Below are 72,089 nucleotides of genomic sequence, written 5' to 3' on the forward strand. Positions count from 1 at the left end.
TATGGGGACGGCCTGCTTCATCCTCATACCGGAAGGGGTATTGAGGTTTAATGTCTTGGCACTCATACCAGACGGAATATGAGGACAGTCCTGGAATTAAGATTGTTAAAATAAAGGGTTCAAGTGTAGCGGAGACACCCCTATGGATCCCCATGAATACTAGTAGGCTGGTGAAATGAGAAATGGTGATAATCAGTTATTGTTAATGAATACGGATTTATGATATATTTTATGTTACTGATTATGCATGAAATTGTGATTTGTATGATGTTATTATCTTTATAGGTTGTTTTCACAAGTTCTCTAATGGTAAGAAAAATGGTAAATAGTTTATTTTAAATAAATGTATTGTTTTAAAATTTGTGCTATATTGGTTGTTTTGTTTGTTTTCTACCAACCTTTACTTATGTAATGGTGATGTAGTGTGATGTCCTTACTGGATTAGTGTAACTCATTCTTTATTTAACCATTTTAAATTAGAAGGACCTAGTTCCCGAACCCGATCCACAAGAAGACGGCGAGTAGATGTTAGATGTTTTATAGTTTCATTTATTTTTCTCATTTCTTATATTTCTTTTAGAGAACTTATTCCGATGTTGTTTAGTACTTTTAACTTATTGTGTAAGGGATGTTAACTTTAATCTTTTATTTTGCTTCCGCACTCAGATTATTATATGTATTTCCTTTTGAATTTCAGGGGTCGTTACAAGTTTTTTGTGTGTATTCAATATAATGATAATAATTAAGTTGAGTTAAACTTATTTTCTATCAAGCCTCTTAAAATAATCTAAACACAAGAGTTATACTATTAATTTTAGAACTATACTATACTCGACCCTTTTTTTGTTAGGTAACTATTTAAAACTGTAAATTTGCATAGCCTGATTGTCTCATAATCTCCATCATAACTCTTTTACAATGAGATTTTTCTTTGTAAAAATGCTTTGCTATATATAATACTTAGCCTTTAGTAGATAAGTCTAAAAAAATCATAGTCATTAACTTGATTATAATCCTTTGCAATGAATATGATCTTACAATGTTTAGTTGTTTCATCAATGTTGTACTTAATTGTGAACATACAATGAGAATTAATGACTTGTTTAGTAAGAAAATATTAATGATATTTAAATATCATTAGATTCACGAGCATTAAAAGTTGTATGACATTAACCCATTTAAGATCCTTTAGAGTATGTTAATTAAATTATGATCATTAATTAAAGATGTAGGCGAAAAAAAGTCATTATGGCACTAAGAAAAAAACATATATATGATAAATAACTGCCAGTAGCATAAAACTTGAGAAAATCGAATATATAGTAGAATAATTAGGTTGGTTGCTTTGGAAAATTTGCTATGTATTTTGGTAGATATTTATCTTGAATAAGCCTAATAAGTATAAGCAAGTATGAGATTTTATTTGTGTCTAAATATGAACTTACAGTAATGAGTAATAGTGATGATGAATTCATGACTAAAATTGATAGATGAGTGACACTGTTTTGACCATGTAACTTTGGTGCAGTTAAATATTATTGATAATTAAAAATGACATAATGAGACATCAATTTTTTTTTTTTAAATTTCTCAATTCATATGACTGACAGCTATTTCACTCAATTAGATTTTAACAAAAATACATTTATTTATATATTTTGATTTAAACATATTATAAGCATAACAAATAAATATCCACTAGTGTTAATAAGACTAATGTATAGAATTGTAATAAGACCTACAGAAAATATTTAATGTTCGGGCGAGATTGATTAAATAGGGTTAGAGAGCATATTTTTCTAAAATTTCAACAAATAACGTGACATGAAACTTGTGTCCAAAAAAATTGAATTAATGATGATGATGTTTCCTTTCAATACTATAAAGAATGTTATCATATATGAGCTAACGAACTTGCTATTTATATAAATATAATAACACTGCAAAGTTTTAGATAAAAAAATAATTATGAAAAATATTAAAAAAAATTAATATGGCGTGAAATAAAATTACTAAAAAAAAAAAGACTTGTAATATAACCTTAATTTTTTTAAAAATAAAAATTTATTTAAAACAATAAAAATTTAATTCTTGCAATAAAAATTAAAACTCAGTATTTTATTGGGATAAGTCAACATTCAATAAATGATATGATCAAATTATTCGTATGGAAATCAATAATAAAAATTCATAAAAATTAAACTACTATCTCACACCAGCGCTTGCACATGTTTTAGATTGCATGATGTGCTTCTCATGACCATCATTACTGGTGCATCTAACCACATCACAACCGTTAATTCTCGAAAGGTCACACCAAAGACTAGATGAGTGGTTTTGATCAGTGTGGGGGCCCCCAATGGAATAATCGGTAGGACACGTGCTAAAGATCCAGGAGAAAGGGACACCATATGACGTGTGTGCCCCGTGTACCCAAAAAAAAAAAAAAGAAAAAAACAAATTTGAGAAAACTATTAAACCACCTATCCTATTCGGCCTTGTTCATGCAAGGTGTCATGGGTTTGTTTCCCTTTTAATTTTTTTTTTAAAATTTATAAAAAAATGAATTTATTATATAATTTTAGCGGTAGGATACGAATCTTATAATGAATTAGGCAATTATAATTTTATATTATGGAATTTTTATTTCCTGGGGGTAGATGCAGCCTTAAATACTTTACAGCTTATTCATATTTGGTAGTACTGAGCCATCCAACTTTCATTTCTCATCATGTGTGTGTATGTATGTATGTGCAAACATTAGTACTCAGCTATAATTGAGGAAGAAGGGAGAATTTATGTCATTTTGCATTAACAAAGTCAATGCTCAATACCCAAGCGAAGAAAATGTTAATTTAAAAATAAAAGTTGACAAAACGCATGACAGACTGATCGATTGATTGATTTAAGTCCACATGATTTGAATACTTTTTTTTTTTTTTTTTTCTTCTTCTTTCAAGTGGGTCCCAGAGTATAGTACTGATAAACAAGTGCATGGAGTAGCAGAATTTGTATGTTTTTGGTCACTGCTTCACTCCATGCTCTTCCTGTTTGCTGTTGCGTTCACTTCCCTACACAATTATACCTGTAAGAGACGATTGCTTTTTACATCACTCTTTTGCTTTGTCACTGTTTTTGTGTAAAGAAAACGTAAAGCTAACGCTTTCTCTGTTCCCGGCTCTTTCTATCTATCTAATCTAATCTAAATCTAATCTATCTACCAAAGGGTCATAGTACCTTGTGGGTTTTGAAATCCTTTAGTGGTGTAGTCCCTTTCAAAGTCCTCTCTTGAAATGATCCTCAATCTACCCTTTTACTTTTTACATATAATCTTTTTCAGCTCACCAATCTCTGATCTCAATCTCTTAAATTTCTATGTTCTCTCTGCCTTTTCTTGAGCGCTGATCGTTGGGTCATTCCTATTTTCACTTTCAAGATTACAGATAAAAGAAAAGAGGAGCTATGAAGGAAAGAGGTAAGGCTGTGGAATTGTACAACAGCGACGTCATGTTCCCGGATTGTTACTCTTCTTCATCGGATCTTCCCTGCAAGAAACACCCATCATCGTCGTCTGTAGGTATCTGCCCTTATTGCTTGAAGGATCGATTAGTGAAGCTGGTCTGCTCAGATTGTGGAGAGCAGAGGTTGTCGTCCTGCTCCTGTTCTGAGATCTCTTCAAATCGCAATTCTTGCACTGTTGAGGTGGGCAGCGTGGGTCGCATCTCCTTTTTAATAGAGAACGAAAGAAATATTAACGAAGCCCCAAATCTAATTCCCAAGTCCAAGATCGGCAATGGAGATAAACCAGAAGAGGTTTTCTTGCTCAAAAGAAGCAGTAGCAGCTGCGTTGAGATCAAGAGAAAAAACGGGTTTTGGAAAATTGGGAAGCTGTTTAGAAAAAGTGGTAAACGGGAGAAAGATGGCGTTAAAAGCGTAGCTGGATATGATGATCAGAAGAGTGATTTATGGGTTGTGGATTATCTCGGTGTGTCCAGGTCCAGGTCTCTTTGCAGTTTCAGAGGAGGTGGGTTTTTGGGGTCTGAAGATGGAGGCGATACGATGGCGTTTTCAGGCGCTAGGAGTTCAATATCAGCAGCTAGAAGCTCTAGCGTTAATGGAGGTCTAGGGTTTGATTCAGAGAGGAGAAGTGGGTTCAGCGAAGCCGAGCCAAGAAGAAGCGGGTTTGAAGGAAGGAAAAGTGGGTTTAGCGAAGCCGAGCCGAGGAAAAGCGGATTTGAGAGTGAAAAGCGAGATAGCAGTGTTTTGGAGTGTGATACAACCGGTTTTAATGGCGGAAACAGAAGGGTTTTTTCACTGAAAGAAACTTACTTTACTGGTGGGGAAGATTCAGGTTTTATCGATTTAAAATTTGATTTCCCATCAGAATCAAACAACAAAGCAGCTGATTATTATTCAGCTGCAAAAATGTCAGATTCAAACTCTGGTTTCTGCAGTATGAGATGTAGTGATTTAATGGGACCCGAGCAATTTGGGAATGAAATGATAAGTCACACAGGGTCCTGTAGAATTACGGTGAGTGAACGGGGGATCAAGAAGAGCAGGAAAAGCTTCAAGAGCTGGAGATGGATTTTCAAGCACCACCCAAATTGGATTAGTGGTGGAAGGAAGAAAGATAATGAAGATATCATGGTTAATCCTTGATTATTATTATTATTATTATTATTATTATATAAATGAATAAATCTTTTGTTTGAATCATAGTTGATTAATTAATGATTTTGTGTAGGTTAAATTAATTTAGGATAAATCTTAATCTTATGTCTATTTTGGTGTTGTTTTCATAATTCATTTGTATTTTAATATCTTAAACTTAGTTACCTTGAGATTAATTAAGGGATGAGAATACTGCAAAAGCACAGATACTTCTTCAACTTATTGTCCCAGTTTGGACACCACAAAATGAATGGTTAAATTTACATGTTGTCTTAATTAATTATTACTCCCTTGTCAATTAACTAAAATATTCATTATTAATACTTTTGCAATTTAATGGGTGCCTTCTATTTATAAAGTTTAATTTTGTTGTATCAATTTTTCCTCTAAAGAACTTACTTTATATATATAATCTTATTTTTTTTTCCATAAATTTTTAATGTTTATTGGTAATAATCATTACAAAATAAATTATCATAATAATTTCTTATTTAATTGGCTTTTACAATATGGTATTTACTAATATCTCTTTCAAAATTTAAAGTAAACTCGATCAGGCTCTTATAAGCCCAAAGTGCCAACTCAATTGGACCAACCCAATCAAAGATGGTTACTTTTTTCAAAGGTCCAAGAAAATTTGTATGATAATTATTATTATTATTATGGCAAAACCCTAAAAATCTGACTGACTCTACATTAATAACATTCAATAAAATTTTCATTTTTGCCACTGGCCCATCAAGAGCCCCCCCCCTCTCTCTCTCTCTCTCTCTCTCTCTCTCTCTCTCTCTCTCTCTCCCTTCTCCCCTGGGATATATATAACTCCCACCAACTCAAAATCTTCGCTCCCTCTGCATCCACTTCCGTTCTCTACACCGTTCTAGAGCGGGAAAAAGAGAAAAGTCGAAACGGCAAACATTTGATCCAATAATCAAACTTGGTTTTTCTTGCTTCTGCCTTTTGTACTGTGGATTCCCAAATGGCGAACCTAATGGGTGTCGATGAGGATCAGCAATGGCTGCTAAACTGCTTGTCTGCTACCCTCGACCTTAACCAGGAAGTTCGTTCCTTTGCCGAAGCTTCGCTTAATCAGGCCTCTCTTCAACCAGGTTTTATACTTGCCCATTTCTCTTTTGATTTTTACGATAAATTCTAGATTTGTATAATCGGGCAGAATTCTATGATAATTATTGTTGATGTTGTCTTTGACTAATTCGTCTGCCATGGTACTTGGAATTGGATAGTGGATTGATTAAAATTTTATGCGGAGATTAGTGGCATTTCAAATTTTAGTTCCCATAAAACTGGAACCAATTGAGTGATACAGAGTGCTATAATGTTGATCTGGAGTATCCTGAGCTCTAGGTCGTATAGATTTTATTGTTGTATCTTGAACATGGATGGCAATAATCATGACAGAAGCTATTCCTGTAACAGGATCGCCTTTGGTAGAATTATTATGCTCTAGTGCCATTGTTGGACAATCAACTTTTATCTGTTTCTGTAGTTTACATACTTCTGTATCGAACTGATATATAATAGTTCGTTGCTTGCTTGGCCTGTAGGTTTTGGGGCCGCATTAACGAAGGTTGCTGCTAACAAGGAGCTTCCATTAGGACTGCGCCAGATATCCTTTCTGACATTGCTTATTTTTTCTTTTAATTGCTTGTTAAATTTTCCTATTTTAAGAGAGGTGCTCTTCTTGGTATATTCTTTTTATACAAGGTGAATGTAGTTATATGCTTATGAAATTCTAATATTGCGGGCAGGAGTAGTCTTCCTTGACTTATTACTTTTAATAAAAGCCAAATAATGGAGCTCCTTTGCCTTCTTGCTTGAAGGAGATCTGTATATGACATTTATCATCATCCTGCATTTTTTTAACTCAGTTCCGTATTGGTAAAATAAATGAACAGTAAATGTTTTAGCCTGTTCTGTTTCCTACTTTTTTTCCTCTTTTAAATGGAAGTATTATAACTACATTTTGCATTTTGAGTCTGGGTGAAGTTTCTCATGTACGGCATATTTGAGATTTTGTTGATTATTTGAAGACTTAACATTCTTTTACCTGGCTGCCGTCCTTTTAAAGCAATTCATTAAGAAACACTGGCAGGAGGGTGAGGATTCTTTCGAACATCCTGCTGTTTCAAGCGAGGAAAAGGTATCCAGAAAAGCTAAATTTATAGAATAATCTGCCACATGCTTGAATTACATCCCTTGTTAATAACATAACTTGAAGTTTTGTTATGCAGTAGAGCAATGAATTTTCTCTTTCAATTTTCACTTCAGCTCCATGTTTGTTGGTAAATTGTTTCTTTTTCCTTGGACTGAATATCTGCTAAAGTGCAGTTTGGTATGTATTTCAAATAAAATAACATTTCAAAGCTTATCTTAATTTTTTGAAGTGTTTGGAAATTGTATGGTTGTTTGGGTTTTTTTTTCCTTTGTGTTGTATCTTTTCTCCATACTCTCTATAGACAGTCATGGATTTATTGCCCGCAATGGATAAATGAAGTATCAAATTTACCCTATTCCAGATTGGTGCATCAAATGAACTTGAAGAACTAGGTTATTGTATGAGTTATAATCTATTTATTTTCACCTTCCATATGTGAATTTATATGTGATTGAGTCTTGTTGTATCTCTTCTAGGCCTGTTTCTGATTAACTTGCAAAGGCTTTGATTAACTTGTAAAGGCAAAGTCATATATGTAGTTCATATCCTATATGTTGTGGGTTAATAAGAAGTGAAAAATGGTTTTTTTTGAGCCTCAGCTGTCCCAAGGCCCATATCATTTTTGATTATTTTTCTCTCTTCTCTCTCTGCCTTTACCAAGTCATTATGTCCTGCCGACCTTCAAAGTAGGTTTTATGAGTTGCACCGTTTACATATCAGGATCTTATTTTGTTCTTTTAGATTACTGTGTTTGTGCACTTGTCACAAAGAGGTTTTGCATGCACGACTACAAGGTCATCGACCCAGATTACATATATTTTCCTATATATCTTCAAGGATGCCATGTTAAGATTCTGTTTTCTAGTTGTTGAACTCTGTGGTTCATAATGATTTGGTTAGGTGTGATAATGTTTTTTACTATTTTCAATCTGTTTGGTTATTATATGATAGATAAGCTTAATGCCACATTATATTTCTATTTCCTAGCTGTTGTTCCTTTTGCAGTTCATAATGATTTGTCGAAGTCGTAATCTTGGTTTTGACTGTTTGCTGCATGTTTGGTTATTGTATGAGCGATAAGCTTACCTTTTCAAGTAGCAGTTTAAAAATGTGTTCGTATGTGGGCAGTTTTTAAGTTGTTGTTGGTATTTGTCTTCTAATCTGTCATTATGCTGTTGGGGCACTTAATTGTTGTCAAGGCTTGATTTTCATAAACTCTTGATGGCCATATATCTAATTTATTTATGGTTGCATTATTAGGCTATTATACGTGGACTTCTTTTGTCATCAGTGGATGATTCTCAGAAGAAAATCTGCACGGCAGTTAGTATGGCTGTAGCATCTATTGCAACCTATGACTGGCCCAACGGTTGGCCTGAACTATTGCCATTTCTCATTAAGTTGATTAGCAATCAAAACAACATGAATGGAGGTCAGTCTCTTGTATCTTAATATGCCAATCGATGCATATCAGTCTTTACTCATATAAGTTAGCATTACAAGAATTGTAATATGTCAAAAAGGAAGTAGATCAACAGGTTAAAAAGGAAGTGAATAAGAGTATTAAAAAGGAAGTAAATTAGAGGGTTACAGAGGAAGCAAATCAGGCTAAAGAGTAATACGCCATTTGTAACTAATTATAATTAATTGTTTATTTCGTTTTCCATCATAAAAAACTTTTATATATAAAGTTGTAATATTTAGTGCAATACACATCAATAAAAAAACTATTATAAACATGATATCAGAGTATTAGATTAAGAAATTTATTAACTTTTTCACAAATTATATTCGGTTTTTATTGTCGAAATATAAAAAATTGCAAAAAAAGGGTCAACTTTTATATCCGGCCACCACCCTCCTGCCACCGGCCACCACAGGATTGGCCACCTCTACCACCAACTGGCTTCCATAGTTGGCCTTAGAAGCAGCCGCTGCTCCTTGCAGCTGCCACCTAGCAGCCTAGTGCACCTCCCGGTTTGGCCAGAACCAGCTGCTGCTCCCTGCAGCCACTAGTTATCAGGCGCAAGCCGTGACTCCTGCCGTGCTCATCTCTGTCCAATTTTGCGTCAGCAGTTGTCCACAAGCCTAAACTCTGCCCAGATGTGAGCGTGCCGACCACCAGTACCTCTATCGTGAGTCCGATCCAGTTCTAAGCCAAACCGTGTCAAGGTAGAATCGTCGAGTTGACTCAGTGAGTTCCTAGTCTGAATTGTCTCAGTAAGCTTCAGGTCCGAGTTGACTAAGTTTCAGGTCTGAGTTGACTTAGTAAGTTTCAAGTCCGAGTTAACTCAATGCGGAATCAATTTTTTCTTTATGCAGCCACGTGTTTGGGATAAAATTCTTTTGCTAATTTTTTTTCTTGTCAACAATTAATTATCATATAATTTTTGAAGAATGTTGGAGGTAATATCTCAAAATGTTAAGAGTATATTCCCACATGGGAAGTTTCACATTCGAGTTTCAATTAATTTAGGTTGCGTATCGATTCACAAAAAAAGACCATCTGAACTGGTTTTTATTAATTCAGACCACCCTAAGAGGCAAAGAGAAGGCTGACCATCTTCGAGGTACTGTACTAAATCTCGAAATCCCTACATTCGAGACTTTGGATGAAGAGGATTCCATGGTTCTAGAGATAAGCGAAACTGTAAGGTTCATTCCCTCAATAGTCTGTGTAGGATGTAATCGGTGAAACGTACTCCAAAGTTAAAGACGTTGGACTAGTTTATGATCTGATTGTTAGAACATAGTTTACGATATTAGAACAAAAATCAATAAATAAATATTTTAACATGTCAAAAGCTGGTGAAAAAAGTTGGATCAGTACCACAGTCTGACCATGGATTACAGTAGAAATGCAGCATGTCTCAAAATGTTTATAGAAAAAGATCGTGTATATTAATTTTCGGCATGAGTAAATCTGGAATATGATCAAGTATGAATCTAAATCTTGTGAAAAGAGGAAAAACCATCACTCAATGAGGTAATTTTCATCGTAACATCAGAAGAAAGTAGGAGGAGGATCATGCTCGAATCTCGCTCTACTAATAGTTCAACCCTAATCTCACGAAGTTCTAGACCTGTCAACAATCAAATAAAGCCAGTTACCCTAAGACTACAATTTTAGGAGCCAATAATAGGGATAATTTTTGGTGTATCTTTTGTAAAAATTCCACACACACCAGAGATGAGTGTTGGAAACTTCATGGCAAGCTCAGTACATGCAACAAAGAATGAAAATACAAAAATACCCCGCAGAAGATTCTTGAATAGATTTATATATCTAACTAACAGGAAGAAGAAACAATTACCGATGTCACTGCTTTTAAAGGTGAAATTAAATGACTACGAAGTTAATTGGAGAACCTTGAGAAACCTACGAATACAAGTGTAATAAAATACTCAGGTACGCTTTCTTCTTTACACAGTATGAATGCCTCAAATAAACTCTTTGAAAATTTCTGGATTGTACACTGAGGAACCATGATCATATGACAAATACTTATGAACTTATTAGTACGTATGTTCTCTGTCCAAATAACAAGAAGATTGTCATTACATATGGTTCTATGAACATTTAGCATATTTAGAAAGTGTGTTAATGTTTTTAAATTGTGCTTTCATCTTGTATCAGTTAGTAAATTATCACTAGAGTTGAATTGTAAAATAACATTTCATGCGTTTCATTGTGATTTTCGGGACTATAAATCAAGAAAGATGATTGGAAGTGCTGTGTTCAGACATGGATTCCTGTCTGAATTCTACTACTTGGATACACCAGAAAGAACCTTCTCGTTCATCATCATCGACTCCCATAGAAAATTTTTTTACCATAAGAGACTTGGGCATCCATCCATCTCCATTTTAAAGATTAGTTTTACTTTATTGTTTACAAATTTAGAATATGGAAATTTACACTATCATATCTGTGAATCTGCAAAATATAAGCATACAATATTTCATATTAGTGATAACAAAAGTTCAATTCTTTTTCCATTAATTCATAGTGATTTTAGGGACCATTTGACACAACTAATATTTTTGGGACTCGATGGTTTGTATCACTTATTGATGATTGCACTAGAATCACATGGTTATTTTTCCTCAAAGTTAAATTTGATAGTCATATCATACCCCGGTTTTACAATATGGTAAAAACCGAATTTGGAATATCCATAAAAAATCCTGTATTGATAATGTTAAGAATTTTTTTAATAATACACTTTCATCATCCTTCCATTAAGAAGGAAGTCTTCGTGAATCATTATGTGTCCACATTTTGCAATACGATGGAGGAGCAGAACGCATGAATAAATTTAACCTCCATAAGAGCTTATTTTCCAAAACAACATCCAAAAATAATATGAGGTGAAACCATCCTTATTGCCACCTACATTATTAATTGTATGCTTACAAGTGTTCTTGATTTTAAAAGTTCTCTTAAAACATTTCAATAGTTTTATCTAACAATAAGTGTTACAAACTATCAGGTCGCTCGAATATTTATATGTGTTGCCTTTCTTCATATTCATTCCCATAAAAAAGGTAAATTGAATTGATGGGTCCTGAAATATGTATGTGTAGGATACTCAACTCAAAAGGGTTACAAATGTTACCATCCACCAACCTAAAAGGTGTATGTGTTTGTGGACATCATATTTATTTAATAAGAATCCTATTTTACCTAACTTTATCTTCAGGGGGAACTTATATTGGAAGACAAGAAATACAAAATTTTCAATAAACTTTTTTATTTCAAAAAAAGAATTTTCAATAGATTTTAACCTATCAATTTTGTCACACACCTCAAAATCATCACCACGAGAAGATTTAGAATCTACCAAAAAATTCATCATCACAAGAGAACATCCAAAACTAACTCGAAAATTCATCACCACAAGATAACCTTCAAACTTTGTCCTCTCAAGAGATTACACTCTGTTGATCAAACATTCAAAAACATGGGAAGTTACAACTCTTCAAATATGTGTTGATGACGTTATTGTAACAAAAAGCAATGAAAAAAAATAATTAATACTAAAATAGTGCCTAACAAAAAAATTTAAAATTAAGAAACTAGGCAAATTGAAGTATTTTTTGGGAATTGAAGTTTCCCGTCCAAAATATGAGATTTTTGTTTTTCAAAATAAGATATATTCATCACCTGTTAAAGGATACTGGCAAACTAGCATGTAAACCAGGTAAGACACTTACCTAATAAAAAACTAGGAATGACAGAGGAAGATACACCAATAAATAAGAAAATGTATCAAAGATTAGTAGGAAAACTGATTTATTTATCCCACACGAGATCAGATGTCACTTACGCGGTAAGTATTATAAGTCAATACAGAGAACTATACTTATAAGCAGCTTACATACTATCGCAATACTTACACTAGGGAAATGAATTATGTTAAAAACGAATGACAAATTGCTCCTAAAAGCCTTTAGTGATGCAAATTATGCAGGGTTGATTATGGACAGAAGATCTACTTCAAGTTACTCTATCTTCCTGGTTGACAACCTAATCACTTGGAGAATTAAGAAACAAACATAGTTGCGAGATCAAGTGTGGAATCAGAGTTCAGGGCGATGACACAAGGGGTATGCAAATTATTATGGATAGAAAGAATTTTAAAAGATCTTAGAATCGAGTGGGAAAATATCATGTGCCTATACTGTGACAATAAGTTGGTTATAGGTATTACTCACAATTCGGTACAACACGATTGAACCAAACACATTAAGATTAACAGATATTTTATAAAAAAAACTTGACAGCGATCTAATATGTTTGCCATACTTGCCTGCCAATTTGAGGAGAAGTGTTAATTAAAGGTGTAAGTAACCCAATATTTCAAACTCTTATTGCCAAACTGAGAGTGGACAACATTTATTTCTCAGCTGGAGGAGAAGTATTAAAGAGAAAGTAAATTATGATGTTAAAAAGAAAATAAATAAGGATGTTAGAGAGGAAGTAAATCAGGATGTTACGGAGGAAGAAAATCAGGTTAAAAAGTAAAATTACATCATTTGTAGTTAATTTTAATTAATTATCTATCTTTTTTTTCTCTTTGGAAAACTTGTATGTATAATATTGTAATATTCAGTGAAATATACATCAATAGGAAGACCATTCTTAATATAATCATTATTCTTGTTAAATGACTTTTGGATCTTCTAATAATTTTTTTTTTATAAATCTACAGTTATCTTTTTTTTCTTTGAGAAGAAAAAGAGAATGCATTAAATGGAACAAGAGGGTGCAACCCATGCACAAAGTGAGAACATTTTTAAACTTGCAACATATCTCTCAAATCCTTTGCCAAAATGAACATCTACCCCTCGAACCGGGTTTTGGTGAGGGAGGTTTGATGGTGGGGAAACAAAGGGTTTAAAACCATATATCATGAGCTCTATTACGAGAAGAATAAACATGCTCAAAATTTTTCTCTTCCTCTCGTTTCAAAGAACCCATATACTAGCAAGAGGGCTAATGTAGAGATAATGTTGGGAGTTGGTGAATAAACCGTTTTTTTTAATGAATTATCAGCATGTGATATTTTTAAACAGCTTTCTTTGGGAAAAAGGGTATCCTTGAACAACTACAGAGAATTACTTAAGACTGCATGGACAGCTAAAGTGCATAGAGATGAAGCTGGGTCCACGCAGAATAAGACTCCAGAAAGTTGGCCCAATAAGCTAAAGAGTGTTATATTCCAGTATTGATCCATTTTGTTACCAGATATGATTTTTCTATAGTAGTAGAATATGTTTCATTCTTTAGACTGAAGTATTCTCATATTTTTTAGTATATGGAGCCCTAAGGTGCTTGGCTCTTGTCTCCGGGGACTTGGATGATAAAGTGGTGCCTTCGCTAATTCCAGTTTTATTCCCCTGCTTGTATACAATTGTAGCATCCTGTCAGGTTTGTTTTCTTCTGTTTATCTGCATGTTCTTATCATTTCTATCTTTTAGAAAAATGTATATTGTGATGGTGAATATGCTGAGAATTACAAACTGTTACTTTGAAGGAGTGTTTTTGCTTTCCTCTGCTTTGCAAGAATGAGATATGGTAGTTGTATTGTACGTTGTAAGGTTGAATTTCATTTACAGTTAGGGGCCATCTGCACCTGTATTATTAACTTTCAAAGTGAATAAGTTCCTGTATTTGATAGAATGTTATGTGGGAAAATTCTCTTGCTCATTTGTTGGTTGTTTCGTCGTTGATTAGATGTTTTGGTCAAGCTAGATACCCTGTGACTTAGCACTTTGATTGCGTGGTTTCTGATATATAAATTTTTAAATTTTACATAAGAGGAATGGATGGAGTTGCAACCCCAGAATTTTTTTAGCTTTGTTGAGTTTTAGAGAGAGAAATTTTTGAACGTGAGTTTCAGTGGGGTTTTTTCTCGCCTGTGGTGATGTCTAAGTCATCTCCCACAACCACGAGTTTCCCTGTTACAGAATGGAAATCTTCTAACTTCGGACTTACTGGAAGAGTGGTTGAAAGGTTCAAGATTTGCGAGAATGGAAGAGGGTTCTGTGTGTCTATAGTGTTCTGGGGGAAGTAAGTAAGTTGGCAGGTGAGATGCTTGTAGAAATTCTATTGAGAGGAAGGAAGAGGTCGTGGGTCAGAAGCTTGGTGGGTGCTCGCCATACCTTGTGGGTGACTCTGGCCGTCCATGCTGGAGGTCTTTTTCTGATGTTGATAAAGAGATGGGGATGGTAGGGGAAGAGTGGTTATCCGAAAAGGACACCAAGCTAGAAGTTGGTGGAAAACACTTGTGTGTCCAGATGTGACCTTGTTGGAAAGCTGATAAAACCTTCAGAGTTGGGAGCTACGGGGTGAAAGTTTAAACTTTTTGCCTTTCTCGAACCTAAAATATCAATAAAATTCCTAAAATCCTTAATAAAATGAATAGAATGCCCCATAACCAAAAAATCCAGTATCTGGAGTCATCTGTCTCTTACGAAATCCTCTCAATTCCCTCAAAAGCTCTGTTATTTCTCTCATTCTACACCACTCATAAAATAGTAAGAGGAATGAGACCCACGTGATTTCTCCCAGCACTAATACCCTTCTAGGCTTAGATCTCATCTCTTATTGAGTTAGCTATTACCCAACTAATCCCCATAATCCATAAACCATTGTCCATAACTTATACGCAAGTGAGCACCAAACAGAATCTGATGACTAGATTCTGCCTCCCTCTTGCATAGGAAACAATGGTTCACCATAATCTTTCTCTTCTCATCAGTTTGCCAATAGTTAAGACACACCTACACCTTGCCTCCCACATAAAAGAAAAGTAACTCTAGGAGGAGCATTCACCTTCAATATTTGCTGAAATGGAAACCTGGGTTTTGTGACTTATTCTATTGAATGTTACATCCTTATATATACATGTCTTTTAGGACAGATAAAGAAGTAAATAATTAATTGCAATTAATTTCATAGGGTATAATTTATCTTTATATCCTTTAATCTAATTTACCATTTTTTTGACAATATGGAAGAGTATATGATGGGAAGGGCCATTCCAAAAGAGCATCAAATGGAAGGTGGGTTATAGGGAGAGAGAGTAAGCTTCTGGGTGGATGATTGGATCGAAGGGGGGTTGCTCAATATGCAGGTTGGTTCTGGGTCGAGAGAGCGAGCTTCTGTGTGGATGATTAGATGGAAGGTGGGTCACTCAGTATGCAGTATCCTAGAATTTTTGCGCTTGTGCAAAAGAAGGAGATCACTGTTAGGGAGGTGCACGTTGGATCTACTTGGACATAGAATTAGCTAGGAATTTGAGTGATTGGTTGTTGGAGAGTTTCTTGTGCCTTCAAATGCTTTGTCTCAGGTGATGGTTTCTAGGAACTTGGAGGACAAATAGGGCTGCTGTTCATCTTCTAGGAGCTCTTTCTCTGTAGCTCTTATTATCAGTACATATTCAAGAATGATGTCCAACCTGTCAAGTTCCCTTCCAAAGCTGGTATGGAAAGTGAAGACCACTCTTAGGTGGCCTTTTTTGCTTGGGAAGCGGTCTTGGAGCAGATTTTGACCCTGGATAGGCTGATCAAAAGGATCAGGATCCTGGTGACCATGTCTTTATGTGCAAGAATGATGCAGAGACTTGCAGTCATATTCTCTAGTAATTACCATATGCTTACTGCCTTTGGTCTATGACTTATAGTCTATTGGGTATAATCTGGGTCGTGGCTAGTAATATGAGGGAGGAGTTATGGGCATGGAAAGGATTTCAGAGTCAGAAGACAGTCAGGCTTATCCCTCTTGCTATCATTTGGGTCATCTAAAAAGAAAAGAATAAAAGAGCTTTTGAGAGGTTTGAGTCTCATTTTGACAGATTTTGAAGACACTTAGTTCCAAGTCTTGAGTTTTTTGATTAGAGGATAACCTTTGCATTGTAGCAAGGATCTTGGGAACTTCATTGCTATTTTGTTAGAGTAGTAAAGTTTTTGTGTACAGATTTGCACTCTCTTAGTGCTCTGTGAATGTATGACATTTTTTCTTAGAAGACAAATATAAAGGGAATGAGAGGGGAGTTTATAATAGGTAAATGTAGGCTGCCTGCTCTTGGCAGCTCGTGTGAGTTTGCTATTTTGAAGATTGATACACAATATTTATTTTCAAAATAATCAGTGTACATATTTCATAAAGTTTCTGAATTTCTTCTGCTGCATTTTTAACAATTACGTTCCGTGATCTCTTATGGGATTATCTTAAATTTTAAGGCTGTTTGTTTTTTGCTTTGTGTTAGTTTATGACCATTTAGTCGATTACATATACTTGCATAGAAGATTTTGGTAACTCAGAAAGTTTTGGTTCGTTGCTGAATAGAGACTTGTTTAATTGTTGATTGTTGACACCTTTTATTTGGGATGTGTTTACAGACTTATGACAAATATTTGCGTGCCAAAGCTCTTTCAATCGTTTATTCTTGCATCTCCGTAATAGGAGTCATGAGCGGCGTATACAAGGTACTCTTTTGATATTTCTTTGTTTGGATGCATGGCTTTGCATGTGACTTAGTTCAGCTTGTTCTATTACAGATAGATGTATCTAATGTATATTATGTTCAGACAGAAACAGCTGCTTTAATGATACCAATGCTGAAGCCATGGTTGGATCAATTCTCTGCCATCTTGGAACAACCAGTTTTACCTGAAGATCCTGATGACTGGGGCATCAGAATGGAGGTTGGTTATGCATTTGGGCCAGTTATTCCGTTGTCTTGTTTTTGATGTTTTAAAAAAATATACTGATTATTGGCATTCCATTTCTTTCTATATACCTAGGTTTTAAAATGCTTGAACCAGGTTGTTCAGAATTTCCCTGGTCTGGCTGAAAGAGAATTTATGGGTATGTTGGATGCCCATATGTTAAAACCTGATTGTATTTGCTTCTTTATGATTTTTTCTTGTCAATATCAATTTTCTTTTTTCCTCTCTTTGACACCCTTTAATGCTTCAGTTATCATGGGGCCTTTATGGCAGACATTTGTTTCATCTCTTCAAGTATATGTGCGGTCATCAATAGAAGGTATAGAAGATCCATATGATGGAAGCTATGACTCGGATGGCGTTGAGAAAAGCCTTGATTCCTTCATCATCCAGGTATAGATTATTATATTTGCAGACTAAAGCAAGTAAGATATTCCTGTTTCTTGGACTATTGACAACTCAAAAAAGAAAAATTTTCTCGACTAAAAGTTGTGTAACCTTTTGGAAGGAGATGCTGAAACCTCTAACCATCTTCTTTTGCCTTATTCTTGGACCGTACATCTTAAGAAATGGCTTACACAATTATTGGGATGATGTAGGCTGTGTTTTTATCAATTGAGATGGAACTCCTAGAGAATGGAAAAGAGCCACTGATTGTTTATCCTTGATTTGTGTGGTTTTGAGATAAGAGGTTTAGAGGCCTCTGAGTTGGTGAAAATTTCTTTAAGCTGTGTTAGATTCAACTTCCATTCTATTCCCATTTTATGCTTACCTAATCTACAATTCTAATCTTCATATTAGTCTTGATATATAAAATTAAAACATTATTTGTATGCTTAATCTCACCCCACATCTTCCCCTACTTAAAATTATTTGGGGATGGTAATTCAAATCCTATGAATTAAAGTGGGAATATATTTTCAATTCAAGATGAGGGTTATGGTGAAATTAAATGTAGAACATGTTGAAAATCTATATATTAAAAGTAACATGTAATGAAAGCTGGGAATTGAGAGGAAATGGAATGGGAACCAAACATAGGGTTACATCCTTAGGACAAATGGTTTCTTACCTTAAAATTTTTGCTTTAGTGGAAATAATTGTGTAAATGCAGAAGATATTATATACACTTTGGAATCATCTGTTTTCTTATTAAATCTTTAGGAGTTCTAATTTGGATGGCAACCCCTTGGTCTCTGGCGAACAAATTTTTTTTTCTAAAGGAAAATAGCGAAATGTCTTTGTGAAAAATAGTTGTGGATGCTGGGACAATAATTAAAAGAAAGATTTTCTCGATGATTCAGGATTCTGAAGTATTTCATCACATCTTTAGTGTGTGTTACAGTTTCATATACGTTCGTCTCTGCTTTTTGTCCTCAAATCTTTTTGTTTTCTCTAAGATTCTTGTTTAGGATTACTTGGTTGATTTCTTGCATAATTTCAATCTACAGTTACTGGAGTTTCTTTTGACCATGATCGGTAGTGCAAAGCTGGTAAAGGTGCAGTGCCAAACTGTTTATAGTACTTGTATCTCCACTAATTTTTTCATTATATTTGGTACTGAAGTTGTGAGATTTTCTCCAAAAAAAATTAAGATTTTTTATGTTTGTTCAGGTCATTGCAAATAATATCAAGGATTTGGTATATTACACAATTGCTTTCTTGCAGATGACCGATCAGCAGGTTTGTGATGTCTGCCCTTACTTTTTGCTTCTTCATGAGTTAATATGTAGTTTGGTGTAAAGGACAATTAGAACCTCTCTATTTTTTTGACTGCCCAGAACCCTTGTTTAGTTTTTATCCTTAATATTTATACATATATAGTAGCTTCTTTCAATTTTTTTGTATTTTTTATATGTAAGTAATAGAAGTAAATCATTTCAAATATGTTCATTGTAACTTTCTCTTAGTGTTTCTATAATAATAATAACTTTTGTACATGAATATGCGTATAAATAAAATAAATAAGTAAAAGTAAATTATATGTTAAAAATGTATAAGATAAAATGTCTAATGGTAATTAAGAAAAAACAACTCTGGCACACTCACAAATTTTTTACAATAAATCATATCTATCCCCTCACTAACTAATTTCTAGTTTCGTGACTGCTACAATGGAATAGATTGTGTATTAAGATCTTGTCTCTTGATGCTTTTACTAATTTAAGTTTAGGTCAATTGTTTGAATCCATGATTCATGAAAAGCCTTTGCATGTGAGAAATTGATAATGTGAGTGGGTATTAATGGACAATATGTTTCAATTGGGGCCACTAAAAGTTTTAAATATAAAAACTGTTAACTGGATGTACTTTGGTTTAATGCACCTGACTTGTTATAGTAGTCTTCTCTGTTTAATACTTACAGAAAAAATGATAGCAATATTTAATATTTATAGAGAAAATTGTAGTTACTCTATTTAAGATGTATAGAAAAAAGGAAGGAAGAAGATTGTATTGGCTTTAGCATTGGATCGGTGAGAACAATATTTGTGGATATTTGTGGTGCTGTAGCCTGGCTGTATGGTGCTTTTTTGGTCCTTGTGAGTCATGGTGCATGCAATTCTGCATTTTATGGTCTTGCTATTTGTTTGATCACTGAACTTTGTGGACCTGGGCATTAGTGCTATACGTATGATCTTCCAGGAAGAAGGTTCTTTTCTTGGTTTGTTCTTTTTCCTCTACTCATATGACTGCTGTCTAGGTTCGTACTTGGTCAATGGATGCCAATCAATTCGTTGCTGATGAAGATGATGCTACTTACAGTTGTCGTGTCTCTGGTAAGCATTTCCTAAGTTGTTTGTTGCATAAGTTTGGTGACCATGCATGATATTGTATATGAAATGTTACTGGCTTCCTTTTGGATGATGTTTGGTCATTTAGGAAAATGGAATTTGGGAAGGTCTTGGAAGCTTACAAATAAAATATTGATATCTTGGATGATGTAAAGATGGGGGTGCATATGCATAGTAGTAATTTACTATTTAAGAATGATATCATTTAGGTTATTTTTTTATGTTTCCTAGTTTGTTTGTGTTCTGTTTTTCTATCTTTATCAGGAGTAGAATTCTTAATCTTATTAGTATTTTTTTATAAGAAAGAAATCTCATTAAAGATAGAAGGAAAAGACAATCATGGAAGATAAGATATCCTCCAAGAGTCTTCTTTGTTTTGAAGACCGAAAACATTTACGAAAACAACAAAGATCACAAACTCAGTGCAGTATCGCCCCTTATTTTCTTTGTAACGCAGAAATGAAAATATCAGCAAACTGGCGAAGAGCCTTAGCCCTTAAAGGGGCGAGAAATTTCACTTGTCCTGTCAGAGCTAAAAAGGGAGTACTGTCCAAAAATTCTGTGCTTTTACTCTAGCCACAGTGCTCACAGACCTGCAAAAAATGTACCTTACTAAAGGATTTTAGCTTTATTCTTTACCCCTTCACTGTATAAGTTTAAGTTCAAGAAGCAGTCCAGTAAACATATAACATAAATGTCTGTTGAAATAGCCCGGTCCACCAGTCGACAGGTATCAAACAGCCTGGTTTACAACTTCCAAGCCACACATGGTGGACTATATGTTTACAAGCCCCCATCTTCCTAAAGCAGATAAGACAAAATCTGGTGAAAGAATACGGCTAAACCTACGAATTTGCAACAACTGATTAATTTGAGGTTGTTAAAAACAACAGTTCAAGCAAAAACCTTGACCTTCAAATAACTTTCACTTTCAGAAGCAAGTTAGTAAATGAAGTATGTAGCAGTTGGTTTATAGATAATATGATGGAAAAAAAAAATTTGCTTGTGTGAGTTCCAGGGGATGTAAGGTCTAGATTGTGCCATCAATGTAGTGAGAATAATGGAAATTTTTTACGAGATTTAGTAAGGGTAGCATGTCAATGGTCTCCTGATTATTTTGATTTCTGAAAAACGCCAGGAGATATTCCTATCCATATGACTAGCAAAGTAAGAGGTAGTGAGATTAGGAGATGTAGATTTATTAAACTAAGTGCGGGAGCCAACTAGCTAATGAGCTATTGTCAATCTAGGGATCCTCCTAAATTCAAAAAATGATTCCTTGACACTCCATAAATACATTTGTAGTCTCCTTTAAGATGATTGATCAATTATTGGGTAAAATGCTTCGAAAGTTTTCTCGATACTTAATTGTGTGATTAAATCAAATTTTAAACTTGATATTTAAGAACCATAGTTGTGATATCTAGACTTTACCCAAATTCCTAAATGGGCAAATTAACTCTAATTTATCCTATATTGGTTTGTATCACGGCCAAAACTAATCTTCTAAGCCAAAAATTATGAAAACTCCAAACTGCAAAAGAAAAAACTCCAAACAGCTGCTGCTATCACTAGCCTTAGAAGGCCTGATTGTCAAAACCCTAAAGCCTTGCTGCGAAACTTCGTTGAAAAATGCACCACTTGTTTTTGCAAGTTTACCTAGTTACTACCTCTCTTGTTCTTGTCCTTTTAGCACAATTCATCTCAAACCAACCTTCAATTTGCAACCTCCATTGAAATCAAGTCGACTGACAAAAGCCCATTGTTGTTCGGTGCTTGAAAGCCAGTGCATGAACCACATGCATGCCAAGCCATGTGTAGGACTCACTTGATTTAACCTGTTTCGATTTCTCTGATCGCCATGTTTGATCAGACTGGTTCCTTGTTTTTCTGCCTCCAAAAGACCAATCTGACAGTAGTTCAAGAAAATTTTAGCTTTGATGGTGGTGTCTAACCCTGAATAGAATGTTGACATGTTGCATATGAGAAAAACACTAATACCAGACTCGAATATTGCAAAACACAACTAGTGCAATTTGGAAGAACTTGAACACTTAGGGCACAAGTAACCCCACCAATTCAAAACCTGCAAGTTGACCTAGTGCTCTTGATATGAGACATGTTGAAGATAATGTTGGGATATTATGAAAAGGTGAAAGCTCCTGATTTTGATGGAAGAAGAGATCTTAATTCCTGTTTTAATTGGCATAACTCAATGGACGAATACTCAATTGATATGGCATACAAGATGTACAGAGGATCAGATTTATCAAAATAAGATTGGTTGGACTCATAACAATATGATTGTACAATGTTGATGAGAATTCAACAAGAAGATGGCAAATGAAACTCGAAACATGAAATGAGATGAAAGCCACACTTGACAATGAGATGAAAGCCACACTTGACTAACCTTCCAAGCTATTTTATGAGATTTGTTACTAAGTCGATCACTGAGTGTATGCAAAAATTTGAAGAGTTGAAGATTCCAAGTCAGTTGGTAGAAAGTGATAGTCTAACAATATCTCAATTTAGAGCACGATTAAGAATTGATATTAAAAGGGATTAATTCAGCAGTCTCCTATAACCATGGGTCAAATTTACTAAGTTGCCTACATATGAAGACTACTTAAAGTACCAATTCAAGGAAATTTGAATCCTTCTTTGGAGAATCAGCCTCTCAAAGAAAACTTGGAGCAACTTATGGTATGCAAGTAGTGAAAAAGTTTTGGCACTAGGTCATTGGTCAATAGGGGAAGTTCTTGAAGTTGTGCTAAGCTCAAACTTCTTTGGTGCAGACAATAAAATTGTCAGAAACTTCCCTGTAGGATTAAAGTGATGGATTAACCACCATATACCAGGACCTATCTCTGCCTAGGAAGGAAGATAATGTGGTTATGACAATTCAACTAATGAAAGCAATTAAATAAATGAGGTAATTGAAGGTGTTACTATTGATTGTCCAACTGATAAGAGGAAGTTGATAGATGCAGTAATCTAGGAGATTGTGGAAGATGTAATTTTCAACAAACAAATTGCATCATCTAGTGATGAATCTCTTGATTTAGTTATAAGCATCGTGTTATTGGGTTCGTAGAAGACATCCTAGAAGCATATGGATGGTTCATCGTTATTGAGGAAATTGCTTATGAATATATTATTGATTTTCTCTCATTGAATTGAGTACCTAAGAACCTTGTGATTGTGGTTGTGACAACCATATAATTGGTGATTGTAGCCAATTCTTGTGATTATAAATTGAATTTATCTTTTATTTTGTTTTTTATTTTTCACCTTTATCCCTTAATTTGCTGCAATACATCCTCAAGGGTCATAATTTTAATTTTGTCGAGTACTTATTAGATATCAGTGACATTTTGATTTATTTCTAGAGTTGTTTGCATTCAGGTTGCACGCCATTGGTTTGCCTGTTAATATATGCTTACCTTTTTCTTAAAATAATAAAAGGCAATTTTCGATAGTGAAAGGAGGAAGTTACCTTCCATGAAGCTGGTAGCCAGATTGCCTATGATGCCAGCTACTAAAGAGGCACCTTACTTCCCAACAATATATAAAGTGCTGCAGAGGCACATTTTTCTTTGCTGTTCTTTTTCTGCCCAATTGATCCCGATAGAAACTCATATTTTCTGTGAAATCATCCAAGATGTACAGAATTTCTTGCTTTCTCTTCCTCATAACTCAGCTGTGCAACCTGTCTCCATGAGTTATCCCTTGAAATGGAGCTTAATGGATCCATTTTGTGACAAATCCTAGAGGGTTTCTATTGTGGTTGTACTATTACATGCAGTTCATGTATAGGGTCTATAGCTTATCTGTATCCAAGTTCTTATCTATTTTGTTTGCTTACCCATAAGAAATTAATTGTTACAGGTGCACTTTTACTGGAAGAGGTTGTGACTTCTTCTGGTAGAGAAGGTACTGAAGCTATTATAGATGCTGTGAGGAAACGAGTAAGTGAATCTCAAGAAGAAAAGGTTACTGGTTCAGCAGTTTGGTGGAGAGTAAGTGGTTTTCTAAAATAATTATTCAGCTAGTTGTTATTCTATTCTTTTGGAAGTTTTGGCGGAGCAATTTTGCCTTACATATACTTCTGTTTTGGTACTCTTCTTTTCTTTTGTTGTCTTTCCCACATTAGCTCTCCCTTCTGACAGTGAATTTCTAAGATTCCAGGGTGCGAAATAGTGGCTTATGGTTGTAGCTGAGAGGTCTAAATTAATTCATTGCTGCTGGGAAACTTGACATCAGCACATGTTAACTAGGGTAACTGTGAATATTTAAATGAAAGAAAAAAAAATTAGGGTAATTGCAAATGACATAGGCGGAAATAGGAACTCGCAATTTCCTGTGATCATCCTGGTCTCAGAAAAGCTTGTTTTTCTTTTGGATGGATCTTTATAGTCTTTCCCTTGCATAAAGTAACCAATTCATGCCATTATGTAATATTAGTTTTATTTTAATTTGAATAAAAGAAATACTGATGAAACTGTCATTTGCCTAAGAATTATTTGAATACTGATGTGCTCAACTTGCTAGGCCACGTGGATGGGTATATTAAGAAAAGTAGAGCTCATGACCTTGGGAACTTATACCAGTAGATAATCTTTTGTCAGCAAATTTCATGATATACGAACCTAAGTAGTTCTTAAAACTATTATTGTTTCTCTCTGCGTCTTAAAGGATGTTGTTAAGAGGTTTTCTGCACCTCTTTGAGAGAAGCAATTGTTTCCTTCTATTTATCTTTCTTTTTAAAGTGTCCTTGGGTCAGTTCTTTTTATTTTTTTATTTTTTTATTTTTTTTCCAAACATCTGCGCTAAAATCGTGTAAACCACTGAATTCATGGTTAATTTTTTAGTGACTGCCACAGTTATGATGTTGGTGTGAGATGGTTGAGGCATCTTACTTTATAATTGAAAATGCGAATTGCATTTGACCGTAAATTTTTAACTTAAATGGGAGATGAGTTGCCTACCTTATAACTGGATAAAATCTGAAGCACATAAGTGTTTGTGTATTTATATTGCCCTTAATCATGCCAAGAATCCTCGTAGGAGACTCTTTCTGGTGATTTCTAACATTTTCTTTTTCCTTGCTTGAAGCAACTTAGTCTCTGCATGTATCTTTATAGTTTTCCTGCTTAGTTTTGTATTATAACTTTTGGCAGAAAAGAGAGGCTGCTTTATTTGCTTTGGCTTCTTTGTCAGATCACCTGCTTGAGGCAGAGGTTTGTGCACAGTGATTTTTGATCTGGAAGGCAACTGTCATTTTTTTCCTCAATTTATTCCATTTTATATTAGTACTCAAGCGATGTATGTTTTATTAAATTTGTTTCCCCAGGGTTCAGGTCTGACCAACATTAACCTAGGTAACCTTATAGAGCAGATAATCACTGAAGATATTGGTTCTGGTATGTGAGAATTTGTAACTATTTCTGTTTATTGAAATTTTATTCATGTTACTTAATTTACAATTTTTAAATATGTATAGGAAAAGATTAGAGAGAGTTTTAATAGAAAACTAAATACAAATCAGTTTTATAAAAAAAAAAAAATTTTCTAGTTATAAAAGTTGACTATGATTATTCTTGATAGGGAGATTTCCCTAAAGGTACCAATTTTTATAAAAATTAGACTTTTACAAGAAGATAGATCAGTACACTTCCCCTCAAGCTAGTTTGAAGAAGTTAATTAAACCAAGTTTGAAACTCATTTCTTTGAAAGTCTTCCTAGGTAATGTCTTAGTGAAAATATCCTCAATTTGATGGTAAGATTGAATGTGCCACAAGGATAGCTCATGTCTCAATTTTTATTTAGCAAAGTATCCATCGATCTTCACATGCTTAGTTCGATCATGATGAACTTGATTCTTTTTTATACTTATTGTGGATTTCTTGTTACAAAACACTTTCATAGGCTATGAAATTCACCAGTATTCTTTGTAGTCACATTCTTTCATAGGCACAATGTGCTAAGGTCTAAATTTAGTCACAACACTATTTCTTGATACCATTGGTTACTTTTTGTTTATCCAAATAATTAGGTTTCTCGAGATATATGTACAGTATTTAGAGGTAGATCTTCTATCAGTTATATAATCAGTTCAGTCTAATCAATATATATTTTAATTTCTTGAATTCTGTTTTTCTTGAAAAATAATTTTTGTCCAACTATCATTTGTAGATACTTGAGAGTTCGAAACATTGCCTCCATAAGTTTTTCAGTCGAGTTATTCATAAATTGATTTAGCACACTAAAGATAAAATTGATATGAGGTCTGGTATGTGGTAGGTAAATCAATTTACCAACTGAACATTAGTATGTTTCTTTTCCAATTAGAGCACTATTGATATTACTTCCCAATTTAATGCTGAGAACTGTGGGTGTGTCTGCGGGTTTACGTCCAAACATTCTAGTCTCTTCTAGAAATTCAATACATATTTTCTTTGAAAGACTAAGATTTCTTTTCTTTATATAGCGATTTTTATTTTTGATAAATATTTGAGATTTTTAATATTAAATTCTTTATTTAAAACATTTTTTACTTTGAGTATTTCTTTTGCGTCATTCCCTGTAATTATTATACCATTTACATATATGATGAAGATTGTCCTTTTTCTTAAAGGATTATACTTGACAAACATAGTATGATCTGTTTGACATTGATTATATCCAAAGCTCTTGATTGCCTTAATGAATTTGTGGAACCATGTTCTTGTAGATTGTTTGAATAAATATAAGAATTTTTTGAGTATGTAGACCTTTCGGTTAGGATTTGACTTTCAAATTCTAGTGATATCTTTATATAGACTTCTTCCTCCAAATCTCCATTAAGAAAAACTTTTTTCATATCTAGTTGGAATAGTGGTTAATTTAGATTGACAATTAAAGATATTAGTATCTAGACTGTATTAAACTTTACTAAGTGCAAATATCTTCTGATAATTGATTTCATAGAATTGAGTAAGGTCTCTAATTATTAATCGAGTTTTGAATCTGTTGATACCATCATAAACATTATGCTTGATTGAGAGCATCCAATTACAATCAACTGGTTGTTTCTCAGGTAGTAATTATGTTATTTTCCAAGTCTCATTCTTTTCTAATACTTGGATTTCCTCTATGGTTGTAATTTTCTGTTCAGATATTTTTAACACTTTATATATTGTCATTGGTATTTATATTTTATCAATATTACTGACAAATATTTGACGAGTTGATAACGAACCTTTGTATGAAACAAAATTATGAATTGTGAGTGCATGCTCTTTTTTGTTTCCTTAAGACAATAGATCTATCATCATGTAGATTATCAAGGGAGATATCTAAACTTGGGTTACCTGAAATATTCAGTGATATTAGTTCTGGATCTGGATTAGATTCATGACTCTTATTAGGCAGTGGTGGTGGTTCTTTCTCTTATTGGTTCTTGTTCCTTCTGGCGTAGACCCAAAGTTCAGGTTTTTGCTGTGATGAGTAGGTTCAGGTCCAAGTATTCCATCTTGATCTTAGTTGTGGATGAAGATATTCAATATTAGAGTCTCAAAATTGAGATTTTTGTGTATTTTTCTCCCCATAAATACAAATGTTTCATATGGTTGGTTTTCATGAAAAGTGGCATCCATAGATTTATAGAACTTTCGAGTTATTGGTGAATAACACTTATATCTCTTTTGGTTTGATGAATACCCAAGAAAGATGCATTTTATTGATTTGGGGTTTAGTTTGCTTCTGTGATGGTTGTATAGGTGAATAAAAGTTGAACAACCAAAGACTTCGATAGGTAGGGTAGATAGAAGTTGGGTGGTAGGAAAGTATTGGAGCATAACTTGTAAAGTGTTTGAAATTCAATAACTCGGAAAAACATTCTACTCATAAGATAAGTTGCAGTTAGGGCAACTTCTCCTAGAAATATTTGGAACTTGAGTTGTAAATATGTTGGATCGGACAACTTTCAAGTTATTTAATTTTCCTTTTGGCTATCCAATTTCGTTGTGAAGTATCAACACATGAGTTTTGATGAATAATCAACGTTTTTTTAAGATACATATCAAACTCTTTTTCAAAGTATTCTTTTGCATTACATGTCTTCAACACTTGTATTTTTTTCTAAAATTGAGTTTAGATCATATTGTTGAATTTCTGAATATATGACCAATTTTTTTATTTTTTTTCACATGAGAAATAGCTACGTAATTTTTATATGATCATTTACGAAAAATATAAACCACCTAGTACTAGTAATGTTATTGATTTTAGATGGTCGCAGACATTAATATGTACCGTAACAAAAGGTAGAGGCTTTATAATGTACTGTAGGATAATCATGTGAGTATGTTTTAACAATTAAAATGATTCACAGTGAAGTTTTTGAATTTTTATTTCTTAATAAAGAAAGAAATAATTTTTAAAGTTATGTAAAGTTTGGATATTCCAATAGATAATGTGACACAATTGTACTAAAATTATCTAAGTAAGTTGAACTGTCTTGAGACTCAATACATATTGTATTATGAGATTGTCTTTTGAAAGATCCATTTTTTGAAGAGAAAGAACTCGCAATACACTTTTGCCTTACCAACCATCCTCCTCAAATCGAAATACCAAAATTCACGTAAGTTTAAGGAATTTAGCAATATAGTTATAATTTTTGATAAGTTTGCTTACTGATAACAAGTTGCATTTTGAATTCGGTACATGAAATACTCCTTTTAAGGTTAACTCTTTTAAAATGAGGATATCACCTATTTCGGCCACTCTTTTAAAACGGTGATGTTCTCTTTGCATGGAGTATATTCTTGAAATAATGTTTTATTTTCCGTCATGTGGTCAAATGCTTCTGAGTCAATGATCCAAGTATCTTGACTTCCTGAAATAACATTGAGAGCATTAAAAGAATTATCTTTTTGAACTGTTGTCTCATGTCCTATGATGTAGGTATATATTTTTTGGAGGGCTTTTATCTGCTCTTTGCTGAATGGGTATGATTTTTTAGAAGAGACACCTTCATAAATAGAAACACGATTTTCCTTACTTTTTTTGTCTATGGTTGATTTTTTGGTCTTCAAATCAGCTAGTTTTTTATGATTTTTCCAGCAATTGTTTCGAGTATGATCTAATTTTTTACAATGATCATACCTACACCTTTCCTATCTTTGCCAGTTGTCTGAGTTGAAACGAGGGACCTGGACAGTTAAAGCAGAGTTTTGCTTAGTAGTAGGACTTGTGAATCCATCTCCCAACATTATCTTTTTTCTATTTCTGTCCTTAGTTCGGAGAATACCTCACAAATTCAAGGTAATAGTTTCATTCTGAGTATTTTTCTCTGGATTTCATTTAGATTTTTATTCAATCTCATGAGAAATTTGAATTTTTTTTTTTCCAGAATTTCTTTGTACCATTTTGCATCATCTGGACAACTCTACACAAATTTCTAAATACATTTCAAGCCGTTGCCAGTGATGGGTAGACAAACCATAATACTATCTTACGGATAGGTTTCCTTGTGACAATTCGTGGAGACTAGATTCGCAAAAATTTCTAATGTGTTTTCTTTGCTCAAGTAAAACTTCTTGGTTGCTTCTCAAATTTCATATGTCGTCTCGTAGAACAAAAATTTCTCACCAAAAATATTTTTTGTGGAGTTAATCAACCGCAGAATGAGCAGATTATTCTCGGCCTTCTAAGTTTGAAATTTTGGATCCTCGGCACTTGGGTTAAGTGATTACTCTGTTGAGTTGTTTTTTCCCGCCCTATTCCGCAAATAAACATCTTGGCCAATTGAAATCATTGAATGCAGTTGTTTCCATTTAGCTTGTGGATGGTGATTGAGATTTGTGTGGTTTCTGATTCGAATGGTCTGATAGAAATAATTTCATTAGATACAGATGTGACTTTAGATAGAGAGAATTTTTTTTTGCGATTATGAAATCCTATATTGATACGATAAGAAATTGTAATTAAATTTTATATTTATTAAATTTTTATTCATGATATTTAATTTACAACATTAGATATATATATATATATATAAGAGAAGATTAGAGATAATTTTAATAGAAAACTAAATACAATTCCCGTAAAAGAAAAATCTTTTATTTATGGAATTTGACTTTGATTCTGTTTTATAGGGAGATTTCTCTAAAAATTTCAATCTGTGTAAGAATTGAACTTTTAGAAGAAGTTAGATTCCTATAATATGTTATTGTAACTTCGTTCATGCTGTATGTCCTATTTTTTGTTATTTCATATTTATATTTCATGTTGTGTTCCCTCTGCTTTTAAATTCACCTTTTCAAATCAATGAGTATAGTCTGTGGTAATGCTTTCCAGGGGTACATGAATGTCCATTTCTTTATGCTCGTATATTTGCAGCAGTTGCCAAGTTCTCTACTGTGGTAATTTACAATCTCTTATTATCTTTAAGGTCCATTTTTCTGTATGTCTTTTATTAACTTCCTGGTAAACTGTTCAGATCAGCACTGGAGTTCTTGAGCATTTCCTCCACACAGCTATTAAAACCACTGGCATAGATGTGTAGGTGTACTGAATGATCCATCAGTCTTTTAATTATTCTCCGTGTGCAGTAGGATAAAATAATTCTCATCATTAAGGTTTTCTGTAAACAGTCCTGCATCTGTGAAAGTAGGTGCCTGTCGGGCACTTTCGCTGCTCCTACCTGAAGCAAATAAAGGAGTTATTATGCCTCAACTGATGGGCCTGTTTTCATCCCTTACTGATCTTCTTCATCAGGTAAAATTACTAGCATTTCCTGTAGTGTAATCTTGAATTGGTTTGGTAACCTTTGTTTGATTGTGCTGTATAGGCATCTGATGAAACTTTAATCCTGGTACTTGAAACACTACAAGCAGCAATCAAGGCTGGTGCGTGAAATAGTTTGTTTTTCTTGAATTTGATCTACTTTGTAGTTTCATGTTAAGGTTATTTGGCTATATATTTAATGTTTCTTCTCTCTTTATTTTTCTACATCGTAGGTCGTGAAGTTTCAGCTTCTGTAGAGCCAATTATCTCTCCTGTAATCCTTAATCTGTGGGTGTTGCATGTTTCAGATCCTTTCATTAGTATTGACATTATTGAGGTCTTAGAGGTAATAATATGAATGTGGTTGATTATTTTCATCTTATATTGAAGCACATTCTTCTTTCTTGCATGAGCCCTTCTCTCTTTTTCTTTTTCCCTTGTTCATAATTGTAGCTTTTCTCTTTCAACTTATGGTTAACAAGCATTACAATTAGAAAACTTTGGGTTGTTATTTTAGAGTTTTAGTTATTGAGTTCAGGCTGAATGACTATAATCAAGGCCTATGCTTTCCTTCCTTCCCTAAATGTTCTGCAGAAGTTGGTCCTTCCGTTAGTTGTTTCTGCAATACACACTTTTTCAGAAACCACTGATGAATTTTGGATTTTGTAGATCAGATTTCTTTTTCCCATATTTTATCTTTGCTTCTGTTCTTTTTTGTCTTAGATTGTTTATGTTATCTGTTATGCATTCTAGGCACAGTAACTTGTAAAATTGATTAATTAGTGAGGTAAAAGGACGTATTTGTTTATTCATATTTATTATTTATTTGTGTATTTTTTAAATCCTTGTGGATTTTCCTGTAGGCAATGAAAAATGCTCCCGGTTGCATTCATCCATTGTCTTCACGCATTTTACCCTATATTGGGCCAATCATAAATAATGTATGGACTCCAAGAGTTATCTTGAATTTATGTTTATAGTTTTAAGTTTTTATTGTCTTTTTAAATGTATCTCAGTGGTGGTTTTCAGCCTCGACAACATGCCAATGGTTTAGTGGCTGGATCTTTGGATCTTGTGACAATGCTTTTGAAGGCAAGTTATTGGCACGGTGGCCATTATAAAGTTCCCCTTTTTGTTTTTAGTCTTCAGATCTAGATAGAATTATAACTCAATTATATATTTGCTAATTACAAATTGTGTTAGAGTTGTACAGAATTCTCCTAATGATGTAGTGAAAGCTGTGTACGATGTCTGCTTTGACGCCATTATTCGAATTGTGCTCCAAAGCGATGATCACAGTGAATTGCAGGTAACGTATGTTTTATTTTACTATTTTGCTTTGTAGTTTCTGTATTTTATCAATGTTATTTTGTAGTGTTTTTGATATTAGTCTGCTGCTACAATATTAAACAGAATGCAACAGAATGTTTGGCTTCTTTTATATCGGGAGGAAGACAACAACTGCTTGCGTGGGGTGGTGATTCTGAGTTAACAATGAGAAGTTTGCTTGATGCAGCTTCAAGGTAATTTTTCTTGTTTCTTTTTCATAGTTATTGTGGGGAATACATGGAAATTGTTAGTAATCCTAATAAGTTGTTTTATTTCCTTCAAGTGAAACTACAGATTTAGATAGTATGCATGCTTGTTTCTGCCACTAAATTTGGTCAGCATATCGTATAACATTGAATACAGAGCAAGTTATTTTTGCACAATGAGAATGTCCTTGATGCAGCAGCTATGGGGAGTTTCTCTTCTTTTCTTTTTCTTGGTATGGGAATGGAGGTTGCTAAAGGTTTTCATTGTTTTTCTTTACATTGTTGAGGTGAACTATAAATTGTGTTGCTACCCATGCTTGTTTCTGCCCCTAAAGTTGGCCAGCATTTCATATGCAATATATATTGTTATTTTGTTTAGAAAAATTATAAGCTTCTACGAGTTTGGTCTTTTTCAAATTGGAGTTCATGCCTTTAAAAATTTTTTGTTTTCATCATGGAAGATGTATGCTTATCACTTATGATAAATTGCAGAATAATTTGTTTTGATCAGTTTATTTTCTCTTGCATCTAATGAACAATCTGAGCCGCTCAATATATCTCATGTTTGTTAGACTATATTTTTAACTATGATTGAGGTAACAGTGATTTGCGTGCTTTCTTTTTAAATAATGCAACTCAGTTTTGTAAGTTGTTAGAGACAGCTAGAATTTCTTTTCCTCCAATATGATGAATTAAAGTTACTTAGATTCGTTTTTTTCATTTGCTCAAGCTGATTGTTGGCAATTCTGAATGCAGGCTTCTTGACCCTGCCCTAGAAAGTTCTGGATCTCTTTTTGTTGGAAGATACATTCTGCAACTTATTTTGCATCTCCCAGCTCAGATGGCCCAGCACATCAGAGATCTGGTTGCTGCTCTTGTTAGACGAATGCAGTCTGCTCAAATAGTGGGATTGAGAAGCTCATTGTTGCTTATTTTTGCTAGATTGGTATGTTGCACTCTTTTCTTTTCTGTTACGTGTTATAAAAATGAATTGTTCTCTTCTCATTAACATTTGAATTTTATGGTAAGGCACAAATTGAACTTTGTTAATAATTATAGACTATTTTATGGAGGGAAGGTGGAAGAGTAAATCAAGCATGCTGTGATGTACTGTTAATCTGTATTTTCTGGGCATTTAATTGGAAACTTTCATGGAATTCAATCTGTAATATTGAACAAAGATCAGATCTATCTTATCATCCTTTTGTATAAGTAACATAAGATAAACCTTCGTTGTGATGCTCGGCCTCTTCCTCCCTACTGGTGCAATTTTCCTTTCAAGTACAAATGCTTATGGTTTTAGATCTGAGGCATATGTCATGATTTCTGTGAATTGATTTTGGAATTTTCTGATGCAGGTCCATATGAGTGCTCCGAATGTTGAACAAGTTATTGATTTGCTAATCAGCATTCCTGCTGATGGCTATAATAATTCCCTTTTCTATGTGATGTCAGAATGGACTAAACAACAAGGCAAGTGTCCTTTAAGTCTCATTCTTAGTTCTAGCATTCTAGCTGCATACCTATTAGATTTGGGAATCTCATTCTGAAAATGATACCAACTTATGCTTCATGTAATTCTCTTGTATTGCAATCACATCTTTAAGTTTGAGACCTGAAAAATGCTCCCTCTATTTTCATTTTGGGGCCTGCATGGTGAAAATTGTTAGAAGGGTTTATGAAAAATTAGCATGAAAACCCCTGCCAAATGGCAAGCTACTACTGCAGGTATTGGTAATAGGGATCAAGTTCTTTAGCTTATGCACCTTATATTTGCTTACAACACCCTTCTGTTTCTTAAGCCCTCCAAAGTTGCCCTTCTCAAGCAGCTTTAGTGCTCCTGGTTAATTGGAGGAACCGAAATTCTGCTGCTGGTTGACGGGCTAAGCACAAAGAATTTTAAAAGAGTGTTGACTTGCAAAATGAGCTCCTTCACTATCAAGTACCTTCAACTTCTGCTTGGGGTCCAAACTGACGGATGTGAGTGATTCAGTTGTGACTAGAATAGAAAAGAAGCTTGCTTGTTGGAAAAAAATATTCTTATATCAAAACCAGAAAAGGCATGGGAAGAAAAGAGGAATAGCTGTTAAGTTAGTTAGGAAAGGAAAAGAGTAGCGGTAGGAATATTCCCTTCTGATTGTCGATTTTCGTCTTTTTATTGGATTATGCACTAGCCACATGGCCGTACTAGTACCAATGGGGGGCTATAATGCCAGCTGTCCTAATCAACTGTACCATAAATATCCTTAGAATATCTATACCTATGACAATGGAAATTATGAGACATTCCTAAGCAAAATCTATCCTTTCTAATCCTCTATTCTGTTTTCTCTTCTCTCTTCCTTCTCCCTCTCTCATCTCTCAATAGCCTCGTTCAGACCACCTGACCATCCCATGAATCAAGGGCCTGACACTAATGAAGATGGCAGAGAACAAAAGAAGGTCAGCGATGCCAGACTTCCAAAAGGTAGCACAAACAGAAGAACCCACGAAGAATCCAGGGCCAGCAAATGCAGGATTTCATTACAGAAATGTAGAGAAACCCTCGACTCCAAGCTGGTTCACAATAGTGCTCAGCTACAGAAGCTAATAGTGGAGACTATACGTTCCCTGAGCCTGAAACAATCACCCACTATTATATCTTGAAACTCTCTTCCATCCTCACCTCATATGGCAGCCTCCAATCACCCCATGACCTCGAAAGGGGCTACTTCCCGCACCAAAAGGGAAGAAACCTAACGGAAGGAACTTAGGGAGCTCTAGCAAAACAGTTACCCCTCTAAGTATGACCATGGGTATAATATCTCACGAGTAAATGTTCCTACTAAAACTCTCTAATCTGGTGACACGACTACTGCATATAGAGGTGTGCTGCTGCTGCAGGTGAAGAATGCGTGCAGCTGATGCAGCTAGTGTCTGGTTGGGTGTGGCTGCTGTTCTGGCTGAGCGCGGCTGCTGGTGTACAGCTGCTGGCGTACAGCTGCTGGCGTACAGCTGCTGGCGTGTAGCAATGAAGGGTTGAGCTTGGAGGGAAACCAGCCACGAAGGCCAGTTCTTCGAGTTTCAGGGTTTTGTTTTGATTCCAGCAGTAAAGACTGGTTTAGGTTTAGCAAAGAGAAGCTATGTTTTTTCCTAAATTTCTAATACCATGCGAAGAAATTTTTATTTCTTATTGAATATTATAAGTGAATACATGTCTATTTATAGTATTGTCATAACTGCATAAAAGGATAATCTAAATTATTTTGGAATCCCGTTATCTATGAAATTTTCACCATAATAGAGTCTTACTTAAATAGGTCCGGTTCTATATATTAGAAAAAAGTTCCTAGCCTGTTTTTAAACTGCCCTAGTTGTTTGGATCACCTTATATTTCCAACTTGTAAACTACTAATCCTGCATATGTTCAAATCATCATCTTAGCAGTGGTGGATAGTAATAGTGTCTCTTCATTTTATTAATTAGTTTGTTGCCATGTTTCTGTTCTTTCTTGTTTTTATTTTGATCACTTGTTTAACAATGAGAACTGTTGACGGAGTGGTAATTGATTATATTGGTTTGTAGTTGAGATTCAAGGGGCATATCAAATCAAAGTCAGTACTACTGCTTTGGCGTTACTGCTAGCCACAAGGCATCCTGAATTAGCAAAAGTCACTGTACAGGGGCATCTACTTAAGGTTTTGCTTCTACAGTTATGGCTCAAAATTGTATTTTGTTGTCTCTTCTATGATTGTGTGCTTTGAGTTACTCACTCTCAGTTCATGGAAAGTCTGTTGCAGAGATAACCACACGCTCCAAAGCTAAATCAGCCCCAGATCAATGGATCATGTTGCCACTTCCAGCAAAGGTAATCATGTCTTATTTTGTACCAGCCAAAAATTCACGAACGGGCTACTCAGAGTGTGATTAATGATATCTTCTTTCTGGAAGGCCAATATGCTAGTGTTTGTTTTATCATCTGTCTAGATGATCTTCTCCAAGAACCTTCGGAGAACTTCTTGCTTTATTTTGTTTGGTAGTCATTTTATTTAATATTTAAGCGTCACCATTGATTCATGTGAAGAAGGTTAAAAATTCTCTGTGTCTGTTCTTGCTTTGATTGTGTCTGCTTTATGTTAGTCAAAGATCATGTACCAGCAATTTTCTCTTCCCCTTTCTTGCATTCTTTCTCCAAATTTGTGATAACGCTGATGATGTGCTGGGTCTGAATCTATGCCCAAATGTTGAAGTTCTAAAAGCATCCTTTTCTTCCATAAATTATGCAGATATTTGCTTTACTGGCAGATGCCTTGATTGAAATCCAAGAGCAATTCTTGGGTGGTAATGATGAGGTACTTCCCTCTCTCAACCTGTCTTATCATTTTAGCCAGTAGATATGAAACTAGAGTTTGAATAATTGTAGGAGGAGGATAGTGACTGGGAAGAAATTCCGGAAGAGGACACGGAATCCAACAGGGATCTGCTTTACTCGACAGGAACTTTGGTTGGGGGAACCACCTATGAGCAACTTGAGGCAATGGCTAGAGTTTACGAGGTTAGTTAAATGCTAGCTTCTATGTTACTTGAATTATGTTATTTCTATAATGTTTACATCAGCAAACAAACTTCATCTTGAATATGAAGAATCAAGATGACGGGGAGGAAGATGATCCTCTGAGCAGTGCAGATCCCCTGAATGAGGTGACATGCCAATCCTACATCCATATTTACCAATCTTTATTACATGTTCGCGTTTTGAAATTCGTGAACTGTATTGAACAGATTAATTTGGCTAATTATCTAGCTGACTTCATTGTGAAGTTCTCACACACTGACAGACAGCTATTTGATAAACTTTGCCAGGTTCGTCTTAGCTCTGCTAATTGTTAAGAAGCATCTTTCCTGAGATAGGCTTATGTATTCGTATATATGTTGTTTTGATCTTTCTGTGATGACACTTACACAATGCTCCAAATTACAGAGTCTCATGCCTGTGCAACGTAATGCTATCCAACTCGTACTAAAGTGCTGAGAGTCTGTAAGAGACTGTTTCTTCTCCCCCCTTCAATTTGTATGCAGACTGCGAGCCTAGATAGCTTTGGTTCTGGGTTTTCTTTTTCTTCATGTTTGAATTTACGTTTGTACTTTCAAATATAAATTTTGTTTATATTTATTTTTTGTATATATTTTTTGGGATAATAATAATCAATTTTCACTAAATCTCGAATAAGAAGAAATTAATCCCGTGCGTTCTTAGCGTGCAAGCTAGAGTTTTCATTTCTAATATGTTTCAAACAAATACTCGGTGGTAGGGTTTTGTGGGGTTGAATGTGCAAAACATGACCACTAAATTATTTTGGTTCCCCAGCCATTATCATTTGTTTCAGTCATGTATCACTATTCTTGGAGATGACAGAAAATAATTAGTGATATTTATGTAAATTTAATTTGTTTATTCTATTAATTAAATATTAAATTATTGAACTTTTTGAATGTTTTAGAAATAAAATGTATGTAATTGGTACTGTAACATCTAAGTATTTTTAATTTTATTCTTATTATTTTTATTTTTATTTTTTTTTTGTATTTGAATTTTTTAGATTTTTATTTAATTTAATGAAAATAAAAATAATAATAATGATAAAATTGGGTAAAAATATTATTTGGATTTAATTGAAATTGATTTTGGGAAAAAAAGGTGAAAATTTGAATTTTGGGGGTGTTTTTGAAAAGAAAATCAGAAACTGAAGGTCAAAACGCAATTTAGAAAATGTGTGCCACGTCAGCAGCCACGTCAGTAGCCCGGTCAGCAGTCCCGGCCAACCAAGACACGCCACGTGGCAAGGAAATGCTGACATGGGATGGGCCACGTGGGCGATCCGCGTGCGCGTGATCGGACGTCCCTGATCCATTCCCGCGTGCACGGACGACCCAGATCAAACGTGCGCACAGACGGCCCAGAGTCACGCGTACGGACGACGCAGATTCAATCAGGCACGGACGGCCTAGATTGCATCGCGATGGACAGAACAGATTTAATCCTAATTAAATCGCGATCGGACGGTCCAGATTTAATCTTGATGGACGGTTGAGATTAAAAGGCAAAGGGTATAAATAACCCCACCCACACCTGACCACAAAACCCTAGTCGCCAGTGCCTCGCCGGAGAAGAAGAACCAGACGCTGGAGGAGCCGGCCGCCGCCACCTGCCGCCGCACCAGAGAGGTTTCCGACCGCCAATCGAGGTAAATTTTCTACCCCTGGCTCGTTTTTCGATGCTGAGTCCACCTATGGCCAAACCAGAGCCAAACCACTGGCCAAACGGCTGGAAAACCCAGCCGAAGTCCGGCGCCGCTGCCGCGACCCCCCTCTGTTTTTGCCTCCGATGTGGCCCTTCCCGGCCTCCGTTCGATGCAAATTTTATACCACTGTGATCATCGTTCTTTTCTCTACAGGTTGATCGGAGCCAAACATTAAAACGCGACTCACGTTGGAGGAGCTGCCGCACCCGAAAGCACCACCGCCGGTAAGTCTCAGTTTTTCGTGATTTTTTGGTCTACCGAGGGCCCTAGGGTTGTTTTATCGCAGGGACCGATGCAAGTTTGGTCGAATTCGGCCAAAAACGGCCAACCCGAGACAGATCGCTGTCGCAGGCGGCAGCGCCGTCGCCATAGCACGGCGAGCCACCGTGCCGAAATTCTAATATTGGCCGAAAGGGGCCCTAGGTCTGATTTGGGATTTTTTGGGTCACGTGCAGGTACCGGTAGTGTTTTTTAGTTTTTCAGAAAAAATTCAGGAAAATTAGGGACAGCCCGTAGGCGCACTGTAGAGTCGATTTAAGACCCCGAAACAAGTAAGGACCCCTCACCCTATTTTCTATCACGGCATTAAAGCTTAATAAATAATTAAACGGTATTTTGAGACTTTATAGATGTATAATTGATTGAGGTTGCCAATGAAGCCCGAGTCTGATACAATGTTGGTCTGTTATTGTTTGATCTAATTTTCAGTATTAAATGCAGTATGATATTTGATGTAATTATGTTATGGTCTCGTATGCATGAATCATGGTTTCTTTTATTATGGTTTGTATTATGGTGAACCCGATACTTTGTTGTCTTGTTTGGTGTCAATTACTGGTTTACATATTGTGTATGATTTGATGATTGAGATTAAGAAAAAAAAGAGGCAAAAAAGTTATGTGAATTGATAAGTGAAAAATGTGGACAGCCTGACTAAATATCCTAGGAGATGGTGGACGGACCAAGTCCGTAGAGAACCCTACCGGGAACGTGGTTTCTCATACCGGACGGGGTATGGAGACCTTATGTGTTTTGGCGCCCATACCGGACGGGGTATGAGGACGGCCCGTTTCACCCTCATACTGGACGAGGTATTGAGGTTCATGGTTTTGACGCCCATACCGGACGGGGTATGGGGACGACCCTGGAATCAAGTTGTAATGTTAATAGTTCACGGGTAGCGGGGAACCCCTGTGGATTCCCATGGATACTAGTAGGCTGGTAAAAAAGGAAAATATGTTGTTTAATGATTGAAATGCAAAGGCGTGGTAAGTGTTATGGTATAAAGTTTATATGATTTCATGATGATGATAATGTTATTGCTTTCATATGTTGTTTTCATGGATCTCACCAAGGTAAGTGGACAGTAAAGGTTTTTATGTTAATAAATGAGTTTGTTATAAATTATGCTCCATTGCTCATTTTTGTTTTCTACCCACCTTTACGTCCGTGGCGGTGAGATAGTGTGATGTCTTTACTGGGCTGGTGTAGCTCATTTCTTATTTAACCATTTTAGATCAGGAAGACGTTGTTCTCGAGCCCGTTCCACAGGAAGACGATGAAGGGGACGCCTAAAGACTTCATAGTTATATTTATAGTTCTTATTTCGAGTATTTCTTTTAGTTAGTTTGTTCCTTCATGTTTTGAGTACGTTTTGGTTATTGTGTAAGGGATATTAATCAAAATTTTTTTTACACTTCCGCATTTGAGATTTCTAATACATATATTTCATTTAAATTTCCGGAGCCGTTACAGTTGGTATCAGAGCCGCGTTACTCGGACCCATCCCTTACACAATAATGCTTAGAGAAATACTCACCGATAAATCGTTACTCAACCATTCCTTATGAAATGCAGGTGCAGAGAGATGAGGAGAGGAAGACCCCTACTAAACCGAGCGGCCCGGGATAATTCAGTTCGGGAGGATTTAGACAGGTTATTTTAGATGATGGAAGGGTTCATAGCTGCCCAACAAGGGCGAGAGAAGAGAAGGGAGTTACCCGACCCTCCTCCACTACCGCAGGTTGAGCCTCCGCTACAGCAGGCTAATCCCGAGCCACCCCAGCACGAGCTTGCTCCTCCACAGTACCACCCGGCACCACTGCCACAGTACAACCCGGTGCTCCAGCCACGGTACTACCCGACACCGCCACAGCACAACCCAGTGCCCCCATCATATCAGCAGGTGCCACCACAGGACCCCCCAGTCTATCCCCAGCCGGGTCCAGTCCCTCTTCCATGGGACCCCGCTCCTTCCTTGATCAACCCGGGCTATATAGAGAGGTACAGGAGACTGAATCCCTCCACCTTTGCAGGGGGATCCTCTTTTGAAGAGGCCTAGTACTGGCTGGTGGAGACTGAGAGAGCTTTCAGGACCTTGGGAGTAGTTCCTGAGCAGAGAGCTGCCCTTGCTTCCTACATGTTGGTAGGGGAAGCAGGACGTTGGTGGGAGCTCAAGCAGACCACCCTGCCTACACCAGTCACTTGGGAGCAGTTCTTAGTGGCGTTCTATGCGGAGTATCTCCCTGAGCACATCCGACACCTAAAGGAAACAGAGTTTGTTCAACTGGTTCAGGGAAGCATGACAGTATCAGAATATGCTCGTAAGTTCCTAGAGCTAGACCGATACTCCCCGGAGACATTGATGGATGAGGGCCGAAAGGCCAGGAGATTTCAGTGGGGTCACCACCCGGAGATCAGGCAACACTTGTTGGTACTGGAGCTCAAGACATATTCATCAGTCCTAGCAAAGGCACAGATCGTGGAAAGAAGCTTCAACACCCGTCCTTAGCCAGGAGGGAGTTCCTGACCCTCAGCTTCGTTTCGCAGGCCAGCACCTACAGCGCCTGCCCAACCAAATAAGAGGCCCAGACCAGCCATCCAGGCCCCTCCTCAGGCTCCAAGGGTAGCACGCGGGAAGATCTGTCAGCACTGCGGCAAAGATCATGGGGACCGACCCTACCACCGCCTCAACAACACTTGTCGTATTTGTGGCTGTGCCCAGCATTATGCAAGAGAATGTCCGAGGAACCAGAATCAAGGAAGGCCTCCTATTCAGGGCAGAGCTTACAACCTTATCCAGCAAGATGCCGACGCCGACCCAGATGTGGTACAGGGTATGTATACTATCTGTGACCATATTGCTCATGTTTTATTTGATACTGGTGCATTGCACTCTTTTGTTTCACATGCTTTTGCTTCCAAAATTAATGTATCACCTGATAAACTTGATTCATTATTGTTTGTGTCTACTGCCGGGGGTGAAACACTACTAGGGGAAGTTATCTATAGGGCTTGTGCCATGGAGATAGCAAATAGGAAACTGAGTGTAGACCTGATATGGTTAGACACAGGAGATTTTGATGTAATCTTAGGAATGGATTGGTTAGCGGCGTATCACGCCACCATAGATTGCTTTAACAAGAAAGTTGTATTTAATCCTCCTAACGAGGAACCATTTACAAATTAATAAAATTATTCAGTACTTATTCCTTGATGGCAAGTTTTCTTAACTTCTAATGCCTTAATCTTGCTGTTTTCTTTGACTAGGCAAGCCCAAGAAGAAAATTTGTATTCAAGAGATTCCGGTAGTCCGAGACTTCCCAGATGTGTTTCCGGACGAATTGCTCGGTCTGCCAGTGGACAGAGAAGTTGAGTTCACTATAGACCTACAGCCAGGTACCCAGCCCATTTCGGTTGCTCATTACCGCATGAACCGCATTGAGATGGAAGAGCTGAGAAAACAGATCACTGAATTGCAAGACAGTGGTTTTATTAGACACAGTGTGTCCCCTTAGGGTGCCGGAATCACTTTTGCAAGGAAGGGAGATGGAACATTGAGACTGTGCATTGATTACAGAGGATTGAACAAGGTTACGATAAAAAATAAGTATCCCCTTCCCCGAATTGATGACCTCTTTGATCAGCTGCAGGGTGCACAGGTCTTCTCTAAAATAGACCTACAATCAGGTTACCATCCGGTGAAGATAAGAACAGAAGACATCCCCAAGACGGCTTTCCGAACCAGGTACGGACACTATGAGTTCCTGGTCATGCCATTTGGGCTAACCAATGCCCCGACAATCTTTATGGATCTGATGAACAGGGTCTTCAGAGAGTTCTTGGATCAATTTGTCATCGTGTTCATCGATGATATCTTAGTCTACTAAAAAGCAGAGAAGAACATGCTTACCATCTTGCCCAAGTTTTGCAGGTCCTTAGAAACAAGAGGTTATATGCGAAGTTGAGTAAGTGTGGATTCTGACTTGAGCAGACCGCCTTCCTAGGACACATCATATCGAAGGAAGGGGTATCAGTAAATCCCAAAAAGGTTGAAGCAGTACTTGGCTGGGAGAAGCTGACATCAGTTAAGGAAATCCGTAGCTTCCTGGGAATGGCAGGTTATTTCCGCAGGTTCGTTGAAGGATTCTCCAGTCTAGCAGCTCCTCTAACCCGACTCACAAAGAAGAATGCCAAGTTTGAGTGGAATGAGGACTGCAAAAGAAGTTTTTCAGAATTAAAGAAGCGGCTGACCACTACATCCGTGCTGGCTTTACCGAGTGGATCGGGAGGGTATACAGTTTATAGTGATGTCTCCTATCTAGGCCTGAGTTGTGTCTTGATGCAGCATGGAAATGTTATAGCATATGGGTCCAGACAGTTAAAGAATCATGAGAAGAACTATCCCACCCATGACTTGGAGCTTGCCGTAATCATTCACGCTTTGAAAATCTGGCGCCATTATTTGTACGAAGAAACCTTTCAGATCTATACCGATCATAAGAGTTTGAAACACATATTCACTCAGAAGGATCTCAACATGCGTCAAAGAATGTGGATGGAACTCCTTAAGGACTATGATTGTGATATCTTATACCATTCGGGTAAGGGCAACGTAGTAGCAGATACTCTCAACAGGAAAAGTGCAGGTATCTTAGCCCATTTGATGGTTTCAGAATGCATACCAATTGGGGCCACGCAACAGCTTCGACTTCAGGATCTGAAGAGAGTCACATGTTTGGGCCGCCTGACAGTCCAGCCCGAGTTAATCTAGAGAATAAGGGAAGTTCAGACAGTTGACTCCACCCTGGTAGCTCGCAAGAAGGATGCAGAACAGGGAGGGAGCTTAGAATTTCGAATCTCTGCCGATGGATTACTTCGTTTCTAAGACAGGGTGTGTGTCCCAGATGACAGTGAGTTAAAAAGAGATATTATGACGGAGTCCCATAGCTTGAAGTTTACCATGCATCCAGGAAGCACCAAAATGTACCAAAGCATGCGACCCCGGTTTTGGTGGCATGGGATGAAGAGAGACATAGCCGACTTTATATCTAAATGTTTGGTATGTCAGCAGGTCAAAGCAGAGCATCAGCGCCCAGGTGGGTTACTTCAGCCTTTACCGATCCCGGAGTGGAAGTGGGAACATATCACCATGGCCCAAGGCACGTTCAGGACATGATGCCATATGGGTAATCGTTGATCGACTTACCAAGTCTTCCCACTTCCTAGCCATCAGGATGGCCGATTCATTGGACAAGTTGGTAAGGATGTATATCCGGGAGATAGTCAGATTGCATGAGATTCTAGTGACAGTAGTATCCGACAGGGATCCCAGGTTCACTTCTCAGTTTTGGAGTAGCTTCCAGCAAGCTATGGGAACAAAGCTGTCTCTTAGTACTGCCTTCCATCCCCAGACTGATGGACAATCTGAAAGGACAATTCGTACGCTTGAGGATATGCTCCGAGCTTGTGTCCTGGACTCTGGGGGCCATTGGGACGATCATCTACTCCTGATAGAGTTTGCCTACAACAACAGCTACCAAGCAAGCATCGGCATGGCTCCATATGAGGCGTTATATGGGCACCCGTGCAGATCACCGATTTGTTGGGAGTAAGTGGGCGATAGAAGATTGTTCAGCCCAGAGTTGGTAGAGGAGACCACGTCCAAAATAGTTAAAATCAGAAAGAACATTTAGACAACTCAGAGTAGGCAGAAGAGTTATGCAGATACTCGGAGGAGAGACCTAGCGTTTGAGAAAGGTGACCGGGTATTTCTTAAGGTCACTCCTTTCAAGGGAATTAATAGGTTCAGCAGGAGGAAAAAATTAAATCCCCGATATATTGGACCATTTGAAATCTTAGATAGGATTGGTACTGCTGCCTACAGACTAGCACTGCCTCCAGAGCTCTCCAGAGTCCACAACGTGTTCCACGTATCCATGCTACGTAAGTACAACCCGGACCTTTCTCATGTCTTGGCTCATGAACCGCTTCCACTCCAAGAGGACTTGTATTATGAAGAAGTATCAGTCGGTATCACGGATCGAAAGAGCAGAATACTCTGCAACCGGGAAATATCATTTATAAAGGTCGTGTGGCAGAACCACACGCCCAGGGAGGCTACCTGGGAGCTAGAATCAGAATTTAGAGGACAGTATCCCCATTTGTTCGACCAAGAGTAAGAGGCAAATCTGGGGGACCAAATTTCTTTAAGGGGGGGAGAGTTGTAACACCTAAGTATTTTTAATTTTATTCTTATTATTTTTATTTTTATTTTTTTTTTGTATTTGAATTTTTTAGATTTTTATTTAATTTAATAAAAATAAAAATAATAATAATGATAAAATTGGGTAAAAATATTATTTGGATTTAATTGAAATTGATTTTGGGAAAAAAGGGTGAAAATTTGAATTTTGGGGGTGTTTTTGAAAAGAAAATCAGAAACCGGGGGTCAAAACGCAATTTAGAAAAGGTGTGCCACGTCAGCAGCCACGTCAGTAGCCCGGTCAGCAGCCCCGGTCAACCAGGACACGCCACGTGGCAAGGAAATGCTGACACGGGATGGGCCACGTGGGCGATCTGCGTGCGTGTGATCGGACGACCCTGATCCATTCTCGCGTGCACGGACGACCCAGATCAAACGTGCGCACGGACGGCCCAGAGTCACGCGTACGAACGGCGCAGATTCAATCAGGTACAGACGGCCCATATTGCATCGCGATGGACGACCCAGATTTAATCCCAATTAAATCGCGATCGGACGGTCCAGATTTAATCTTGATGGACGGTTGAGATTAAAAGGCAAAGGGTATAAATAACCCCACCCACACCTGACCACAAAACCCTAGCCGCTAGTGCCTCGCCGGAGAAGAAGAACCAGACGCTGGAGGAGCCGGCCGCCGCCACCCGCCGCCACCCGCCGCCGCACCGGAGAGGTTTTCGACCGCCAATCGAGGTAAATTTTCTACCCCTGGCTCGTTTTTCGATGCTGAGTCCACCTATGGCCAAACCAGAGCCAAACCACTGGCCAAATGGCTGGAAAACCCAGCCGAAGTCCGGCGGCGCCACCGCGACCCCCCTCTATTTTTGCCTCCGATGTGGCCCTTCCCGGCCTTCGTTCGATGCAAATTTTATACCACTGTGATCATCGTTCTTTTCTCTACAGGTTGATCGGAGCCAAACATTAAAACGCGACTCACGTCGGAGGAGCCGCCACACCCGAAAGCAACGCCGCCGGTAAGTCTCAGTTTTTCGTGAGTTTTTGGTCCACCGAGGGCCCTAGGGTTGTTTTATCGCAGGGACCGATGCAAGTTTGGTCGAATTCGGTCGAATTCGGTCGAAAACAGCCAACCCAAAGTGGATCGCCGCCGCAGGCGGCAGTGCCGTCGCCAGAGCACGGCGAGCCACCGTGCCGAAATTCTGATATTGGCTGAAAGGGGCCCTAGGTCTGATTTGAGATTTTTTGGGTCACGTGCAGGTACTGGTAGTGTTTTTTGGTTTTCCGGAAAAATTCAGGAAAATTAGGGACAGCCCGTAGACGCACTGTAGAGTCGATTTCAGACCCCGAAACAAGTAAGAACCCCTCACCCTATTTCCTATCACGGTATTAAAGCTTAATAAATAATTAAACGGTATTTTGAGACTTTATAGATGTATAATTGATTGAGGTTGCCAATGGAGCCCGAGTCTGATACAATGTTGGTCTGTTATTGTTTGATCTAATTTTCAGTATTAAATACAGTATGATATTTGATGTAATTATGTTATGGTCTCGTATGCATGAATCATGGTTTCTTTTATTATGGTTTGTATTATGGTGAACCCGATACTTTGTTGTCTTGTTTGGTGTCAATTACTGGTTTACATGTTGTGTGTGATTTGATGATTGAGATTAAGAAAAAAAAGAGGCAAAAAGGTTATGTGAATTGATAAATGAAAAATGTGGACAGCCTGACTAAATATCCTGGGAGATGGTGGACGGACCAGGTCCGTAGGGAACCCTACCGGGAACGTGGTTTCTCATACCGGACGGGGTATGGAGACCTTATGTGTTTTGGCGCCCATACCGGACGGGGTATGGGGACGACCCGTTTCACCCTCATATCGGACGGGGTATTGAGGTTTATGGTTTTGGCGCCCATACCGAACGGGGTATGGGGACGACCCTGAAATCAGGTTGTAATGTTAATGGTTCACGGGTAGCTAGTAGGCTGGTAAAAGAGGAAAATATATTGTTTAATGATTGAAATGCAAAGGCGTGGTAAGTGTTATAGTATAAAGTTTATATGATTTCATGATGATGATAATGTTATTGCTTTCATATGTTGTTTTCATGGATCTCACCGAGGTAAGTGGACAGTAAAGGTTTTTATGTTAATAAACGAGTTTGTTATAAATTATGCTCCATTACTCATTTTTGTTTTCTACCCACCTTTACGTCCGTGGCGGTGAGATAGTGTGATGTCTTTACTGGGCTGGTGTAGCTCATTTCTTATTTAACCATTTCAGATCAGGAAGACGTTATTCCCGAGTCCGTTCCACAGGAAGACGATGAAGGGGACGCCTAAAAACTTCATAGTTATATTTATAGTTCTTATTTCGAGTATTTTTTTTAGTTAGTTTGTTCCTTCATGTTTTGAGTACGTTTTGGTTATTGTGTAAGGGATATTAATCAAAATTTTTATTACATTTCCGCATTTGAGATTTCTAATACATACATTTCATTTAAATTTCCGGAGCCGTTACAGGTACAAATTGAAGAAGTGACTGGTTTTTGTACTATAAATTGTTAAAAGTATTATGTAAATAATTTTAATATTGAAAATAAAAGCAGTGATATTAAGTAGAATGTAGAAACGTATGTAAACCAATAATTTTTAGCTCTTGTGGATTTAAGATGGAGATTGAAAAGTTTTTCAGCCTAAATAAATAGCTGAGAGAAGAAAACAAGACAAAGGGAGAGAGGTCTGGGATTGCAAGCAGCGTGATACGCATTGTTTGTCATGTAACACATTGTTTGTTTGAAAAACAAAATTGACTTTTCTGAACCTCCCAAGTATACAAGGTCGGAGAGTACCAAGTGCAACCGAATAAATAGCAGCGAGAAGAAAACAAGACAAAGGGAGAGAGGTGTAACACATTGTTTGTTTGAAAAATAAATTTTGACTTTTCTGAACCTCCCAAGTATACAAGGTCGGAGACTACCAAGTGCAACCGTCAAACAGGTTTGTATGTGCAACACAAAAATCCATATTTAATTTGACGAGGAGAACGAAATATGTGTGTAAATAATCAATGTTACGTGCAATAGTCTTCACAATCTGCCCCAAATATCAGATCATATAAGATGTGGTTTGGTTTGGGACCAATTATTTTACGTCTAATTGAAGAATTTAATTAAAAAAATTTATAATAATTTCTACACAAATGAATTATAAATCAGCAAACATTGGACAATTGATACGATTAATCAAACAAATATGCAGAAGCATTTTTTAAAAATTACACTAATAAATGAGCAAATTCAACATACATACATATATATATATACATATTATTAAATTTTAATATTTTTATTCTTAGTACTATTTAGACCTAATTGTTAAATAACAAATTATTTAATCTCACATTTCAACGATCGGAAACGGGATCAAATATAAATATCATGCAAAAGATATTTACACATCATTTTAATTTGGATCATGGTTACATCTCATAGACTCTGGGCAATATATTTTATTTTTTGTTTTCATTCTACTTATTCTTTTATAATGATTTTATGCTCATGTACAATTTTATGAATTTTCAAAAATTTATATTTTGAATGTTTAAAAGTTATTTAAAAAATTGTGTATAAATATATTGAAATATAAGATTTTTAATTTTCCATTATTCTATGCTCAAGTGAATGTATAAATACATTTATTCTTATGTAAAAGTTAATTAAAGCATTTTTTAAAATAAAAATTTATGTTGTAACTAAAGTGAAAGAATAAAGAAAATATATTCAATCATCGAAATTTGGTCTATTAATTTCCATGAGGCATAAGATGTATTGACCACAATATGTATATATATATATATATATAGGTAGGTAGTGTTTGGTTATCAAAGAATTTGAATGGTAAAAAAAGTGGGGAAAAAAAAAAAAAACATTTTTGTTATGAGGAAATTGATAATCTTGATTGAATTGAAATTGAAATGAAGGTGACAAGCTCAAGCAATATTCTTGTGGTGGTAGCAGCTTATTTATTGCAGGCAGGTGGGGGAGAAACCTCCTGTTACTTCACCCTTGATTATGTCCTTTTAGTTTCCTCATTAATACCCATTTCCAAGTTTTTATCTTTTTTTTTGAAGATAAAAAGAGGAAACCCAAATAGGGTAAGGAGGTAACTAGGGTTTTTTTGATACTGAAAATAATACCTGTTTTTTTTTTTTTTTTACTAGTTCAAAAAATTGTTGTTAATTTTGTGAAATTGTATTTCTATATTGCATTGATTTTGAGTTCATAGTAAACTCTTATTTGTATATGCATATATTAAATTGAATGGTATATATTTTTATTTTTTTTATATGATAATGTAACTTTGAATTATAAATCATACCTATTTCATGGTTCATTGTTATAAGGTTATTTACGAATAATTTTGTTAAAATATTAATTTATTATTGATATCAAAGTAATACAAATTTTTATATTAATTTTGAATTATTAAATTTTATATTAGTAAATACATAATTAATGATTATAAGTATATGGGGGATTAAATTAATTTTGGGGTGAGCAATTTCCACGACTTCCCTACCCTAATAATTGAAGCTGGTACCTTGAATGTGAGAATTGGATCCCATTCTTCTCCAGCGTGGACCGAACCACCACTCATTACCCTAAAAATCAATACAGTGCTTCCATTACCTTATACATATATATATATATATATATATATCCATATTGTTTATTTATCATCTATATAACTTTAAATATATATATGTATATATTAAAAAGACAACTTAATTATGTTGGTAATGTATGATGATATTAAAAGAATTGAACACCAATGAAACTAAAGAGAATATTTTATCTGATAATTAGGTTAAAGATAATGAGAACTACAGTTATTACAATAGTGTTTATATTATTTCATATTCTGATTTTTTTTTAAGTAAATAAAATAATATTTGAACATATTTAATTTGACTTCTTTTTTTAGTAAAATCAATTACGTTGATGCTTGTTTTTTAAACTACACAAAAAGAATCTATGAAAACTTTTTCTTTTCTTGGCTTCGGAGTACGTAATACAAAAAAAAATTATTTTTGTTTTTAGAATTTTAAGTGATATTTAGTTGTTCCCAAAAATATTTTAATTTACATTCTTTTTAACTAAGTTGATTCAATTATAATATAAAATAACTAAAAAAATAAGAGAAAATTCTAGAGAATAATCTCTTGAACCTTCTCAATATACATAAGAGAAATTTTCATTTAAGGGAGGAATTCTACTAATTCAAGAATCTTAAATAAAGTAAATTATCATTCCTATACAAAAGGATTTCTTGAGTAAGAGGATTTCCTGAATAAGGAATCCTAAATAAGCTCAATACCCCTCCCTCAAGTTGGAGTATGAGGATTGCGAATGCCCAACTTGCTCAAAAAAAAAAAAATGAAACTGAGTCGTGGCCAAAGCTTTAGTCAAAGCATCAGCTAGTTGCAGAGAACTGTGCACATATGTTATTGCAATATTGCCATTATGTATCTCATCACGAATGAAATGATAATTCATATAAATGTGTTTTGTGCGTTCATGAAAAATTGGATTAGATGTGATGAGTAGAGCTATTTGACTATCACAATAAAGATTCATAGGTACAGGATGCACAACATCAAGAAAGTGCAGTATCCATTTCAACAATTTAAGCTTACACGCTGTAGTGGACATGGATCGATATTCAGCTTTTACTGACGAACGAGATACAATGTGTTGTTTCTTTGTTTTCCAAGAGATAGGCGAACTTCCTAGAAGAATAAAGTATTCAGTCAAGGACCTGCGTGTCAAAGGACAACTTGCCTAGTCCAAGTCACAGTAATTAGACAGATTCAAATCACAGTTGGCTTATAATAAAATACCTTGACTTGGATTGCCTTTCAAATACCACACAACTCTAAGTGCTACTTCCCAGTAGGCTTGCTTTGGTATATGCATAGATTGTGCAAGTAGATTAACACAGTAAGACAAGTCAGGCTGAGTAAAAAATAAATAAACAAGTCGTCTAACTAAGTGTTTGTACCGAGCTAGATCTTCTAAGTTTGCACTATTAGTAAGACCCAACTTATGGTTTTGTTTAAGAGGAGTTGAAACTGATTTTGCTTCTAACAAATCAACTTCAGAAATAAGATCCAATGCATAATTGACTGAGAAAAATTCTGTTGGTGTTTCATGCCACTTCAATACCCAAGAAGTACTTTAGTCGACCCAAATCCTTCATATAAAAACACTAACTTAAATCATCTTTAAATTGTTGGAACAAGTCCCATTATTGCCAAAGATAATTAAATTTTCAATATATACAAGTACATTTAATTGAATATTTTTATTTCGAAATCTAAACAAAGAATAATCTGAACATGAATGTATGAATCCATATCCCTTTAAAGAATCAGCTAATCTAGCAAACCAACATCTTGGGGCCTGACGTAATCCATATAAAGACTTTTGAAGCTTACATACTTTTCTTGGTTGTTAAGAAGCAAAACCAAGTGGCATCTTCATGTAAACTTCTTCTTTTAGGTTGTCATGTAAGAAGGCATTTTGAACATCCATCTGATGAAGTTCCCAATTTTTTGCTGTAGTAACAGCAAAAAAAGTTCGCACCGTACCCATCTTTGCTGTCGGAGCAAATGTTTCATGATAATCAACGCCTTCAACCTGTTTATTGCCAAGAATCACCAAACGCACTTTATACCGTTCAATGCTCCCATATGAATTGTATTTTATTTTATAAACTCACTTGCTTCGAATCACTTTCTTTTTAGGAGGTAAATCCTCAACTGTCCAAGTACCATTATCTTCAATAGCTTGTATCTCTTTTTTCATTGCTGCGCACCAGTGTTCATCTTTAACTACCTCTGTATATATGCCAGGTTCATGTCTTGTGGTCACATTTGCCAAGAAAATTTAATGTTATAGAGAAAATCTATCATAATTCACAAAGTGTGCTATTGGATGAGGATTACCTGAGGAAACTGATTAAAGTGATGAACGTGCAGGGGGACTTGCCATGATAGTATTGGTCACATATTCCCTCAACCTGACAGAAGGTTGTTTAACTCAATGTCCCCTACCAAGCATCTCCTATCGTGAAACATTCTCTGTCATTATATTTTCTACTTCAACATTTACATCAGTAGTAACACTTTGCATCGCGTTTTGAGAGGTTTTATCATCTCTTTCTGAGCTCAATTCATGCTGCACTTTTAATTCATCTTCATAACTGACTGCATCATTATTCCACTATATATTTCTAATGTCAACATCATTTGTAGCTGTATAAGAAAATTTTGTCTCGACAAACACTACATCTTTAGAGACAATATATTCAGATTTTTCCAAAGCTTTTTCCCAAATGTATACCCAACAAATAAGCATTTTCTAACCCTACTACCAAATTTGTCTTTTTCTTGATTTAAATGATGTGTATAGCATAGACAACCGAATATTCTAGTGTTATCGTATGAAGGTGCGTGGCCAAAAAGAACTTTATATGGGGCTTTATCATTTAACAACATACTAGGTGTTCTATTAATCAAATAACTAGCTGTGAGCACACATTCTTCTCAAAAATCAATAAGCAAATGGGCTTGAAATCACAATGCCCTTGCCACATTGAGAATATATCGATGCTTTCTCTCCATTTGCCCGTTTTGCTGGGGGGTTCCAACACAAGAGGGCTGATGCAATATTCCTTACTCTTCAAAATACTTGCTTAAACAAAGGAACTCACTGCCATTGTTACTTATAATATACTTTACATCCTTTTCAAATTATCTACAAATCATAGCAAATAATCCTTTAAGAACATTAGTAACTTCAAATTTTTTATTCAACATATATATCCACACAGCACGAGAATAATCATCAATAATTGTCAAAAAATAATTCACCCCACAAGAAGATGAGACTTTGTAAGGTCCCCACAAATCACAATGTATCAAATCAAAACATCTTTTGGCTTTACTAGAGTAAAATATTTCTCTTGTCTATTTTACTCTAAAATAAATATCACAAATTTTATCATTATTCATATCACAATTTCTAACTTGAGGTATTAGATCTACTACTTTAGTTGAGGGATGGCCCATACACTTGTGCCACAGTTCAAAAGATCTTTTATTTCTGGCTTTTGAAGCATGTGCCGCCACCACTCCTTTGAAAAAATATAGCCCCTCGCGTCGTTCACCTGCTCAAATCAACTTCCTTGAAATTCGATCATGTATAGCACAACTTTGTTAGTGACTTGAAGAACAAAATCAGAATTATCAAGAACCTTTGATACATAGACTAAATTGCATTCCATATTTAGAACAGAAAAAACGTGTTTCAATTTTAGGTCTCCTCCAAGAGACACGGGCCCTTCTTTCATAGCCATGGTTTCCTCTCCATTGGGCAGTAATACCGAGCATAGTACAATATTCTTCACGTCTTATAAATATTTCAAGGTCCCTATCATATAGTGTGTAACCCCTGTGTCAATAATCCATGATATAGATTCTTGCTTACCCATTAGCCTTTCATTGGTACCACTCTTATGCGCACTTAGCATCTTGAGGTTTTCTATCAAATTCTGTCAAATTTTCACGTTCCCCACAAGATGTGGTAGTTTGTGCTGTGTTTGCCCGAGCTGTTATAGTCTTGGATCGTCCTCCACTATTACCACGTTTCCTTACATTGCCTTATGAAGAAGTAGTCATGCGTGGTCTGTTTTCCCGCCATTCAGGGTATCTTATAAGCTGAAAGCAATTATTAGCTTCATGTCCTTCTCAATTGTAATTAGAACACACTCTAGTTTTTTCTTTCTCTTTATCCCCCCCTGAATATCAATTACCTCTTGAACCGCAAAACTCATAGCACTGCTTCTGTCCTCTTTTGTTTGTGCAATGGTTCTTACTTGTTCCTGTTGAACAACCATGGCATAGGCTTGATTTAGATTTGGCAAGGGTTTTATACTTAAGATATTGGAATGTACCATTCCATATCCATCTTCATCCAATCCCATCAAAAATTGATGAACTCTTTCCTCCTCACGTTTTCTCTCCAATTTAGAAGTAAGGTTGCATCTGCATCCAGCATAAGTACACACCAGTATTTGATCGTAATTATTTAATTCATCCGAAAGAGTCTCGAGCCTTCCAAAATAAGTCACCACCGCTTGTCCATATTGTTTGCAATTTGCCAGATATGTTCTCAGCTGTTGTACTTGAGAACCATTGCTGATGGAAAATCGTTGTCTAATATCTTCCCACAAATCTTTTATGGTTTCCACATACGATATGGTTGATCGTAGAGTAGGTTCAATGGTGTTGAATATCCAAGATACCAGCGTAAAGTTGACTGTCCACCAGTCTTCAATTTCAGTGGAATCATCTGCTGGTTATTTCACGGTTCCATCGATGAAACCGTATTTCTTCTTGGCCAGCAAAGCAATACGCATTACTCATGCCCATTCTTCATAATTTTTGCCTTTCAACTGCACTTGAGTGATTATGTTTCCATGATTGTCATTTGCATTCAGAGTATACGAGGCTATCCCCCCCACAACCCCTCCCCCCCCCCCCCCCCCAAGATCTTTTTTTCTTTTTTTTGCCATGGCTCTGATACCATGAAAAAATGAGAGAAAATTCTAGAGAATAATCCCTTGAATGTATTGCTGCCAACTTTCTCAATATATACAAAGGGATTTCTTATTTAAGGGAGGAATCCTATCAATATTAGAATCTTAAATAAAGTAAATTATCATTCTTATACAAGAGGATTTCCTGAATAAGGAATCCTAAATAAGCTCAATAATAACAGAATCAATCAGCTGCAGCCATTATCAAGAATCATGTGTTTCATGGTGAGACTAAGCACATCAAGATTAAATATCAGTGTGAGAGAAGAAGATAAGGAAGAAGAAGTTTGTTTGCAACATTGCAATTTTAAAGAGCAACTGACTGATATCTTTACCAAACAATTTTCCAAGCACAGTTTTAAAGTCTTAAGAAAGATACTTGGCAAGTGATAACAAAATTACCAAGGAGAAATGTTGAAAGATTGACAGTTTTGCTATCAACTATAAATTTTTTTCGTTTTATCCTAAATATCCTTTGGTTTTGAAGTTGCAGAAACTTGTATTAATGTATAATCTTGTTTTGATATGTCTAAGATTACTTAAGAGAGTAGAAAAAGTATCTTTTCTATTTTTAGTAACAAAACAGTTGACTTAAACAGTATTTTGTCTCAAATTTCTTTCTCCTCTTGGTAGCTTGCTTCTCATAAACATATATATCTATATATATTGTTTAACGTAAGGATTTCAGTTAAAATAGAAATCTACTCAAAATAAAGTTTCAAATACAGAGAGGTGGCAGAATGCATAAAGAACACCAACATGCATGTGGTTTAGGATTATGTTAAACTTTGTGTTTAAAGTTTGTTTTTGGTTAGAATTCTAATTATGTTTTTAAGTAGGACTCTAATTTATTTTTGTGTATAAATATAACTTCAAATCAATCAATAAAAAATAAGTTCTTTCTTCTCAAATTCTCTGAGTTTAAGAAAAGCTAGAAAATAGAGGAGCATGCATAAGCATACTCTGTTTTCTTGCCCTCTCTCTCTCTCTCTCTCTAAATTCTCTCTTTAAAAATTACGACAAAAATTGTGATCGGTTTGATTTAAAATCAACAAGTGGTATCAGAGCTATATAATCTTAAGGGATCTGTGAGAAGAAATCAACAAAATAAAATATAGAATGACAACAAACCTGATTGGCACACTAAATCCTCCTTTATTTACAGGAGAAAATTATCACGTATGGGCGATAAAGATGGAGACGTACATGCGAGCCCACAGCCTGTGGAAGGTCATGGAAGACGATGCAAAACCAACATCATTGAAAGATGATGCAACAATAAACCAATTAAAGAGGTATGAAGAAGACGTCTCTAAGAAACCTCAGGCTCTATCTTGTTTGCATGCGGCAATATCAGATTCAGTCTTCTCCAGAATAATGAACTTGAGAAACCCAAAGCAAGTATGGGACAAGTTGAAGGAGGAGTTTGAAGGTGATGAAAGAATCAAGATGGTGAAGATTCGGAACCTGAGAAAGTAATTTGAAACACTGAAGATGGCAGAGGCAAAAACCGTAAAGGAGTATGCCTCAAAACTTTTTGATACTGTAAACAAGATCAGATTGCTCGGAGAAGACTTTGAAGACAGAAGAGTAGTTGAAAAAATGTTGGCGAGTCTTCCTGCCAGATTCGAGGCCAAAATCTCAGCGATAGAAGAAACATACAATCTTAGAACTCTCTCGGTTGCAGAACTATTGGGCAAGCTGCAAACATTGGAGCACAGGACAGCCTTGAGAGAAATAAACTCCACCGAAAGAGCACTAGTAGCTACACAAAACAGAAACAAGAATCAAGGTAAAGGAAGAGGAGGAATAAGAAATCAAGATGATCAAGTCACACGATCAACACAAAATTCAAACAAGCACAACAATAAGCAGCAAAAGGGATTACCAAACTGCAGAATATGTGCTCATAATAACCACCTAGAAGAAGACTGCTGGTATAAAAAGAAGAACCCGATCAAGTGTAATTACTGCAAGAAGGGCGAACACGTCGAAAAGGTGTGCTGATGGAAAAAAAAATAAAGGGAACACAACTGCTTCTTCTACTCAAAATCAATCTTAACAAGAAGTAAATTATACCGAAGAAACTGAAGGAGAAGAGCGGACTTATATGACACTCAGTGAGCAACAAGAGGAAGCTGACACTCACTGGATAATTGACAGTGGCTGTACAAGCCACATGTGCAAAAACAAAAGAATATTTTTTGATCTTAGAAAGGATACAAAACTCAACATAACTCTAGGTGATGGAAAGGCATTAAGAGTAGAAAGAAAAAGAAGCATCGCAGTAACCACGAACTAAGAAAAAAAGGTCATACCTGACGTCCTGTATGTGCCTGGCCTGAGGCAAAATCTGTTAAGTGTGAGCCAAATAATTAGAAGGGGATACACCATGGTCTTCAAGGAAAATTCATGCTCCATAAAATACTCACGTGGGTATGAAATTGCAAACATTCCAATGATCAACAGAAGCTTCACCTTGAAGCTGCAAGGAGCTGAAGAAAAATTAAGGTGCACTGCTCAAAATGATACCATTCTATGACATCAAAGATTTGGACATGTGCATCTTGAAGCTCTCAAGAAGATGAACTTATTAAAATTGAGTTCAAATCTCCCTGAAATCATAGGAGAAAACTGAATTTGCCAAATTTTCCAACTTGAAAAGATGCATAGATAACCCTTCCCTTCAAAGTCTTCCTAGAGAACAAGTACCAAGCTTGAATTGATCCACACAGACATCTGTGGTCCTATGAGCACAGAGTCACTAAACAGCAATAAGTATTTCATCATGTTTATTGATGATCACTCCAGCATGACATGGATTTATTTTCTAAAAACAAAGAATGAAGCTTTGCAAAAGTTTAAGGAGTTCAAAGCTAAAACAAAAGTAGAAAGTGGAATGAAGCTGAAGTGTTTGACATCAGATAATGGTCTAGAGTTCACTTCAACGGAGTTCAAGGATTTTTATATTAAAGAATACATAAAACGACAGCTAACAGCCCCCTACTCTCCACACCAGAATGGAGTATAAAAAAGAAAGAACAGAACTGTGGTTGAGATGGTAAGAAGCTTACTCAAGGATAAATAACTGCCTCTCCAATTTTGGTGTGAAGTCATAAGCACCTCTGTATACTTGTTGAACTGACTTCCCTCTTGGGCTGTTGAGGGAAAGACCTCATATGAATGCTGGAGTGGAAGGAAGCCTGCCACAAGGCATCTACGGGTGTTTGGTTCCATCTGCTACTGTTATGTAGCAGAAGAGAAAAGGAAGAAGCTGGATGACAAAGCAGAAATTTGTATCTTTTTGGGTTATAGTACATAAACAAAAAGATACAGGGTCTTCAATCCTAAGACCAAAAAAGTTATGATAAGAAGGGATATGATAATTGATGAAGCATCTCACTGGGATTAGAAGGATGAAAAGATAATCCCCAATGATATAAGTTATACTTCGAAACAAGCTCAAGAAGAAAATGAAGAATAAATAATCAAGAGTCACAAAAATCACCAAATAAAAGGACAAAAACCTTATCTGACATCTATGCTCAATGTAACATTGCTGTTGCAGAGCCAACAACTTTTGAAGAAGCTGCTTAACATGAGGTTTGAAGAAAAGCATCTCACTGGGATTAGAAGGATGAAAAGATAATCCCCAATGATATAAGTTATACTTCGAAACAAGCTCAAGAAGAAAATGAAGAATAAATAATCAAGAGTCACAAAAATCACCAAATAAAAGGACAAAAACCTTATCTGACATCTATGCTCAATGTAACATTGCTGTTGCAGAGCCAACAACTTTTGAAGAAGCTGCTTAACATGAGGTTTGAAGAAAAGCAATGGAAGAAGAATTGAACATGATCGAGAAAAATGCCACTTGGTCCCTAGTTCCCAAACTAAAAGGTAAAAATGCAATCAGAGTTAAATGGGTCTTCCGACTCAAAATGAACCCAGACGGCTCAATCAATAAATACAAAGCACGCCTAGTAGTGAAAGGTTATGCTCAATTTTCGGGAGTGGATTTTAGGGAGACATTTTCCCCAGTAGCAAGACATGAAAAGATAAGGATTCTGCTTGCTGTGGCAGCACAAAGAGGTTGGCATGTCTTGCACCTTGATGTAAAATCTGCTTTTTTAAATGGTGAATTGGAAGAGGACATATTTGTCAAGAAACCGATGGGATTTGAAGTAGAAGAGAAGACTGATCATGTGTATAAATTACATAAAGCATTATATGGGTTGAAGCAAGCTCCCAGAGCATGGTATGGCAGAATTGATGCATACTTGCTCCACTATGGGTTTAAAAGAAACAAAAATGAAGCAACCATATATGTCAAACACCTAAAGGATAGAAAAATGGTCATCATCTCACTGTATGTTGATGATATTCTCATCACTGGAAATGATGAACAAAGAATGGAGGAACTCAGAACACAACTGGAGCAGGAATTTGAGATGTCAAACCTTGGGAGAGCAACTTATTTTCTGAGAATGGAGATCGCGCAATCTGAGAAAGGGATCTTTATATCACAAAAGAAGTATGCGAGGGAATTGCTCAAAAAATTCAAGCTTAAAAATTGCAAAGTCGTATCTACCCCTCTCATACCACATATTAAACTGTCAAAAGCGGAAGAAGAAGAAAGGGTGAATGAGAAAGAGTTCAGGAGTATAATTGGTAGCTTACTCTACCTAATTGCCACTCAACCAGATCTAACTTATATAACCGGCCTGTTATCTCGGTTTATGAATTCACCAAGACAATCACACATGGCAGCAGTTTAGTATATCCTAAGATATGTAAGAGGAACCACTGATATGGGAATCCATTTTCAAGCTCACACAAAAGAAGAGCTTTTAGGATACACGGACGGTGACTGGGCAGGAAGTGTGGAGGATGCTAAAAGCACATCGGGGTATGTTTTTTCACTTGGTTTTGATGCGTTTTCATGGTCGTCAAAGAAGCAAGAAATTGTTGTACAGTCATCCGCCGAAGCTAAATACATAGTAGCACCAAGTATTGTAAATCAAGCTCAGTGGTTAAGAAAAATACTAGATGATTTACAGATGCTTTCCACTGAACCTACGGTCCTCTACATCAACAATAAATCAGCAATCGCCATTGCTAAGAATCTGGTATTGCATGGAAAGACTAAGCATATAAAGGTTAAGTTCCACGCTATAAGGGAAGCTGAAAAAGAGAAAGAAGTAAGCCTAGAACATTGTGCAATAGAAGATCAAGTAGCAGACATCTTTACCAAGTCCTTGTCGAAAGGTAAATTTGAAGAACTGAGGAAAATGTTGGGGATGACTAAAATTCTTAAGGAGGAGTGTTCGACGTAAGGATTTCAGTTAAAATAGAAATTTACTCGAAATAAAGTTTCAAATACAGAGAGGTGACAGAATGCATAAAGAACATTGACATGCATGCGGTTTAGGATTACGTTAAATTTTGTGTTTAAAGTTTGTTTTTGGTTAGAATTCGAATTATGTTTTTGAGTAGGACTTTAATTTATTTTTGTGTATAAATATCACTTCAAATCAATCAATAAAAAGTAAGTCATTTCTTATCAAATTCTCCGAGTTTAAAAGAAGCTAGAAAACAGAGGAGCATGCATAAGCATACTCTGGTTTCTTGCCCTCTCTCTCTCTAAATTCTCTCTTTAAAAATTACAGTAAAAATTGTGATCGGCTTGATTTAAAATCAACATATATAATAAACGTGAATAATGAAATCTAATTAATCGAGTACTTGTGGAATTATCGGAGCCACCATGTATATCGGTCATTAGATTTACTGAAAAAGCAAAACCTAAAAGCCAGAATCTCCATCCCTGTTACTTTTTTCCTAGGAGGTGCAAGAGACCCACGACAGAGAGGACAAGTCAAACGACGGTATTTTTCCCACCTTCGCAAGCAGGCGCCATGAAAACAGTGGTCGCATCTCAGATCTCTACTCTCATCTCCTCCTTTAATATTCATTAAACACACTGCGCATATTTCCCCACCTTTTTCACTGTTAATAATTTCGGCCCACTTTTTGCATTAAACTCGAGAATAAACAGTAACGAATCAAGAAATTTCATGCCCATTTCAAAATTCATAGGAATGATTGGTAGCTTTCAGCAGATGCCAAAGACAAAAATGGAGATAAGAGAGAGATTTGACAAGGTAACTGCAAATAAACTCATTCTTCTTCCTCTTCTTTCTCTCTCTTTTTTGACTTTCTTGATTTGGCTAAACAAGGCTGGCTAGAGGGAGGGATGTGAGGACATGCATATAAATATTGAAGAGATCTGGCGACACATGATCAATAAGATGAGACATTGATTGGTTAGTTAAATGTTATTTATATAATTAGATAGCAACCGGGTTAAACCTTCTTCTAAACTAATTCATTTGTTAATTATTTATCATTAAGAGAATCTTATGATTAATTAGCGAAAATTCTCTCTAATTGCAGAACTTGTAGGCCAGTTTTTACCACCTTTATACAATTTAATATTATATATTAACCTCTTATATGCCTTTTAAAACACACGATATATATGTATGCATATAGTATTATTAGAATTTAAATAGGCGTGGAGATCGACTTACTCTGTTGTTCACTTATTAAAAGTTGATATAACATGTTGGTCTAATTATTTGAGGGATTTGTTTTCACAAACATAATTAATAAGTGCAACCATCTTATTAAACTTACATATAAGAAATAACTTATTATATGATTTGTTCACATACGAGAAGTGGATAAAGATTCTCTTTATAATTAAATTTTTTAATTTGTGCTATAATTGAACCAAGATAATGATTCGAGCAACGGTTTACGAGGAATAAAGTTTCACAAAATTCATAAAGGTTTAGCTAGAAAGACTTTTACTGATATTATTTAACTCATGAACAAGTTTCCTAAAAGCATCACAGTTACACATGATGAGTTAATCACTAACACTTTGTACAACAATTACGTTCTCATTCATTTTTAAAAGAGTGAGAATTTCAATCTTAAAAAGGTCTTTGTATACAAAATCGAAGAAAAAAAAAAAAAAAGGATACTGGTGAGGGGGGTATATATAAAATTTTTCTCCAACTATTGGTTCATAGAGAAACTTTCTAAATCTATTTTACAAATATCTATTGTATGTATAGGTCATATACAAATTTAAATAACTAAAATATCATTAAAAATAAGAGATAAAGCATCTTTTGTTATAAGTAGTTGCATCATAATCTTATGATTTAAATAGCATAAGATAATGAATTTACATTAGTAATAAAAATTTGTGTGTTTTTATCGTAACTGTGTTATTAGGTAGGCAACTAAGATGCTGATGCACGCTTGCTTTGCTCACATCCTCCAAAACCAGGCCCGGTGCAATATGACTTGCCGATCCGATATCCATATTTTACCAACCTTTATTACGTGCTTGTGTATTGAACAGATTAATTTGACTAATTATGAAGTTCTCACATAGCCACAGACAACTGTTTGATAAACAAGAATCTGGAGAAGGTTGGTTTTCTTCTTCAGACATCATGTACAGTTGGAAAACACACGTTTATCAGATTTCAGTTTCAAAAGCATCAAGTAAAATATTGTTTGGTTGAAAAACAATTTCAACCTCTGAAGCAGACAGCCAAGTTGCTGCTCACCACCAAACATGGCCTTCCAATACGTTCTTTACACCTTCCCACTTTGAATGCCACACAATTTTATTTCTGAAATTTATTTCAAAACTCGATAATTAAACAATACATTTTAAAGGCTATCAACAAATTCTAGTTCACAAGATCACATGGTATGTTTGCGAGATAAATATGTATGACAAAAAGATCAGCATCATATAATAAAGTTGAATTTTGTCATACTTGGACCGACTATTTTGAGTGTGGTCTCGGTCTAGACAGAACGAATCAGAATATATATATATATATGGATATAAATAATCAGTAAAGTTTAATAAATGTCATAAAATAATTCATTTGTTCTGAAGATTTACTTGGAATTTCCATTGATTACATTAGCCGTAGGATTTGTGCCCAGATCAAACACCATCTTGCAGAATTTTAACAAATTAAAATATATAAATTCATATTATTTTAAATAAATAACAAAAACCGAATACAAGTTTTTGCATAACGTTTACAAACTACTCCATTCTTTTAATTTTTCTTTTTATATTCTAATAAAATATTAAATATTATTATTTAAGTTCTAATATCAGTATTGTTCTATCCGTGAACAAGCTAATTATTAAACAAGTGGACTGCAATCATCGTAGCCACCACCTATCCCGATCATCAGAACCAAAGTAGCAGAAGTTGAACTCCAAAACCTCCATGGTTGCATCAGGACCGGCAGAAGGCTGAGCTATGGAGTCTCGACAAAGCAGACAAGTGGGTTTCCTCAACCCGCTACTAATCCATGCTCTGAAGCAAACTCCATGGAAAACATGATCACATTTTAAGTCTGCAATTTCTTCTCCTTCTTCAACCTTGCATAGACACACTGCACATTCTGCTTCTTCTTCTTCTTCTACTTTGCATCTGTAACCGCAGGTTATGAATCTCGTCTCTCCCCTCATTTCTGGCAACTTGTGCATGTAATTGGGAATCAGACAGTATTCAACCAAGAAATCAAATGCCCATTTCAAATGGGAAATCATCAACTTTATACGATTCCACATGTTTGATGAAGAAATGAATTTGAAAAACCAGAATATGCAACCGGATAAAATAAGAAGGAAAAACAAGTGAAGAAATGGGCACAAGCTCATCTCTTTTTCTTTTAATTTTTTTTTTTTAATTTTCTGACATTGAATGTGAAACCAGCATTTGCATATTTATAGAAGGAAATTTAGTGTTGTGGGTTTTGGATTTTCTCTTTGATTGCAGTGGGGTTTGGTGTCAATTTCCTGCCAAACCTTTATTGGACTTACATTTTCAGTTTCTCTCAAAACGTTTGAATTTTCTGTAACTTATATATTTTAGTTGGATGGTCCATATTTTTATTAGTGTAAAAATTTGTATTTAAAAAAATTTAGATAATTTTAAACTAATGTATGAAAATGTAACAATATCTATATACTTGTATATGGATTTTTTTATAAATATCTTGAAATATAAGATATTTTATTTTCCATTATTCTATGCTCACATGAATGTAGATTAATTACTATTTTGTTATTAATAAAGTTAAGTTAAAAATTAATAAATACATTTATTATTATGTAATTAAATTATAATTTTTTAGAAAATAAAAAATTATGTTGTAATTAAAGTGAAAGATTAAAGAATATTATTTTGGAACTGAATTTCTTAAAATTCAAATGAAGCAGACAAGCTTAAGCAATATTCTTGTTGTGGTAGCAACTTATTTAATGTAGGCTGGTGGAAAAATGAAATATTCGGTCTCGAAAATTTGACATGGAATAATTTAATATTAATTAAAATAATTTATTTTTTAATTTTTTGTGAATTTTTGAAGAAAATTAAGTTTTAGATCCATTTGAAAATATTTTCGACAATCATGACCAAAATAGAAATAAGAGATGACTTATTTGAAAAGAAATATAGAAAAATGGAGTAAAAATAAAATTTATAAAAGTTTAGCCATGTGGATCACCACGTCAGCAAAGTGACCAGTCTCCACGCGTCCACGCAGGCGATTCACGTACCACCAGATCCAACTACCTAGATCGCATCCCGCGTGCACGAACGACCCAGATCTATTTTCTCTTCAGGTGTGATAGAACAGTTGAATTTGATCAGATCATATGGTCCAGATTAATTCTCCAAATAAAAGTGATCCAACGGTTGAAGATGAGCCACGTCTCCTCGAACGGACGACCTAGATTTAATAAAGATGAGTATTTAAACTCCATTTCACATGGAATCCTAACCCTAGCAACTAGAGAGGAGATCAGAGAAGAAGAAGAGGGGCAGCCAGAAAGCGAACAAGTCGCCGGAAAAGGAGACTAGCCACTGTCGCTGCTGCACCGAAGCCACAACCGATGCTGAAAGGGTAAAAGTTTTTTTTTCTCTTTCACTCAGAATTGAATTTTGAACCTTCCCACACCCATATTGAAGCCAAAAGGCCAAAGGGTGAGCTAAAAATTGCGAGCGAAGCTCGGCCGAGCTGCCGCGACTGCAACCCGAAAATTCCTCCGATGTGCCCCTTTTCGTTTTTCGTTTTCCTCAATTTTTTGGCCGTTATGTTTCTCGTTTCATTATGTTGCAGGTTAATCGAAGAAAAGCCCCGACCACAAGAGAGGAACGGCGGAGCCGACGCATCGAAAAATTCCTCCACTAGTAGGGTCTCAGTTTTCCTCTTCTTCGGTTGATAGAGGCTCCCTAACACTGTTTTTTTACAGGTTTCAATGTAAAATCAGCCAAAACCAACCAAAAATGGCCAAGCTGAGAGGAATTGTAGCTGTGGGTAGTGGAGCCGATGCTAGAGCACCGCGACGCCGTACCAGAACCCTAAACGGGCTGAAAAAATTTGAAAATGCTTATTTTTGCCTTTTTGGGGTATTTTGAAATACGTGACGTGTGTTTTTTATTTTTGCAGAAAAAATCTAGAAAATTCAAGAATTGTCAGGAGGCGCAATAAAAGAGATGGTGTTTCAAACACCGATCTGGTGTAAGAATCTCTCACCTTTTTCTCTCGTCACGGTAAATTAAAGTCTAATAACTAATAACGGTGCGTTTTATAAAAATTAAAAATCTCTGAATTAATTACATGTCATCAGTGGAGTCGGAACCAATCAGTGCATAATTACCCTAGCTGTGTTGTTTATGTTCTCCTATACTGTCTAAATTACTATTGTTTATATATTTTAATTATTTTTTTGTTCATTGATTGTTTGGCTGATTATTCTTACATATCGACTGATTCAAAGCAAATGCTCTAATTACATTTTTTAATATTTTTCATATTGTTTATTTTAATGGCTTATTGTTGATCTATAAATATAAAATATTAGTATGTAATTGGTGATTGGTTGATGATATGGATATAAGTAGGAAAGGTTATCGGGTACCTTGAGGAAGAGTGTACAGACCTAGTGTATAGAAAAACTCTACCGTGGACATTATCTCAATCGAACGGGGCTGAGAAGTCCCATACTGGAAGGTGTTAGGAAGTATAGTTCACCTTCATACTGGAGAGGGTATTGAGGTGATAGTATATTTGGCGCCCATTACCAGACAGGGTATGGAGACAGCCGGTTAAATGATAAATTGGATATTGGGTCCACGCTAAGGGAGATCCCTATGGACTCCCAGAAGTACTAGTAAGTGGGTAAAAATGTAAGTTTAATGTTATTGTTCACTTAAATGTGTAATAAAATACGATTCTGGTTATTATTTTAATGGGTCGGTTTTGGAAACTCATAAGGGTAAGTATGAAAATAACAGTTTTTATGATTAAACGAATTTATTTAAAAAGAGATAATAGTTTCATTAGTTATTTTACGATTTTTACCTATCTTTGATTTTCTGTATCGGTGTTAAACGTGATATTTTTACTGATTAGTGTATCTCATCCTCTTATTTAACTATTTCAGATCAAGAAGACCAATACTCAGATCCTGAGCAGCAGGAAAGGTGCGAATAAAAGTTTGTCTCTCGTATTTCACAATCTTTCTAAATATGGTATAACTTTATAATTACCATATGATACAATTACTAAACCTTATCGTACATTAATTACCCATAAAAAAATTAACCAAACACAACATTAATTATTTGTGGGATCCCGGGCTTTTGTAGCTCAATTTTTTTTTAATATATAGTTTTTTTCTTTTTTAAAAAAATAAAAAGAGGAAAAACAAAGAGGGTAAATAGGTAATTAGGTTTTTAAAGTATTGACAACTATATTTATTTTTTATTAGCATTAATTATTTAAAAAATAGTTGTTAATTTTGAGAGATATAAAAACATAGTTTTTAAATTATAAATGGTACGTATTGTTATGAGATTTTCTTACATATGATTTTATTAAAATATTAATATTATAATAATTATTATTATTAATTAATGAACTATATAAATTGTTATGTTAATTTTGAATTATTGAATTTTATTTTAGTGAATATGTAATTAATTATTATAAGTATGGGGAAGTTGTTCTACCTTACCCTAATAATTGAAGTTGGCACTTTGAATGTTCTCAATTGGATCCCACTCCTCTCCATCGTAGCTTGAACCATCAGTCACTACCCTAAAAATCAATGGATGCTCCCGATACGAAATACATACCTAATAATATTAATATTGTTTATTTATCATCCATATAACTTTAAATACATATACATACATATATATTAATCCCCCTTTACTTTATATATATATATATATATATTATTAAAAACACAACTTAATTATGTTGATAATGTGTGAAGAAATTAAAATAATTGAACATTAAGGAAACTAAAGAGAATATTATATATGATAATTAGGTTAAGGATAAATTAATAACTTCCTTGCTACATATTAGACAAAAAGGGGTGAAAAGAGAAAATTTTGTTCCATGTTCCAACTGCAAAAGAACAAACTACTTAGAGAGATATGTAAACAGGTTAAACATGTAGAAAAAATATGTAAAAAAACACAAGACGGATCAAAAGATCAAATAGCTTAAAATGAATAACAACAAAAAAAGAAGTTATTTGTGGCCACATGTTACTCAACGAGCTCATTCAATCAAACATAGCTAATTGATACTGGTTATAGTCATTACATGACACCAGAATAAGGGTTTTTAATAGACTGAACAAGTCATACATTTTGATAATCAATATAGGTAGTGAGAGAGTACTTAGAGGTAGAAAGAAAGGGAAATGCAATTTGGACAACTCCATTAAGTATGAAAACCATTTCTGATGTGCTATTTGTGTCTATGTTTGACGAAAATTTGTTGAGTGTCGATCAAATGATTAGTAAAAAATATTCTTTGATGTTCAAGAAGAAAACATGCTCTATAATAAATCTTAGTGGGCATAAGTTATTTTGGTTAAAATGAAGAATAATAGTTTTTCTTTACATTGAAATCATGTTTGTGCTAATATGGGTTTTGGTGGATGATGCCAACTTATGACATGAGATTTGGGCATTACAATATACAATCTCTTAAGGATTTGCATAGGAAGAACTTGGAAGAGAATATGCATTTTCTTAATGACTTGCCTAAAGTTTGTGAAGTATATGGATTTCGAAAGTAAAGCAAGCAAGCTTTTTGAAAAAAATTAAGCATAGAGAGACACAAAGAGGCTAGAGTTGATCCATATGGATTTCTAGCTCTTATGACCATTTGTTCTTTAAGCGGAAATAAATATTTCTTGATTTTTATTGATGATTTCTCAAGGTTTTATTGGGTATATCTCATAAAGTTTAAAATAAAGTATTTGAATTGTTCAAAAAGTTCAAGATGATGGTTGAAAACCAATGTGAAAAGAAAATCAAAATTTTAAGATTTGACAATGGCACTAAGTACACCAATAATAGCTTCAAAAAAATTTAAAAGCAATTTGGGGTTCAACACCAATTTACAGATCCTTATACCTTTCGACATATGATATAAGTTAGAAAAAAAATAGAACAATTATGGAGATGACTAGATGTCTCATTTTTTTTTAAAAAAAAATTGCTAAAAAGATTTTAAGTTAAGGCTATAAACGTGGTTATTTTTTGGCAAACAAATTGTCAATAAAATTTTTGAGAGACAAGACACCTTATGAGGTCTAGCATGGAACTAGACCAATAGTGAAACACTTTAAAGCGTTTAAAAGCATTTGCTATATCCACATTCTAGAGGCCAAAAGAGATGACCTAGAAGAGAAAACAAAAATTAGCATCATGCTAAACATCAATAATATCACCGAGAGATATAGAATTTTTTATCTTCAATCCAAGAAAGTGATTGTTACGAGAAATTTCAAGATATGATGAATATGATCTAAATTTTTCTGTGAACATAACTAGAAAATTGCAAGATATTTTTGAAAGGTGTAATGTTGTTTCAATGGAACCAATTAACCTTGAAGAAGCCCTCAAGTCTCAATGGAGATTTGCAATTGAGGAGGAGTTGAGGATGATTCATAAAAACAAAACTTGTATACTTACAGTAACCCAAGCCTATAAAAAGCAAGTGATAGGATTGAAGTGGATGTTTAAGACTAAATTGAGTGTTTATGGTTTAATCAATAAGTTAAAAGCAAGAGCTTGGTATAACATAATTAATGAATATTTAATAAAGTTAGGGTTTAATAAGAGCTTAAATGAAGCCACGTCTCTAACAACCCAGAACTTAAAAGGAAATAAATTATAAATTTGAATGCGAAAGCAAAATAATAGCGTTAGGGTTTACATTCCTTATACAATAATTCAGAATACCCAATAGAACTATGGGAATGACCCTTCTAAAAGAACGACAAAAAAGTAAAGAAATGAATAGAAAAGTAAATTATTAACCATTCTATTCGCAACCCTCATGTGGATCGGGATCTAGATTTTGATCCTCTTCATCTGAAATAGTTAATAAAAGAATGAACTACACTAGCCCAGTAAAAATGTCACACTACTCACCGATACAGAAATAAAGGTTGGTAAAAATAATGAAAATAATTAATGGAGCTCTTAATTTAAACAAATTCATTTATCATAAATAAAATTATTTATTGTACACTTACTGTGACGAAATTTCTAAAACTGACATACAAAAGTAATAACACAACAATATCATAATCTCATATTCAATATATCAAAACAACAACTTTCTCTTTTAACCAATCTACTAGTATCCACGAGAGTTCATAGGGATGTTTTCACTACGCGTGAACCCTTATTCAATATTTTCAATTAACCGGTTGTCCTCATATTCCATCTGATATGAGCACAAAAAATATCATCATTTAATACCCTGTCCGACATGAGGGTGAAACGGGCCATCCCCATACCTCGTCAGGTATAAGTGCCAAAATACAAATCCTCAATACCCCGTCCGGTATGAAACAACATTCACAGTAGGATTTTCTATGTACTCGGTTCAGTCCACCATCTCTTAGGATATCTGATAATGCTATCATTCATCCATTTACTTAATCAAATAATTTTCGTTTACCTTTAATTTTCAGTTTTTTAATTTAACTGTAAATAATGTAAAACAAGCAATACATGCATCAAGAAAACATAATCAAATTATCATACTAATTCCAGTGTATTATCATGCATTCGAAACTGTAAAATCAATCAATCAATTAAACATAGCAAATAATAATAAATAACTGATTCTGCCTCCATTAATAACCTTTAATTATCGATATTTCTAAATTACGTAAAATATCATATTATTTATAATTAAACTTCAATTCCATAATAGGGAATAAGGTGAAGGATTCTTATTCGGATCGGTGTCTAAAACGGTAAACTTGTAGCTGCGCCTACTGGCAATCTCTGTGTTTCCAGAATTTTCATTCGAAGATTAAAACACGCTTCGAGTACCTAAAATATCTTAAAAAATCTAAAATCGGTATTAAAAATCTTTTCTAACAAATTTCAAAATTTCGGCACAGCAGCATCGCTGCCTGCCGCGACGGTTTACCTCGGGCTAGCCCTTTTTGGCTAGTTTCAGCCGATTTTGACTGGTTTTGTACTCATTCTTGCGAGAAAATACATTGAGGGGCCTTGGTTGACCGAAAAAAGTCAAAAAACAAAAGCTTACCGGTGGTGAGATTTTCTAGTACGGCGACTTCACTGGCTCACCTTCGAGGTTCGGTGTTTGCTTCAGTCAACTTATAGAAAAAGGAATGGTGATTTTCTAGTATGGCGACTTCGCTGGCTCAACTTTAATTTTCATGTTTTGTACTCACCTTCGCGGCAGCGCCACTAGGCTTTACCTGCAGTTTCTACCTCATCTGCCAGTCCTTTTGCCCAATTTGGCCATGGAGGTGTTCAAAATCGAATTTTGAGCAAATACAATTTTTTTTACCTCTTTTAACAGTCGGAGGTGACTCCGGCACGGCGGCAGGCGGCAATTGGCTCTCTTCCCGGTGACTGGTTCTTCTTCACCAGCAGGGCCGGGGGGGGGGGGGGGGGGTGGCTGCTAGGGTTAAGGTTTGGTGTGAAGTGACGTATTTATATCCATCTCTTTTTAATTTGGACCATCTATCGCGTTTGATTTGGACCGTCTGATCGCGTTTAAATAGAAAATAAATATGGACCGTTCATCGTGATTTGATCCGAACCGTACAATCGTGTTTAAAGAAAGAAAGAATATAGATCGTCCATCACGTTTAATCGCGACCGTCCGATTACGTATGAGAAGTGAACAGATCCGGACTGTCCACACATGCGGGAACAAATCTGGACTGTCCGATCGCGGGCATGCAAATCGCCAGCGTGGCCTCCCGCGTGATACCGCATCAGCGTGCCTTGTCACGCGGCATGCTCCAGTTCGTCGAGCATGCTGACTGGGGGGTCCTATGTGGTATATTTTTCTTAAATTATGTTTTGGTCTCTAATTTCTGATTTTTCTTTCAAAAGCACCCATTTCTCTCAAAATTATTTTCAATTTCATCCTACACCTATTTTTTCCTAATTTTTACATTAAATAAAAATTCATAAATTAAAAAATAAAAATTTTATACATTAATTTTAAACTTTTTACAAATTAATTAAGAGTATTATAACTCTCCTCTCCTTAAAAGAAATTTGGTTCTTCAAATTTATTTTTCTCTCACTCAATCAAACAGTTGAGGATATTGGGCTTTGAATTTACTTCTAGCTCCCATGTAGCGTCTCCCTGTGTGTGGTTATGTTATAGGATCTTAATAAAGGAAATTTTCTGGTTGCAGAGTACTTTGTTCTTTCGATCCACAATACCCACCGGTATCTACTCGTATGATAGATCTTCTTAGAGCAAAAAGGTCTCATGGGCCAAGATGTGAGAGGAGTCCGGATTGTACTTGCGTAGCATGGACACATGGACTCTTAATAGTTCTAGATGTAGTGTCAGTTTGTAGGCAGCGGTGCCAATTCTATCTAAAATTTTAAATGACCCAATAAACCAGAGATTTAGTTTCTCTCCCTCTTGTCAAACCTACTAATTCCTTTGAAATGAGTGACCTTAAGAAACACTCGATCACCTTTCTCAAATTCTAAATTCCTCCTCCGAGTATCCGTATAACTGTTATGTCTGCTTTGAGCCGTATGAATGTATTTCCTAATCTTAACTATTTTTTTTGTAATCTCCTCTATAAGATCTGAGCCGAATAATTTTCTATCACCCACTTCTTCCCAACAGATCGGCGATCTGTATGGACAGCCATACAACGTCTCATATGGAGTCATACTAATACTTACTTGGTAGCTGTTATTGTAGACGAACTCTATTAGGGGTAAATGATCATCCCAATGGCCTTCAAAGTCAAGAACACAAGCTCGAAGCATATC

At 35.5% G+C, this 72,089-nt stretch overlaps 3 protein-coding genes, 1 long non-coding RNA gene and 1 pseudogene across 8 annotated transcripts; 3 read left to right on the forward strand and 2 right to left on the reverse strand.

The window, feature by feature from the left end:
* Window positions 1-3,016: 3,016 nt before the first annotated feature.
* LOC110824273 (uncharacterized) lies at window positions 3,017-4,850 on the forward strand. The gene has a single exon (XM_022054856.2). It carries the CDS (start codon window positions 3,463-3,465, stop codon window positions 4,660-4,662), a length of 1,200 nt encoding a protein of 399 aa, XP_021910548.1. The 5' UTR covers window positions 3,017-3,462; the 3' UTR covers window positions 4,663-4,850.
* A 596-nt stretch (window positions 4,851-5,446) lies between these two features.
* Window positions 5,447-37,391, forward strand: LOC110824014 (ARM repeat superfamily protein). 5 transcript variants are annotated; one of them, XM_088213038.1, is made up of 33 exons: window positions 5,447-5,783; window positions 6,240-6,301; window positions 6,743-6,835; window positions 8,111-8,282; window positions 13,669-13,784; window positions 16,760-16,846; window positions 16,949-17,065; window positions 17,165-17,228; window positions 17,340-17,482; window positions 18,541-18,588; window positions 18,704-18,772; window positions 19,791-19,866; window positions 23,773-23,903; window positions 25,065-25,124; window positions 25,238-25,307; window positions 30,229-30,293; window positions 30,371-30,432; window positions 30,525-30,648; window positions 30,722-30,779; window positions 30,891-31,003; window positions 31,521-31,598; window positions 31,687-31,749; window positions 31,871-31,966; window positions 32,071-32,180; window positions 32,949-33,138; window positions 33,551-33,665; window positions 35,757-35,869; window positions 35,962-36,039; window positions 36,458-36,523; window positions 36,595-36,726; window positions 36,816-36,872; window positions 36,954-37,034; window positions 37,153-37,391. In XM_088213038.1, the coding sequence occupies exons 1-33, from the start codon at window positions 5,654-5,656 to the stop codon at window positions 37,201-37,203; spliced, it is 3,090 nt and encodes a 1,029-aa protein (XP_088069164.1). In that variant the 5' UTR covers window positions 5,447-5,653; the 3' UTR covers window positions 37,204-37,391. The 5 variants fall into 5 exon arrangements, with proteins under 5 accessions (XP_088069164.1, XP_088069161.1, XP_088069160.1 ...); XM_088213035.1 differs by lacking the exons at window positions 5,447-5,783; window positions 6,240-6,301 and having other exon boundaries at window positions 6,702-6,835; window positions 25,238-25,265; XM_088213034.1 differs by lacking the exons at window positions 5,447-5,783; window positions 6,240-6,301 and having other exon boundaries at window positions 6,702-6,835; window positions 18,541-18,582.
* LOC148268716 (uncharacterized) lies at window positions 25,320-30,222 on the forward strand. Its single transcript, XR_015816914.1, has 3 exons — window positions 25,320-28,877; window positions 29,059-29,193; window positions 29,282-30,222. It is a non-coding gene; the product is annotated as an uncharacterized LOC148268716 (long non-coding RNA).
* Window positions 37,392-53,217: 15,826 nt separating the features above from the next.
* LOC148268717 (uncharacterized) lies at window positions 53,218-54,537 on the reverse strand (annotated as a pseudogene).
* Window positions 54,538-62,911: 8,374 nt separating this feature from the next.
* Window positions 62,912-63,325, reverse strand: LOC110824231 (putative E3 ubiquitin-protein ligase XERICO). Its single transcript, XM_022054807.2, has one exon. It carries the CDS (start codon window positions 63,323-63,325, stop codon window positions 62,912-62,914), a length of 414 nt encoding a protein of 137 aa, XP_021910499.2.
* Window positions 63,326-72,089: the final 8,764 nt, after the last annotated feature.

The sequence above is a fragment of the Carica papaya genome, chromosome 2 (assembly GCF_054855325.1).
Source record: "Carica papaya isolate Zhongbai chromosome 2, ASM5485532v1, whole genome shotgun sequence".
NCBI lineage: Eukaryota > Viridiplantae > Streptophyta > Magnoliopsida > Brassicales > Caricaceae > Carica > Carica papaya.

What these genes read in the sequence shown, in the direction of transcription:
- LOC110824273 (XM_022054856.2), top strand. Translation starts at nt 3,463, where the DNA reads ATGAAGGAAAGAGGTAAGGCTGTGGAATTGTACAACAGCGACGTCATG.
- LOC110824014 (XM_088213038.1), top strand. Translation starts at nt 5,654, where the DNA reads ATGGCGAACCTAATGGGTGTCGATGAGGATCAGCAATGGCTGCTAAAC. An exon ending in GTTCAGCAGTTTGGTGGAGA is followed by an intron (nt 23,904 to 25,064) that starts GTAAGTGGTTTT and finishes AACTTTTGGCAG; the next exon opens with AAAAGAGAGGCTGCTTTATT. An exon ending in AGAATGGACTAAACAACAAG is followed by an intron (nt 33,666 to 35,756) that starts GCAAGTGTCCTT and finishes ATTGGTTTGTAG; the next exon opens with TTGAGATTCAAGGGGCATAT.
- LOC110824231 (XM_022054807.2), bottom strand. Translation starts at nt 63,325, where the DNA reads ATGTGGAATCGTATAAAGTTGATGATTTCCCATTTGAAATGGGCATTT.